General features: G+C 43.1%; 1 protein-coding gene across 1 annotated transcript; it reads left to right on the top strand.

The window, feature by feature from the left end:
• Window positions 1–12,045: 12,045 nt before the first annotated feature.
• On the top strand, window positions 12,046–57,417 carry ELK3 (ETS transcription factor ELK3). The gene is made up of 5 exons (XM_040344237.1): window positions 12,046–12,438; window positions 44,656–44,864; window positions 50,371–51,192; window positions 53,796–53,918; window positions 56,437–57,417. Exons 2-5 carry the CDS (start codon window positions 44,658–44,660, stop codon window positions 56,533–56,535), a joined length of 1,251 nt encoding a protein of 416 aa, XP_040200171.1. The 5' UTR covers window positions 12,046–12,438; window positions 44,656–44,657; the 3' UTR covers window positions 56,536–57,417.
• The last annotated feature ends 14,672 nt before the right edge of the window (window positions 57,418–72,089 follow it).

Here is a 72,089-nt window from a genome sequence, read left to right as displayed (position 1 = left end):
GTGAGTGTCTTAGACACCAGGGCCCCAACTATGGTTGGGCATACAGCAGAACCTACTACTGTGTATAGGTCGCGGGTGATCGCCTCAGCCTTCTTGTCCGCAGGGTCCTTGAAGGCAGGAGCCCCCTCCACCGGTATGGTGGTTAGCTTGTTTAGTCTGGACACAGGAGGGTCCACTATCGGGGGTGAGGTCCATCTTTTCGAGAAACTCTCTTCAAGAGGGTAATGCACTGCCAGATTTTTAGGGACTGAAAAAAACCTTCTGTGGTTTGTCCCACTCCTTGTATAAAAGTTTGTCTAAATAAGACACACAAGGAAACACCTTAGCAGTGCGGGTCGCCTTACGGAACCCAAAAGGGACTGGCGCTACTGTTGTTTCTGTAGACCCCTCTATTTTTAGAGTATCTCGCACTGCAGTGATAAGGTCACTTACCAGAGCCCTATTGCGTGCTGACCTGGATCCAGAGTCATCACACTGTCCGGCCGATCTCGGTCCACATCCTCAGATACCTCAGAGCCAGGGTCATGAGCCGTAGCTGGACCTAGCTCCGCATCCGAGTTGTCCCCAGAAAACGGCAGTGGGCGCTTTCTAGCCCCCGTTTTCCCACACTCTGTTTCCACCTTGGCAACAAAGGCATCTAGGATTGCCCACATAGCGTCCACCGATACATAGGGTGCAGGGGCATCAATTGCAAGCTCAGGTGTTGCAGGGCAAAAAGCGTCTGCTACTGGCGCCATGCTGACCCACACGCCTGACACAAGGACTTCAAGGCAAGGCACAGTAACCCACCCTCCTAGCTGCAGCAGAGACGAGAGGTTCCCACTCAGAGGACTCACCACCCTGGAACAGTATTATGCTGCCGTCCGCCACTTAGTAGAGCTGCTTCCTTGTCAGATATGCAGTCTGACCCTTCAGCAGCGTGTGTCTGTCAGTCTGTGCCGTTTAAGTGCTGTCTGATAGATGGCAAAATGGCCGCCGAGCAGCCACTAGAGGCCAATAACTATCGCGGGCCACAAGAACATGGCCACCGAGCGGCAGCTAGAAGCCCACACAGTGAGGCTACAAAAACATTACCACCGAGCATGAATAGTCAAACACCACCTGGATCACAGAAAAGATGGCCGCCAACAGAAGATAGAGGCCACAAGAACATGGCCGCCAGTGCAGTAGAAAGTAAACACAGCAGGATCACCAAAAACATGGCCGCTAAGCGAAAGATAGAGGCCAAATACAGCGCGGCCACAAGAACATGGCTGCCAGTGCAGACAATCTCTTTAAGCAGCTTATAACAATGCTTTAGCGGATGTATATGCACAGTTCCCCAGGCGAAGCCCTCCCCAGGTGAACCCCCCACCCCAGCAGCTAGCTCAGAGAGCCTAGGGAGGAGGAGAGAGGGGAAGAATAGAGCCCTTTACTCATCTCTCCAGGGATGCCCAGCTGTGTCTTCCTGCCGAAGCAGGGGATTACAACTTACCCTTCCTGAGGATTGTGCTGGAAGCATCCTAGGCAGACCATCTCCCGCATGGTGACGGAGGTGACTGTCGGCCTGGCTGCTGCGACTCGGTCCTATAGACCGGCCATATGCATGCCCTGGAGTGTATAGCTCACTGGCCACCCATAGAGCAACGGGCCTGTCGTGGACGACCCAGTGCGTAGCTTTGGTCGGCACACGCTCGATGGCCCAGACTACAAGGATCTGGGATCCAGCCTGTCGCCTAGTCGGCAGTTGATCGAAGATCACATGAAAAAAAATAATTAAAAAATAAAACCAAAAATCCAAAGTAGATTTCAAATAAAGCCTCCAGGCCTATGGGCCCGAAGGGAGCCATGTCTTCTCCTTAACTAGGCAGAAAAAAACTGAGCTGCTTGGTGCAGGCTGAGAGGATATAGCCAGTAGGGGCTGTTCAGCTTTGAAGTTAGCACTTTCTGCCTAGTCACTCCTAAAGGAAGGCTAATACCCACTTTGTCAAGAATAAGGCTGTGTCCGTCCATGAATGAAAGAGAAAAAGAGACATACAACATCATATACTGAAGAAAACATAATTCAAACTATAAAAATAGTATTTTAGCTATTCCTAAATGTCTACGATGGAGTTCCACTTTAATGATGTGATTTACCACACATGGGGCACAAGAATGAACCAGTATTCTTCTATTTTATCAAGTATACAAGTTTACTTTAAATTGTATTTATAACCAAAACTTGAATAGAGATTTGAAAGAAACCCAATTGAAACGTTACTGCTATCTAGGGTACGTGACTTTCCCTCCTCGTCTGGGCTATAGAAAGAAATGAAGGAACATCTACAACAGGGACACATACAACAATAAAAACCTGAAAAGGGTTTTAGCTTTTACATAATCTATTTCTGTCTGGGTGATTTTTTTCCTCACTCCCTGTCTGCTGAAACCATTGTCACTGGGACAGTCTGAGTAACGGAGATCCTTCAAATGGTACCCCAGAAAGCAAAACCTAACAGAGGTTCCTATTTGTTCCCCACTCTAAAATAAAACAAAAACTTTTGGCAGGATATACACATTAATAACTACAATTTGATAACCAACGGTTGCTATAGTGGTGCTAAGAAGTGGAAGCGACATAAATTAAATGCACAATTTTAATATTTGTGTGTCAGTTAGCCCTCTAGAAAAAATTCAGGTTAGAAAACCCAAAACTTTCATTCACAAAAGCCAATATCCTCCTTGTATCATTGGAAACATTGATTAATTTTTGTTGGTCATAGATAGATAGATATTTAATGCATATAAAGCTGTGTGAAAATAACCAACAGTTACTAAAGTTCTCTATGAAGGTGTTATTTTTCTTGATCTCAACTGTCATCATGCGCAATGAGACCTTAGAGGTCCCAGATTTATTGGTGCAATCTCGAGAGAAGTAGTGAGCAGCTTGGAAAAAAATCACAAAAGGCTTAGCAGGATCAAAACCATGTACTGGGAAGGAAAAATGAAATGGTATAAATTCTATGGACCAAATTGTTTCAGGCTATCCCACTGTAATTTAATACTGCAAGGTGAAAAATATTACTACATTTACAGATTATGAGCCAAAAAGCACAAAGCATGGTTTTGATCTCTATGAACTTTACAGAACTGGTGCTCTGCACTGTCAAAGAAAGGCACCTAGAAGGTTTCCCTGGCCCTACGTTTCAAATTTAAAGGATATCTAAACCCAAGCACAAAAATGTAATATATTGCAGCTCACCAATCCTGTAGCTGCATTCGATTTTCATTTTCCAGGCTAAGAATATCATCAGTAAGTGCAAAAATACACGTTATGTATGTTAAACAGTGGCAAGAAAAAGTATGTGAACCTGCTGAAAGGAACTGGTTTTCTGCAGTAATTTGCCATAAAATGTGATCTGATCCTTATCCTACAAATGGGTCTGAACGGAAGCCGTTTTATAAAGAGGAATGGTCAAAAAATCCTTTTAAATATTGTTTTTCTGATCCAGAGCTGCCAAAAGCACTTGGTTGAAGTCACTGCTGTTAAAGGAGGTTCGACCAATTAGTACTTCCTGGGTTCACTTACCTTTTCTTCCAACACAGTGGATGTTTAATGTGTGTGTTCAATAAAGACACGAGAAATTAGAACTGTTTGCATGCTTTTGTGTTGGTCTATTGTTGTGACTTGAGGATGAGGATCAAATCATATTTTATGGCAAATTACATCAGAAAACCAGTTAATTCCAAGGAGTTCACATACTTTTTCTTGCACTTTGTTTACCATTTTAACAAGGACGGTGTGTGGGTCTTATCACATTTATTTCAAAGTTCACCTATGCGTTAAAGCGGAGGTTCACCCTAAAAACATGTATATACCATTCCATCCAGCATACTGCCGACATGTACAGTATGCTGTACAGTGCTGATTGGCCCTGTGCTGATCACATGCACTCTCCCAAGAAAATAAAACTCTCTAGCAATACACATCAATCTGAGCACGTGCAGCCTGACTCCAGTAGCTCTGTCTTATCCGGACATATTTCGGGGGCAATACAAGAAGGGGGGATCTGTGCATACAGGATCAAACAGCCTTTTTACACAATGCAGAGGATTAACCCCTTAGGTCCCACAGTGATTATAACAAGCATGCTTTACTGCATATACAGACTGATTTTACTGCTATGGGTTTAGTAACACTTTAACTATCTGTCTGTTTTTTCTCTCTTCTTTGCAGGGAGAAGAAACAGCAAGATTGCTGTCCACAATACACAAAGTTCTGTGTTTTTGTAAACACTGGCTGAAATCAGCTGCCAAAAACAGCACGGGTCGGCAGGGGGCGCAAGCAAATGCGTGCCCCAAACCCGAAAAAAAGGTTGCAATGTACCAGTACATTGCCAGGCCTGCAGCTGTCGCCCACGGTACAACGACTGTGGATGGGTGGCAAGTAGTTGAAGCCAATGATCAGCTTTAAAAAATAAATAAAAAATACCCCTCTACTTTAAATAATAATAATAATAAACAGCAATACCGTAACTGGGCTTTTACATTCTATGGGCTTTGTCTCCCATATCAGTGGTGTGGAGAACAGTACTGGCTTTGTAAATGTTGTACTTTCACAGCAGTAGGGTTATAAGGGTTATATATTATTTACAATGGGCCAATATTGGGTAATTGAATATATGTAAAAATATGGTTACTTTGTAAGTGCCCCCGTGGCCACCTAAAAATTTAAAAAAATTACTCTGCAAAAGAAGATTATTAATACTTAACATTCCTGCTGCCCATGCCTCTGATCTTCTCTCACTTGAAGAGCTAAACTAGATAAAGTGCAATTTCCATCTGGCACAATTCCAGGTGTGTCAGATGCCTGGTACCCCCATTGATTCCACCCATTGGTCAATACATCATTATAAGCACATGGGTCAAAGTTTTTTCACCAATGACCTGCACTACTGGGTCAAAGCAGTGTTAAACAAACAAAAAAAACAACTATATAATATAATATATTGTGCCTTTTTTTTTGTTTTTTTTTAGACTTTTTCCCCCTCTGTTTTCACCTGGTCATCTGGCCAGTAACCCGCCAGCTGTATTAGAGTGTCCCCACTCTGGATACATGTGCACAGGGGGCACCTTTGGACAACACTGTCAGTCTGGAGGATAGGGAGTGTTAGATGCACTAGCAGATTTAAATACGCTAAGAACTTGAAGCCAAACATGTTATACTATATGAAGTTTATTTTAATATTTTATATGGAAGGAAAAGATAAATGAAAAACAAATGGTGAAAAACACATTACAGACCTCAGATCAACAGATGATCTGGACCAAGAAGCCAAAGGCTTTTTCTCAATGAAATATAAATAACCACTTGGCCTCCAGAAGATTTACCCCTTCATTACCAGGCCACTTTTTGTGATACAGCACTGTGTTAATTTAAGTCACATTTGCCCAGTAGTACAATGCTGTACCCAAATAAAATTTATGCCCCTTTATTCCCACAAATAAAGCTTTTTTTTGGTGGTATTTGATCACCTCTGCGTTTTTTATTCCTTGTGCTATAAACAAAAAAGACCGTAAATTTTGAAAAAAAAACACATTTTTTTACTTTGCTATAAAACATATCCAATAGAAAAATTGAAAAATATCAAATGTCTGCATCAATTTATGCCAAAATGTATTCTGCTACATATTTTTGCTAAAAAAAACAAAAAAAAAGCGTATATTAATTGGTTTGCACAAAAGTTATAGCGTTTACAAACAATGGGATATTTATTTATTTTACTAGTAATGGCGGCGACTTATAGCCGGACCGCGATATTGCGGCAGACAAATCGGACAATGACACTTTTTGGGGACCAGTGAAACGAATACAGTGATCAGTGCTAAAAAATATGCACTGTCACTGTACTAATGACACTGGCACGGAAGGAGTTAACATCAGGGGCAATCAAAGGGTTAACTGTGTGCTTAGATGTGCTCTCTCACTGTGGGGGAGATGCTTTTACTATGGGAAGGCACTGATCCATATGCCTGCTTTGCAAGAACACAGGATGAATGCCTTCTCTACTGACAGAACAGCAATCTGCCTTGTTTACATAGGTAGACATCAAGTTTGCGGTACTCGCAACTGGGCTCCTGCTGTGTGTGATCACAGCGGGAGTGGGTTTCCGGCGGAGTGCCTGCGTGCACACCTCAGATCTTAAAGTGCATTGGGAGACCTCAGTATATTCTCAGTGCACCTTTGGGGGGGGGAGCGCTTTAGTATTCCCTGTAATCCTTAGCATGTCACCCCTTCAATTGCCTTAATGTTCTTCAGGGCTCTTTTTTTTTGGGGGGGGGGGGCGGCAAACAACACCCCGGCGGCGCGGCACTGAGACAGCACCTCGCCTCTCGCCAGGCGGCGCGGCACTGAGAGCACCCACCCTCCCGTGGGCGGTCCGGCACTCACCCGCTCGTGCGGCCAGGCTGTGGTGTCCTCTCCTGAAGTGTGGACAGCAGCGCGTCCGGTGTCCACTACTCATGCTTCCTCCGCCGTGTGTCTCCTCTTCCGCCAAAGCTCTATGCATCCAATAGGATCGCCTTACGCTTTGGCTAATCGGAAAACAGGTTTCACGACCTACCTCCTGATTGGCAGGCAGGAACTTTAGTGTGAAAATAGTGAAAATGTATTCACTATCATCAGACAACTGGGTGGGCTTGGAGCACAATTCTCTGCACTCTGAGGCCACTCTTTTTTGAAGCCTAATAGAGCCTCTGGCTCTAATCAGGTGCTTATAAAATACACCCACCCCGCATTGGAATCCATGGTCCAGTGCTCTGATACGTAGATCAGGGGGCCAGATGCATGGCTAGGGGAGGCGGCGCCCTAGTGCCCTCTATGGACGGGCCACTACAGTACTAATGTTATTTTGTAAAAAACAAAAACAGAAAAAAAGTTTGTAAATCTTTCATTTTCCATTCTTTGATACAAATTGTAATTTTAAAAGCTGAATTGAATTAAAATATATACATGCTACACATGAAAACCTGTGAAGTGAATCCGCTGGTTAACATTTACAGTACAAGAGGTCTCTGTACGGTATAACTGAAAAGCATAAACAAAAAAGCAATAATATACATGATTTTGAGACAAACTAGAGCTTATGCTGTGGGATGTCTCTGTGAATACACATCTGGCAGTAGTCAATAGACAGCTTTATTGCAGCCAGGATACAGAGGAATACTTTTCTCTGAACTAAATTTCGTTTTGGGACAACTGTACCAAAATACCTAAATAAATGCATACGTTACCTGAAAGCTAAGGTATACTGTGTTGAAAAGCAAATTCTATTGCTGTTGTGACACTAAGAGGCCATTTGCATTGTAATATTGGGCTGCCTTAAATTCTCTAAATTGTACGTATAGCCAAAACAACCGTAAGTGAGAAGTCTCTCCAAAGTGAGGGGAATTCCCTTCTTGGACAGTTGTCAATGAAACAGATGTCCCTATTGGAAAGCTTGCCTCATGTCTTGTTCTGGTGACAACTAAAAACATTTCAGATTTCCCATTACTTTCTGTCTCAGTGACAAAAAAAAAGTTTTCCCTAACTCTCTGTAATGCCGCATACACACGATTGGAAATTCCGACAAGAAAACTGGAATTGTGACTCAAACTTGTGTTGCATACACACGGTCACACCAAATTCCGAACGTCAAGAACGCGGTGATGTAAAACAATATGACGAGCCCAGAAAAATTAAGTTCAATGCTTCCGAGCATGCGCCGACGTGATTCCGAGAATGCGTATGATTTTTCTCCGTCGGAATTGCATACAGACGATCGGAATTTCCGACAAGAACTTTTCCCGTCGGGAAAATTTGAGAACCAACTCTCAAATTTTTCTTGCCGGAAATTCAGACAGAAAAACTCTGTTGGCGCCTACACGCGGTCAGAATTTCCAACCAAAAGCTCACATCGTACTTTTCTTGTCGGAATTTCCGATCGTGTGTACATAGCATAGGGAAACATTTGTTACACACAGACAAGGATTATTGCATAATGCCTCGTGCATATCGGGCGTTCGCCCAGCTCTTTTGAATGAGTTTTCTCCCTGCAGTAGTAAAGCCGCATTAAACACTCCTAAAGCTACATTTTGCAAATGCGTTTAGAAAAGTTGGGTGTTTGGGCATTGATTTATTTCATTTGCTGGAATATTGATTTATTATGGTCATTGAAATGAATGAATGCTCAAGAGCTAAACACACCTAGAGTAGAATAGCAAGCAGTAACTCACTATATGTTATGAAGCTATGTATTGCATCCTAGCTACGTTATTTAGTGTCCAAGTGTTGTCTGTATTTAGATAAGCTTGAGATATGCTTCCAATGGAACCATACCCAAAATACATTTTTCGTTGACACCAGAAGTTTGAAAAAACATAGCCATGCTCTTGAGCGCCTGTGGTGCAAGACCAAGGGCCCTTTTTACATCAGGTCCATCGGTCAGTTTTTCAGGCGGACCTGATCAGACCCTCCAGTCTCCCGCTATGGACAGCGGATGTCAGCGGTGACATCCACGGCTATCCGATCCTGTCTAAAAAATACAGACGAATGGTGGTCCTATTTTGCATTCATCTGGTGGATCCGATTGAATAGGACCAGATGAAAACAGACAGGCGGTCTGTTGACGAATGCGGATGTAAATGGATGATCATCCTTTTACATCCGTTTTTCCAGAGAGATGCATTGATATCAGTTTTTCATCCATCATCGGATGGATGAAAAACAGACAAATGGACTGTATGTGTGAAAGGGGCCTTCAAAGATTTCAACCAATATAAATCTGCCCTCCAAAAATACAATTCCTGCCTCCTCACTGCCAAGCAGACCTATTTTATCACTCTCATTAACAGCCTATCATCCCATCCCTGTCAACTCTTCTCTACCTTCAACTCTTCTTCGTTCTCCACTGCCTCCACCCACCAACTCACTCATTGCCCAGAAGATCCCCAATCACTTCAAACATAAAATTGATACAATTCATGAGGAGATCTCTGCTGTACAGTGATACCTTCTCCACTTAACACTCCATGCCCCACAGGTACAATCATTACATCCCTCATTAAACCCCTACGCTATAGACGAGTTTGCTAAACTTCTCGCTAACGTCCAGCTAACCACCTGTCCCCTTGACCCTGTTCCCTCGCAGATATTACGTTCACACTCTGGCTCTATTCTATACTCTCTAACTCACATCGGGGAACTGGGATTGTTGTGTAAGAGGGGGGAGGCTCTGGTGTTCAGAGACCCCCTATATCAAAGTTGACGTAGCCTCTAGCTCTCAGGTGAAGACTCTAGAAGACAATTTCCACCAAAAAGGAGTCTCTTCATCCTGACGTAGCCTCTAGCTCTCAGGTGAAGACTCTAGAAGACAATTTCCACCAAAAAGGAGTCTCTTAATCCTGACAAAGCCTCTAGCTCTCAGGTGAGACTCTAGACAATTTCCACCAAAAAGGAGACTCTTCATCCTGACGTAGCCTCTAGCTCTCAGGTGAAGACTCTAGAAGACAATTTCCACCAAAAAGGAGTCTCTTAATCCTGACAAAGCCTCTAGCTCTCAGGTGAGACTCTAGACAATTTCCACCAAAAAGGAGACTCTTCATCCTGACGTAGCCTCTAGCTCTCAGGTAAAGACTCTAGATGACAATTTCCACCAAAAAGGAGTCTCTTCATCCTGACGTAGCCTCTAGCTCTCAGGTGAAGACTCTATAAGACAATTTCCACCAAAAAGGAGTCTCTTCATCCTGACAAAGCCTATAGCTCTCTTGTTGGGTGTTTTTCAGGATTTTTTTTGGGCATTTTACGAACTTTTTATGAGCTGAAAATGCTAAGGTGTGAATGCAGCCTAAAGTGGTAGTAAACTTTTTTCTTTTCTTTTCTATATCTCCTAGACTTGCAGTGACTGAGCAGCAGCGGGTGATGTCACTGTGAGCTGTGTGCCACTCCAGAGACTCTTGTGCATGTCATCGTGGCTCATCCAATCAGACGGCTGGAGTCCTCAAACCGGGAAAAAAGACAGAGTGAAGATGGAAGCATCTTCAATGTCTCTCTCTTCTGGCATTCTCCCCAACTCTCAAACATGCACTAGTCATCCTCATACTTAAAAAGCCCTCACTGGACTCCACCAAACTTAACAACCTACGCCCCATCTCTTTGCTCCCCTTTTTATCCAAACTCCTGGTCTGGTCTACAACCGACTGAACGACCACCTCGCCGAGAATAACCTTCTCGATCCCCTTCAGTCTGGATTTTCCCCTAAACACTCAACAGAAACTGCCCTCCTAAAACCCACAATTGATCTACTAATGGCCAAAACCAATAGACACTATTCTGTACTCCTACTCCTTGACCTTTCTGCTGCATTTGATATGGTTGACCACCCCATCCAACTCAAAAAAGCTCCACGCCTTTGGTCTCCGTGACTTTACTCTTAGCTGGTTCTCTTCCTACTTATCCAACCACATCTTTAGGCCTGGTTCACACCTATGCATTTTTTAGTGCATTTCCAGTTTTGCAGAAACACACTACAGTCCATTTAACATGTTTCCTATGTATGTAGTTCACATCTTTGCATTCTATGGAAAGGGCCAGGGACGTTTTTCTGGTTTTTGGTTTAATGGATCAAAAACATGTATTGAAAAATGCCTCTGTAATATGCAAACTGCAACCTGCATAGGTGTGAATCAGGCCTTAGTGTGACTTACAATTCTACTTTCTCCTCTTCCTTTCTCTGTTGGGGCCCCGAAGGTTATTTTCTTGGATCACTCCTATTCTCGATCTACACCTCCTCTCTGGGTCAGCTTCCATAACCATTTCTACACCAATGACATTTAATGACATCTTGTAAACAGTCATTAGCTAGCCATAGCAGCTATACCTAGCTCCTTAGAAACCAACAATAGTAGAAGGCTCCAGCGCACAATTGACTTGTAGTTCCTAAAGTTAATTCTAAGGTCCCAGTATATGGCTGGGCTTCAACCACTGAACGTAATTGCTGTATGTTCCTCCAGCAGCATCTGGACATCGCGGGCACCTTATGCAGAGATGTCAGTCAGCATAACAAGCAGGAGAGTCAATCAGGTTCTATTATGGCGCATTCTTTCAGCACTACTGATGGGCTTATTAGTCTTTGGCGTAAAGTCAGTAGCTTACTCACTTTATTATGATAGGATTTGCTGAAGCGTCCCAACCTGGTAGCTAGTTATTGATCTATTGATCACATGTATGCTGTCATGGAGGCACCAGGAGAACAGAAAATTGTTTCATACTTACCGTAATTTTCTTTTCCTGTTGCCTATCCATGGCAGCATACTGAACCCACCCAGTTCGTTCCTAGCAATGTAAAAGGAAAGGACTGTTGTATGGGTGTTAACTATTTATAGCTATGCACTGGTCCTATGGGTGGAATTAAGAGGGGCTACTATCACATGAATGCTGCCATGGCACCAGGAAAATAAAATTACGGTAAGTATAATACTTTATCCAAAATAAAAAACAGAAAATTGTAAGGGAGAGTTAAAATCCCTGTCAGTTTTTTTTTTTTAGCCATTTCCTATTGTGGATATTTTCCTTCACTTCCTGTCTCAAAGTCACAACAGGAAGTAAGTGGAAATCACTCCAAAGCAAGGGAAATCCCTGGTAGTCACTAGAAATAGTGTCCCATTTGCAAGATTCTATTCCTGTTCTGGAGACCACTCAAAATTCTGTTTTTCTCACTCTCCCTGATAAGAATAAACAGGACTAATAAAGAGGATGAATCTCCCCAACAGGGACACAGACAGCAATAAAAATCGGACGTGTTCTAATCCTTCTGCTCTCTATGCAAAAAAAAGTTTCGCCTTTAAACAAGGGTTTCCTAGCGAAATGTATTAAGTCACTAATGGAACTATAACATGCCCTGACAAACGATTTCTCAGAATTTTTGTACAAACAAAATTCCGCCCGTGTATGACCAGCTCAAGTCCTTTCTGTCCTCATCAGACGCCAGCTAATTATCTCGGGTTCGCTTTGAATGGACTCCACCCCTGTGTTGTGGGGCAGGCAGAGAAGAGCAGACAGATGGAGCACTTTTGTAACTGTTGTGTGTGTGTGCACTTCATGTTGTTACTGTTTTACTATGTGTGTGTCTTATATTACAGCCATGCTGATCATCAGTGGCCAGAGAGAGGAGAGGGAGGAAAAGCCTGTTTACACAGACTGCAAACCGCCTGGGGAATAATGCAGGAAAGGAAGTGAGCCGGCTCTCTGTCTGACTGCTCCAACTTCCTGCTCACACACACACACACACCACTGAAAAAAAAAAGAAAAGAAAGAAAAAAAATCAGGATCTCATTACAACAGAAACGCTCGCAGACGACTGTCAGCATGGAAGACGAAGGGATTTTTACCAATTTCTTCCTAGAAAACTAATAAGTTCCCAGAGTCCAGCAAGAGTTTGGGTATGTGTGTGTCTATCTATGTACATGTCATTTATTGCATGGGGTGTCTGCTTAGCACTTGCATGTGCTGATTTTGAGTCTTGTGGATCAATGGTGGAGGGTTAGAGGAATAAAGGGGGGGGGGGGCGGTTTGGGGTCTGTTTTGGTCAGGTTTAGCATCCTGTGTGACATTTGCATTCTAGTTTACTTGAAGATGTGTTAGGAGCTAGTAAATCTTTGCATCAGTGTACTTCACACAGGAGGTGGGAGCTGAGTGCTGAACAGCCAGTAATTGCAGTAATTAGTGTAATATGGGTGTGATTGTCACTGACATGACACACCAAGCTCACAGAGTTCTGAGTGTCTGCTAGAAGAACAGATATTATCATGACAATATACTTTTAGATGTTTTTCTTTTTTTTAAATTAAGGCAAGAAGTAGAGAGGCGACTTTTGATCACACGACTTATCTATTTTTATCTTAACGTCTTTATTTTCGATTTATTTTCCTGTCTGCCTGCTTTTATTTTGGCACATCAATACAAAAGATTTTTCTGTACTTAAATTTCATCTCCGAGAAAAGTACAAATCCCCCTTGCAGCGGGAGTCTGTCCTTGTTTAGGTCTAGAGCAGCCTTTCCTAAACTTTTTACCCCAGGGGAAGCCTTAAAATCATTTTCAGGTCTCAAGGAACCCCTGCTAAAACAAATTTATCGGCGGTCAATGGAAAGAATGCCCCTCCTGTACAGCGAAGGTCAGGATGCCACCTTTACAGACAGTGAAAAAGATCATTAGTGTCCTGCCGCTGGCTCTGCCAAGCAGTGGTGTCATTAGGGTTGGGGTCATCTAGTGCGGTTAAAACATGATGCCCTCCCCATCAGGCTCTCGCTGTCTAGTTAGTTTTGGGCTGGCAGCACACAGTCACAAACCGACCCCTTTAAATGCTACAGTTGGTTGATGGTGTTACCCCTCTGGCGGCCACTGCTGCCAAGTGGTGCAGGACATGAAACTATGTAGGTACCATCAGATAGGAAGTCATTAAGCCACAGCTCAAGGAACCCCTAGGCAGCCTCTAAAGCAGGGGTCTCAAACTGGCGGCCCTACAGCTGTTGCATGATGGGACTTGTAGTTTCGCAACAACTAAAGGGCCACCAGTTTGAGACCCCTGACTTAAAGCAACCCCCGGGTTGAGAATGGTTGGTTCTCTGCTCCTTTGGCAGCTAGTGCACCCCTCTCCTCCCCTATGCATCAGCATCCTCATGTGAAACAAATGCAACTGTTATAAGCCCTGCATTGTGCTTGATGATGTCAGAGGACCTGCGACCTAGGGGAAACGTGGTTGTGGGTTCCAGCCTAGCAGTGTGGAGCCTGCTGGAGCAGGGGATCGTGGACATTTTTTTTCTCGTCCCCTACACATAAATGGGCATTTAACCCTTGCAGAGCCCCACTACAGGGGAGGATTTTTACTTTCTCCAGAGTTCAGTTTTATTATGTTTTAGGCTGTCAGATGGCCGACTCTGTCGCCAGTGATTTGTCAAAAGGTTTGCTAAGAGACTGCCTGTTTGTCCCTATAGAATCACTCCCTGTGTAGCTGAGACAGCAAACTGTTGCTCCCATCGCTGGTGGTCAGGTCAACATTCAGCAACATCTCACTGCATCTGGCTATAGAAGGAGCGATTCCATAGGGGCACACAGACAGCCTTTTCTTTAGCAATCCTGCTGCTGCTGCTGATTTGTCTCTAGTGGCAGAATTGCCTGTTTGACATCAGGCTATGATTGCACGCGGAAGCAACTATATGCAATTAATTGCTTGAACAATACTCATTCGGAGCAACATCACTATGATCAGACACCTTAAAATTGCCCATAAAGTTCTTTATTTTCCTAGCAGAAGAGCAGTACTTAGTGTGATGATCTCTCCCGTCTCCAGCTATGCCTATATTAGCACCCTGCCTAGCAGAGTGTGACTAGAACACACTGATAAGTCAGGCCAGTGTATTCGCACAGAAAGAAAGTTGTATGAGTCTGGCTTGTCTGGAAACAGCAAGACTAATTGCCATGCGCTTCCGGTTTGAAACTGGCAGCAGACAACATCTTGAAAATGACTCATTGGAGCACACAAAGAGACTCTGTGGTTTCTTTCTCCTCAGGTTCATGCATTGCGCTCTGCAGCTTCCTTTGTAGTCTTCAGAGGGATGGGTTTTTTTCAGCTCTAGCCTTTTAATAAAGCCCCTCAGCCAGAAAGGTAGAGAGCTGGAGTGTTGTTTTTGGATGAGAGTTTTTTTTTTTTTTATAAGGTTAGGGGACCTGATGCTGCTGGGGAAAAAGTTCCCTTGAATTTTCCACTGGCTGCAGGAAGAGAGCACATTTAGTCATGGCTAAGTAATGTCTGCGTACACCGACTAATCTCATTAGGAGTTTCCGGTCCCCAAACACAGGAGGGTTTTGTGTGGTAACAGAGAGGAGCCCTGCCACCAACATGCACAAGCCAGGACCATTAGATTATTTACACATAAACAGTCCTGCATGCTGCCATCCCATAATACTTTATTTAGTATCATCCATTACTATGTTGTCATTTATATACTGTGTGCATATATCTCTCTCTCTTCATATATATATATATATATATATATTTATATATATATTATTATACACACACACACTATCTCTCTCTCTCTCTCTATATATATATATATAATGTATTTATACACACACGCAAATATATTATATATATATATATTATATATATATATATATATATATATATATATATATATATATATACTGTATATATATATATATATATATATATATATATATACTGTATATATATATATATATATATATATATATATATATATATATATATATATACACACACACACTGTATATATATATATGTAGCACTAGTTTGAACTTTTGTTTTTAATTGTAAAAATGGAACATCCTCTCCTGGCAACATAGTGACATATCCCTCTAATGAAGAATTGCTACTTTTTAAATTGTAATTTTCAGTTATGGAAAATCTGAAGGTAACATGCCAGTGACTCCCATGCAAGACCACCCAAAAATATTTGATATTGAGATATTCTTGGCTGCAATAAATATTTTGAAGCTGTGATTTTTTTTTTAAAGGGTTTTACAAAGCAATATTTTTTTTTTTTTTTATTATTTCAGTGTGTTAAAAACATAGAATGGCAATTGTGCACCAGCATATGCAATAATATGCCATGTCACTTTAAAGTATGCTCATTGGTAAATGTGGTTCGTAAGGGGGGCACGGTGAACTGGTGGTACTGCAAAAATTCTTGAGACAGGGACACCTGGCAACAGTCCAAGCAGGTTTGTCCTTCAAGTGTTTATTACCCCAACACGTTATATTACTGATGTGTTCCTGCTTTACCATGTACTCTTTGTATTGCTTCCTGTATGTGACTCCCCTGATGTTCCTGCTATTCCCTCTGCTTTCCTATTAAAGCTGACCACACTAAGCAGGAGAACACATCATGATCAGTTCTCTAGCTATGCTGGGAACTCAATATGCTCTTCTCCAATGATCAGACTTGTCCCGACTCGCCCCTGCTGCACAGCTATTCACTGGGAAGCTCAGTGTGCTGCCGATTCTCCTCCTCCTCCCCCAGCTCTCATGCAGATAAGAACAGAGGGAGCAGAGCATTTATAAAAAAGGGAAAAACATTTTTATAATTTTTTTTAATGTTTTGCATTTAATCTCTATTTTAAACTGAAACATCCCTTGTAATAGAAAACAAACATGACAAGACCTCTTGAATTGGGAGATCTGGGGTCATAAACACCTCAGATCTCACATTTATTACACTTAAAGCGGGAGTTCACCCAAAAATCAACTTTCTGCAGTTAGATCCAGCATACTGCTGACATCTGTAGTATGCTGGTCTTTTTTTTTTTTATTTTGGTACTTATCGTTTTAGCAGTAATACTTCTATGGCTCCGAGCGGGGAATCATTCGGGGAATGGGCGTTCCCGAAGGCAAGCAAGTTAATTGACGGCTTTTGATAGCGCGTCACGGCTTCCGAAAACAGCCGAGGTGACACTTGGCTGTTTACGGCGCCTGCCGTGTAGAGCTGACTGCGCAAGCGCCGTAAATTGCAGAGCGTCACTCGTGTATTTTCGGAAGCCGTGACGCGCTATCGAAGGCTGTCAATCAACTTGCTTGTCTTGAAGGGAACGCCTATACCAGGAAGTAATCCCCGCTGGAGCCATAGAAGTGAAAAAAAAAAAAAAAAGACCAGCATATTGCAGATGTCAGCAGTATGCTGGATCTAACTGCAGAAAGTTGATTTTTGGGTGAACTCCCACTTTAAAAGCAATAAAAAAAAATATTAAATAAATAGTATTTTTTTCAATAAAAAAAAATTGTCCCTTTAAGGCCGATGGGCAGAAGTGACGTTTGACGTTGCTTCCATCATCCAATAGTATGGAGGGAAAGAGAGGGATAGCCGCTCCAGGCAGGAACGATCTTGATATGGATCCACTTCACAGAAACTCCAGGTGCAGGCAATGCATATAACAAGGCAGAAAAAAAATCATTTTCTGGACAGCCGCACTCCAAAAAATTTTTTTTTTCGTAAAATAAAATAAAACAGCACTACAAGCCACAGCAAACTGGATAGCCGACGCATTTCACACTATTCCTAGTGTTTAATCATAGTGATTAAACACTAGGAATAGTGTGAAACGCGTCAGCTGTCCAGTTTGCTGTGGCTTGTAGTGTTGTTTTATTTTATTTTACGAATAAAGGCAACATTTGTTTGGAGCGCGGCTGTCCAGAAAGATATTTATTTTTCATCCAATAGTATGGAGTCGAGTGGGGGCCATCATAAAATGTACCCATCAGAGTGGCCCTTAAAGAGGAAGTAAAACCACTTGTAAAAAAACAAAACGCCACCTACAAGACAAAGGCATAATGAGCTAGTATGCATAGCATACTAGCTCATTATATAACACTCACCTCAGATCGAAGCCCCCGCAGCCGTCCTCATTCACCGCTCGGGCGGCCGACATCTTTCCCGGGTGTTACTTCCGGGTATCGCAGCTACGGCGCTGTGATTGGCCGGAGCAGCAATGATGTCACTCCCACCAGTCATGGCACGGTGTCCTTTAGGAACGGCACGATCGCCGTTGTTAAAGTGCGCATGCGCTGTAGAGATCAGCGCCCGTGATTTTTGTAAATATCTCCCAAACCGTGGAGGTTTAGGAGATATTTCAAGCACCTACAGGTAAACCTTAATCTAGGCTTACCTGTAGGTTAAAGTGGTTGCCCATATGCCCATCAGCATGCCCCTTATTTTATGTTAAGGGGCACGCTGATGGGCACATTTTATGTTTAGGGGCACGCTGATGGGCACAACAAAATGTGCCCATCAGAGTGCCCTTTAACATAAAATGTACTCATCAGAGTGCCCCTTAACAAAAAATAAGGGGCATGCTGATGAGCATACTTTAGGTCATGCTGATGGGCACATATGTTAAGGGGGCACTCTGATGGGGACACCTGATGTCAGTCGGCTATCGGCTCTTTAGTAAGGATGGGCTGCACCTTAATGGGGATGGTACAACCCTATTGGGAAGAAAGATGGCCACAAAATTGGAGGGGCTTTTAAACTGGGTACCGTTGGGGGCAGAGGAAGCAATAGCCGGTAGTGAGCAAAGGACTGGGGGTAAAAGTGGAGTTAGCAGGGATAATACAGCTGTAACTTCTAATCCTGGGGTAAATGCAAGGGCAATTTGAAAACAAAGCCCGAGGAAAACTAAGGGGAAGTTAACCACTTAAGGACCGAGCCTATTTTTCTGACTCAGCATTTACAAGTTAAAATTATTTTTGTTTGCTAGAAAATTACTTAGAACCCCCAAACATTATGGGCCGGATTCAGATACATTGGCGTATCTGTCCGGCCCGCGTAACGTATCTCCGATTCAGTGACAACACTGAAGAAATTACACATACAATGTAAAGTAGCAAGTGTTCAGCTTGCCTCTTTCACACATACATGTGAGTTTTGTTGGCCTCCGCTTGCTCAGTAGGGATCGCTTCGTTGATCCCCACTGAGCTGGCTCACTGTGCAGGGACGGACCTGCCAGAGCCTCTATGAGGGATCGGATGAAAATGGACCGGAATAGGGTTTCCATCCGTCTGCATTTAGCGGACTGCATCGGATGTCAGCGGACATGTCACCGCTGACATCTGTCCCTTCATATAGGTGCATGGAGCGTCTGGTCAGGTCTGCCTGAAAAAAATGGACCTGAGCTGTCCACATGTGTGAAAGAGCCCTAACAGTGTACATGTTCTGCCCCCTCAAAATAACTCAACATAGCCATTAATGTCTAAACCGCTGGCAACAAAAGTGAGTACACCCCTAAGTAAAAATGTCCAAATTGGGCCCAAAGTGTCAATATTTTGTGTGGCCGCCATTATTTTGCAACACTGCCTTAACCCTCTTGGCCATGGAGTTTACCAGAGCTTCACAGGCGTTGGCACTGGTTGTCCTCTTCCACTCCTCCATGATGACATCACAGAGCTGGTGGATGTTAGAGACCTTGCGCTCCTCCATCTTCCGTTTGAGAATGCCCCACAGATGCTCAATAGGGTTTAGATCTGGAGACATGCTTGGCCAGTCCATCACCTTTACCCTCAGCTTCTTTAGAAAGGCAGTGGTCATCTTGGAGGTGAGTTTGGAGTTTTTATGTTGGAATACTGCCCTGCGGCCTAGTTTTTGAAGGGGGGGGGATCATGCTCTGTCAGTATGTCACAGTACATGTTGGCATTCATGGTTCCCTCAATGAACTGTAGCTCCCCAGTGCCGGCAGCACTCAGACCTTTTAACACTAACGAGTCACATGACACTGGGGAGGGAAAATGGCTAAATGGGCCTGATTTGGAAATGTTCTTTTAGGGGTGTACTTAGTTTTGTTTCCAGCAGTTTAGACATCAATGGCTGTGTGTTGAGGTATTTTGAGCGGACAGCAAATTTACGCTGTTATACAAGCTTTACACTCACTACTTTACATTGTAATAAAGTGTAATTTCTTCAGTGTTGTCACATGTAAATATATAATAAAATATTTACAAAAATGTGAGGGGTGTACTCACTTTTGTGAGATACTGTATATACCGCTTTCTAGTGAGTGCATTACCTTTGGATTAAATCTTGTTTTATACATTGCTACACTCAGATTGGCGCTGCTTTTTGTCCCATACCCCAGAGTCACTTCTGCTCTTCAGCATGCTGCCTCTCCAGTGTAAGCCTTTAGATCCTCATTAATATTCTGAGGTTACTACCCAGGATACATGGGCTTTGTTTGGACTCATTTTAATTATTATATCCTACAACAAGTTTTATAATAATTTTATCTTAAATTTTAATCCACTTTGAATCCATTCCCTGCTCCCCCATCTGATATCTGGAATATTGGTCCTTATTGTTTATCACTGACTCACCTTGCCTAATACCTCGAATATTTTCACTATTGTGTATGGCAATATATGCCGCCTTCTCAATAGTGGTGTCCCCGCTTATGCTTTGGGGTACCTAGCACAATGATAATTGTTGTTCTAACCTTAAACTTCGATCAGGGTTTTTCACTGTTAGAGCAATAAGGATGCGGAACTCTCTTCCACAATTAGGGGTAACTGCGGGGAGTATTACTCGTTTTAGGAAACTTTTAGATGTGCATCTTAAAGGGGTTGTAAAGGTAAACATTTTTTCCCCTAAATAGCTTCCTTTACCTTAATGAAGTCCTCCTTCACTTACCTCATTCTTCCATTTTGCTTTTAAATGTCCTTATTTCTAAATTAGAAATCCGCACTTCCTATTCTTCTGTCTGTAACTCCACACAGTAATGCGAGGCTTTCTCCCTGGTGTGGAGAAAGCCTCTTGAGGGGGGAGGGGGCGAGCAGGCAAGTCAGGACACTCTCTACTTTGCAGATAGAGAAAGAAGCTGTGTGTTAGTAGGCGTCCTGATCCTCCTTCTCGCCCCCTCAAGAGGCTTTCTCCACACCAGGGAGAAAGCCTTGCATTACGGTGGTGAGTTACAGACAGAAGAACAGGAAGTGAGGATTTCTCAGAAGAAATAAGGACATTTAAAAGCAAAGTCAAAGGATGAGGTAAGTGAAGGAGGACTGCACTAAGGTAAAGGAAGTTATTTAGGGAGAAACATTTTTACTCTTACAACCCCTTTAAGAAGCACAACATACAGGGATATGGGAAATAATTAAAGACACTGACACCTACACAGGATGAACTAGATGGACTATTGTCTTTATTCGACCTTACCTACTATGATTAGGTGGCACTGTAATGGACACACCTGATGTGATGGGGACACCTGATGTAAAGGGGCACTCTGATGGAGACTAATGATGTAAGGCCCCTTTCACACGGGGCAGATCAGTAATGATCCGCCTCCGTATGCTCCGCTTGCTCAGAGGGAATCGCTTCGTTGATCCCTGCTGAGCCGGCAGATGACAGGGCGGTCCCCGCACACTGTGCAGGGACCACCCTGTCTTTTCTCCGCTCTCCCCTATGGGAGGATCGGATGAACACGGACCATATGTCCGTGTTCATCCGATCTGCTCTGCAGACGGAATAAAAAAAATAGGGTTTTCTTCCGTCTGCAAAATCGGATCTTTGCGAAGGCGGACGATTACGGGTGTCAGCGGATGTTCATCCGCTGACACCCGCAATCTCATTGGGATCAATGTATGTCCCTTATTCATCCGCAAACAGATGGATGAAAAAGCAAACATACGGTCCGCATGTGTGAAAGGGGCCTAAGGGGACACATGGATGAGAGACACCAGATGTAAGTCGATTGATAGATTGACTTCAGTACAACCAGCCTACCCATAGTTGGATTGAACTTCAGCCGGTCTCTGCTGAAACGGTTAAGATTCGATCCATCTATAGGTGGGTTTAGTGGTGTCAAATTGACGTACTTTTTTGTGAAAATAAGAAGAATCAAGATGTAAAAAAAATCTTGGGAAAACAAAATCGGACATATTGTAATGAAACCTGTTTAACACGTCTGGGATTCTAATCAAATAGCAGTTCTGGAAAAAATATTCAAATAAAGTTTGGCCATTAAATGGTAATGATACCATTGCTTACGTCTCTGAACTAGACTATCTCACGAATGCTATAGGGAATGTTTTGTATGGCTAAATGTCAGCTTTAAGTTCACTCGATGGCAAGAAAGCATCAGGCAGTTTGGGATTCGGGGCGGCCGATATATAATGCTGATTTTTTAGGCCAATTTCTTTTTCTTTTTTACCTTCATCTCAAACTCACCCACTCCACTCCCCCCTGCTTGCTTCTGTCACTCTACCACACACTTGATGTCCTCAGTACAGTACACTGATTGGAAGCACTACCACTGATTGACACTGGTAGGTGGCAAGGATTAGAAACATCAATTGGCACTGATAGGTGGCATTGGCTGGCACCGATATTAGGCGGCACTGATTGGAATCACCGATTGGCACTGATTGGAAACACTGATTAGCACTGGCTGGCACTGATTGGCACTGGCAGGTGGCACTGATTGGAAGCACTGGTTGGCACTGACAGGCATCACTGATTGGCACTGACTGATGGCTCTGGTTGGCACTGACAGGTTTCACACTGAGCTCATATAGTATAACTGTTTGTGAAACTGGCATATGTAACTGAATGCAGAGAGAGACCAGCTGTCAAAATTCAGCGGTGGTGTTGGGGGTGGGCTGGACGCATCAACTATCAAACACCTGCCAATGACTGGGCTGCTTAAAGGGGCGGGGCCACATACACGTATGGCCCTGCCCAGATCCCATTGGCTGGTGATTGATAGCTGCTGGGTTCCGCCCACCCCCCAACGCTCAATTTTGGCAGCTGGTCTCTCTCTGCATTCAGTTACATATGTCAGTTTCACACACTCAGCGGCTCTGGCAAGTGTCGCGCTGCTCTGCCATTGGAGTGTGGGGAAAGGAGGAGGAAGGAACAGGCACAGTGCGGTCAGTGTCAATCGGCCTAATTTACATAATAATCGACTGATGCCGATTTCTTAAAAAAGGCCAAATATCACCCAATATATCGGTCGACCTCTAAAACTGATACAAATATAAGTAGCTATTTCACTGGTGCACTTTGTGCTCCAGGGTTCCTACTAGGGTTGTCCCGATACTGATACTAGTATCGGTATCGGGACCGATTCCGAGTATTTGCGGGAGTACTCGTACTCCCGCAAATACCCCCGATACCAAAATAGAATACTTCCCCCCGCCGCCGCCGCATCCCCGCTGCCGCCGCCACTTGGTTAATACGGGCAGGGAACATTACAGCATTCATTTGAATAGCTGTAGTCTTTCCCGCCGCGTATAGACACTCCCCCTTGCTCGGGTGAACTGTCCAATCCCGAGCAAGGGGGAGTGTCTATACGCAGCGCGGCACGAATCATTACAGCTATTCAAATGAAAGCTGTGATGTTCCCCGCGCGTATTAACCAGTCGGCGGCAGCGGGGATGCGGCGGGATGCAGGTAAGGGGGACATGGCTGCATATGGGGGACATGGCTGGATATGGGGGAGACATGGCTGGATATGGGGGGAGACATGGCTGGATATGGGGGGAGACATGGCTGGATATGGGGGGACATGGCTGCATATGGGGGGACATGGCTAGATATGGGGGGAGACACGGCTGGATATGGGGGGAGACACGGCTGGATATGGGGGGAGACACGGCTGGATATGGGGGGAGACATGGCTGGATATGGGGGGAGACATGGCTGGATATGGGGGGAGACATGGCTGCATATGGGGGGCCATGGCTGGATATGGGGGGGGGACATGGCTGCATATGGGGGGACATGGCTGGATATGGGGGGGGCATGGCTGGATATGGGGGGGCATGGCTGGATATGGGGGGGACATGGCTGGATATGGGGGGGGGACATGGCTGGATATGGGGGGGACATGGCTGCATATATGGGGGGGACATGGCTGCATTTGTGGGGGGACATGGCTGCATTTGGGGACACATTTAAAAAAAAGTATCGGTATTCGGTATCGGCGAGTACTTGAAAAAAAGTATCGGTACTCGTACTCGGTCCTAAAAAAATGGTATCGGGACAACCCTAGTTCCTACATATGTCTAAACTGCCTCTTCTCCTGTTGAGTACAAGTCCCTCAATGGTAATATATCAAAGACTGAGTGTTTCTTTGGCAGAATTCCTTTGTTTCTGGCTAAATTAGCAGTACAATAAAATGGCCATTGACTTCACCTATCACTGGCCTTGGCAGCAAGGAGCAAATGGAAAGGCAACGCATGCAAAACAAAACCAGGGGAATTCCCAGCTCAATTTACCAACCAGCCTGCAAATAACCAAACAGGGGTTTAGTCTGCACACATTTGCAAATACATGCGTAAGTTACACAGCCCCGGCAAGGCACCCTGGTATTTTCTGTAGTCCTAATTCTAAATTGGCTGTGCCATATCTGCGTGTCTGTGTAAGAGAAATTAGACTGTAGGCTTCTTTGGAAGAAGGAACACACACAAATATACATTCTGTAACTGTAAAAGTTAAACCATGATAGCCTTCTCCTGTTGGTTAACTTTTGCCTTATCCCAGATATAAGCTTCTGCATAGTCTGAAATCGATGACTTTTCCCAGTTCTTTGTCTGTTCCTACATTTTCCTGTGCAGCAGATTTCACAGGGTTATGCAGAGGGCAGGTCTGTCCAACATTAGCAGTAGCCAGGCTGTGTCATAGATGGGAGGGGAAGGAAGTACACTCAGTACATTACTGGAAATATCCAACCCCAAATCCTCAAACTATATGACTGTACTGCCCATTATTACACAGCTTCATCGGTATGGGTTTGGGTATATAGCTGCTTACTATTCATTATAAAAAGGATAAGTATGCTAAATGTTATTGATACATAAACCAGGAAGATGATATAAACTCAAAATAGTTTCATTGAAAAGAAAGGAAAAAATTCAAAAACTTTTCTGTGAAAAATGGGGTTCGTGTTGTTCAAATGGCATGTAGAAAAATACAAAACAAATGGATTTTTTTCCAGCAAACTTGGCTCAAACTTGTGTTGCAAGGTCACACCAAATTCTGACCGTCGAGAACGCAGTGACATACAACACTACGACGAGCCGAGAAAATGCGTCGACTTGATTCCGAGCATGCAAAGGATTTTTCTCTGTCGGAATTGCATACAGACGAACGGAATTTCCGACAAGAACTTTTCCCGTTGGAAAATTTGAGAACTAGCTCTCAAATTTTTCTTGGCGGACATTCCGACAGAAAAATACCGTTGGAGCCTACACACGGTCGGAATTTCCAACCAAAAGCTCACATCGGACTTTTCTTGTCGGAAATTTCCGATCGTGTGTACGCGGCATTAGAAGCTGGCTTTTTAACCCTTTCTCTTCAGTATGTCACAGTGGGCACAGTATTAAAGTACCATCAACCAATCGGTTTAAAGGCAGGGTTGGCAAGAGACATCAAATCATTTTGGGTTATTTTGCTTATTAGCAACTAACAGGAACAACATAGGTTATATTTATAGAGCTAAACATCACTGTTATTAGTAATAGTAACTCCAGGCAGGTAGTGGCTTGGTTGGGATTTGAACCAACAATCCTAGTGAGCCCCACAATCAGTGAAATGGGATCCATGATGGTATTATGGACACCTAATGGAGAACCAGAGAGCTGAGGTCATTTTGTAGGCATTTTGTAGGCATGTGCAGTCTATCTTTCTCTATTGTAGGTGACACTTGCCCACAGTGGTATTACAGTTGGAGAGGAAGTCAAGAGGAATGTGGTTCCTCTATGGTTTCCTGGATCACTGGGGAAGCTATCCAATTGGATGCTGTCACCCCATGTGACTGTAGCAGCCATCTTTTGTCAGGCAGAGTCCCCAGGGTTTGTGCACATTTTGCAAGTAGGAAGTGTAGGGACAGGTTCCTTGTCTGATAAGGACAGTACTAGTGGCAGGGAAAGGTTCCTGACGAGGAGGGAAAGCATAGGCCATATGTCTCTGGACATATTACCGCTTCATCACACTTGGACTGTGTGTGTGGTATTGCCTCTGCACCCCACCTAAAAATTAGCAGTGAAACCAGAAAACTCTCCTTCTGAAAATGTTAGTTGTACGATTCTGCTGTCGGTACTAATCTGCACACTTTGTCTAAATTTCAAGCCATGTATGGTACCTTGGTACCTATTAAACTGTATAGTCATATGGTGACAAACAGCAAAACCACTGTAAACAAAATGTAATTGTAAAGGCTCATTTAAAAAAAAACAAAAAAACATGGTATACTTACCTCCTCTGTACAGTTGGTTTTGCACAGAGCAGCCCGGATCCTCCTCTACTCGGGTCCCTCTTTGCTGCTCCTGGCCCCCCCTTCTTTGAGTGCCCCTCAGCCAGCAGCTTGCTACAGGGGGCACCCAAGCCGAGTCAGAGCTCAGTGTATCCATTCAGACACGGAGCCCCGCCCCCTCCCGATTGGCTGACTGACTTTGATTGACAGCTGTGTGAGCCAATGGCAAAGCTGCTCTGTCTCAGCCAATCAGGAGGAGTGCCCTGGATGGCTGAGGGGATCAAGGACATCGCTGGAGAGAGAAGGGGCTCAGTTAGGCAATTAGGGGGGTGCTGCTACACACAGAAGTTTTTTTTACCTTAATGCATTAGAATAAAAAACCTTCTGCCTTTACAACTCCTTTAAGGTAAGGTTAATAATACAATGTCTATCTAACATATCTATACTGTGACTTTGACCGGGTTTTAAAGAAGTCTCATTACTAAAATGTCAACCTTATTTAGCCCCTACGGATCCAGGTGCATATAGCACTTGGTCCTATTCAAATCTGTGCTTCAGTTGCTAAGCAGCATTGTTTTCCCCCGCTATCTGACCAGACTGCTATAAGGGAGACAGATTTGTGATTGAAAGCACTGGTTTCTGGCTTTTGGGGCCACTCTAGAGACCAGCACTGCCATTTGCCAATGGATCGCACAGTGCTATTGGCTCCCGCTGCTCAAATCCAGTGACACGTGAGCCAGAGGGCAGGGTCAAGCCCTGATATCTGTATCAATGGATGCAGAAGCAGGACTCAGGAGCGTGCCCCCATGGAAAGCGGCTCTCTGTGGGGGCACTCGAGAAGAGGAGGAGCCAGGGGCACCACAGAAGAGTTGGATCAGGGGCACTCTGTGCAAAACCCTTGCACAGAGGAGGCAAGTATTACATATTTGTTATTTAGAAAAAAAAATCAGGTGCTACCACTAGGCAAACTAGACAGCCACCTAGGGCACACTTCTGCCTAGGGCACCCATGCCGCTGGTGTTTCTACTCTCCTCTTTCTGCAGCAAGCAACTAAGTCTCAGCATCAGCAGGCACCCGCAGCTCCATTCGCACATAGTGACAGAGGTACAGCGGTGGCGGAGGACTGTGTCCCGACTCCCGAATTAATGGAAGCAAACATCCCCTGCTGCGCCCCTTTGATTAGTCATCAGTGAACTGTGATCGGCGGGGCTCCAGGCTAGGTGACAGGTGGAACCTGTCTGCCCGGAGGAGGCACTAAGGCAAGCAGAGTTTAAAATTATTCCTCGCTCACGCTTGGCTGGGTCACGTCATCGTATGGATGCAGAGCAGTCTGTAGAGCCTCAGACCTGGTGAGTGAAATACTGTCACTGTCCGAGATTGCATTATCGCAGATTTGCATGTAAACTTATTTGGTGTATAAAGACTGATCTGTCCATGTACCGAGGGGTCGTGCCCCCTCCTCCCTCCTTGGTAGGCTGCATTGATGGGCGCTGATGAGGCTGCATTGATGGGTGCTGCTAGGCTGTATTTGATGGTCGCTGGTGAGGCTGCATTTGATAGGCGCTGGTGAGGCTGTATTTGATGGATGCTGGTGAGGCTGCATTAATGGGTGCTGGTCAGGCTGCATTAATGAGTTGCTGGTGAGGCTGCATTGATGGGTTGCTGGTGAGGCTGCATTTGATGGGTTGCTGGTGAGGCTGCATTTGATGGTCGCTTCATTAAAAAGGCGAGGTATACAGGGGCAGGGCAAAGAGGGTGGAGTCAGAGGATGAGCCAAGGGGTCGGCAAAATGAGGTTTTGCCTAGCGTGTCAAAAATCCTTGCACCAACCTTGCTCCACTTATACCAATCCTACTGTGAGCAACAATGGGAATCTGAGACTATGAGCTTTAAAGTAAAACACATGTTGATGCCAACTGCAACCCTGTACACATACAGCATACACCGAACAACCATAACGTTTTTATGATTAGCTAATATGGAGTTCCCCTATTGCTGCCAAAACAGCCCTGACCCATTGTGGCATTGATGCCACTATACCTCTGAAGGTATGCTGTGGCATGAGGTACGTGCTTTGCGATCTACAGAATTTGGATGCCGATCTTGAACCATTTTTGCAGTGTGGCAGGGCGCATTATCTTGCTGATAAAGGCCGCTGCCATCAGGGAACACTGTTTCCATGAAAGGGTATACTTGGTCAGCAACAACGTTTAGGTAGGTGGTACATGTCAAAGTAACATCCACATGGCAGGACCAGGGTATCCCAGCAGAACATTGCCTAAAGCATCACATTGCCTCTGCCAGCTTGCCTTGCCTATTTTGCATCCTACTGCCATCTCTTCTCCAGGTAAGGGGTGCACACACAACCTGACCATCCACATGATGTATAAGAAAATGTGATTCATTAGACCAGGAAACTTTCTTCCAGTGATCCGTGGTACAGTTCTGATGCACACGTGCTCATTGTAGGTGGAAATGGGTCAGCTTGGGCGCTCTGACCAGTCTGAGGCTTCACAGTCATATAAACAAACTGCAATGCCTTTTTTTTCTGCTTTCAACACATTAACTTCATGGACAGCATGTTTACTTGCTGCCTAATATATCCAATTGACTTTCACATGCCATATTGAGATAATCAATGCTATTCACTTAACCTGTCAGTGATCCTAATGTTATGACTGATCAGTGTACATATCCACTCTGCCCCCACTGCTGCCTATGCTGGGTTGCTCTTGAGAACTCTTCAATGAGGTAACAGGCTACTAATGATAGAGTAGTAAAGCTGTGGTTGTAGACCTGGGGCCAGTGCCTGTAATTTATATCATCCCTGGATAAGAGCCTAGTCCAGTCTAACCTAAAGCCTAACTCCGGGAATACAAAGCCCTTTCGTGTAGTGGGGCTGCACCTGAAATGCAAGGGTTAACTGGTCTTTTATGTCTAGGGGACTGGGTACAGTTTTATTTGCCTGATCCTCTGGTCCTGCAAGCTCCCCTGTGCTGCTGGACCAGTTCCCTATAGCCTCATCTTCCCTGGGCTTTGGTGGTCTAAGATCTTCTGACATCATCAAGACCCATGTAGGACAGGGGGATGTCAGGGGACATTCCACTGCTGGAGTGTAGAGGGATGCCATCTGCCAGGGAGCAGGATCAGGTAAGTAAAAGTTATTTTCCAGTCCCCTTGACAGAAACTAGCAATTAACCCTTGCAGTGCAGGCACAACACCACTGTACGTGAGGACTTCTAGTTTTCCCCAGAGTTGGGCTCCCAATTTCTCCCAATGACCCCAACGATGGGGCACATTTTCTCCCAATGACACCAACGATGGGACAAAATTCCTCTCAATGACATCAATGATGGTACACAATTCCTCCCAATGACATCAATGATGGTACACAATTACTCCCAATGACATCAATGATGGTACACAATTCCTCCCAATGACATCAATGATGGTACACAATTACTCCCAATGACATCAATGATGGTACACAATTCCTCCCAATGACATCAATGATGGGACACAATTCCTCCCAATGACATCAATGATGGTACACAATTCCTCCCAATGACATCAATGATGGGACACAATTCCTCCCAATGACATCAATGATGGTACACAATTCCTCCCAATGACATCAATGATGGTACACAATTCCTCCCAATGACATCAATGATGGTACACAATTCCTCCCAATGACATCAATGATGGGACACAATTCCCCTCAATAACATCAATGATGGTACACAATTCCTCCCAATGACATCAATGATGGGACACAATTCCTCCCAATGACATCAATGATGGGACACAATTCCTCCCAATGACATCAATGATGGGACACAATTCCTCCCAATGACATCAGTGATGGGACACAATTCCTCCCAATGACATCAGTGATGGGACACAATTCCTCCCAATGACATCAGTGATGGGGCACAATTCCTCCCAATGACACCATTTTTTTTACATCCTTTCTTTCTCACCATTTTCTTACATTTCACAGTTTTGGCCAGTGGAGAGTTGATAGGATGGAGCTTAATAAATCTCATGGATTTTAATGGGCTTTACAACAGCATATTTAAAGTGGGTATGAAGGTAGATAATTTAGAAAAGTTGATTTTAATCCACCTTAAAACAAATTCGCTATTGAAGTATGTCTGTCTCTTAAAAAAAAAAAAAAAATTGATAGCAAATATGTAGCCTCACTAGAAGGTATACATATATTCCCAATGGTCCATGCTGCACACCAGATGCTTTCTATAAATTGCACTTCATATTATTTGGCTTTTTTTCTATCTTAAGAAAGGTATCCACACATCTACACTGTGTATTTCTGAAATCCACTTAATCCAGCACTCTATAAAACCTGATGAAGTTGTTTTTCCAAAATACTGAGGTCACTACTTTGCAGGTGTAAGAATTTGTTTCCATTTAGAATTTTCTACCTCAACATCTAAATTAACACGCAATAAAATAAAGTAAGATTTTTTATTAGAAACATATTAATGATTCATAATCAGTTTCAGCCTGACCAAAGCAAATTTTGATGTGTTTGAATTTCAGTTTACATGTTAATTCATGGACAGATTTTTGCACAGACCAGAAAGACCATGGGTTGGTATGGCAGGCTTCCAAACTGCCTACCAATGACACCCAACTGGGCCTATGTTGTGGCAAGTCTAGGTATTTTCTTTGGTAGAATAGTGCACCAGGTATTTACAGTTCAACCACTCTGAGCCTATTTACCTAGAACTAACTGCCAGCAGAGATGTGTGCCTAACTCTTCTAGTCATGGGTTCTAGGTGAACGGACATAAAGTGGGCAAATTATCTCATTCATTCCAACCCCAATCCTGGCATGTCTGATCTATATATAGGATACTAAGGCTCAATTCACACCTAGCGTACTGCAAACGTTCTTTTTTACTTGACACAAATAGTTACACGAATAGTTATGATTTAACTTGACAGATAGTAACCCACGTTTAAAATGTCAGTTTTGCCGCGTTCTGCCACGTTTGCGTTTAGAAGCGTTTAAAATATTATATATATATATATATATATATATATATATATATATATATATATATATATATATATATATATATTTTTTTTTTTTAAATGGTCAAAAACGAAAAAAGTCTATAAAACAGAACACTGCTTACCTTGTTTAGCTGCGTTTGGCGTCTGAAACATGGAAGTCTTTTGCGTCTGAACCCTTTTTTTGCCTTTAAAGAAATGCTGTTAAACGCAACTGCCTAAAAACAGCAATAAACCAGACTGTGTACATGGTCACATAGGATAACATTGAATGAGTTTAGGGGAATTTGAAAAAAGCACCCAACTGCCTCTGAATGTACGTTTAGCAGCGTCCTGTGTACATGGGGCGTTAGTCTGGAAGTATTACCACTGTAACCTTACAACTAAGCCAGTTTTTTCTCAAACTTTTTTCAGTCAACTGTTTAAAATTCTATACAATCTCTAGGCGCTCCCTTCTAAAAAGTAAAAAAAAAAATAACAAATAGTTTTACAGATTGTAGCATCTTTCACACCCATAAGACACATAGAATTAGAGGCGATTTATTCTTTCGAAGCAAATGTCCTTTTGCACACTGGTACTGACTAGTATTCCATCACAGAATATTCCTGCTGTACAGGGAGTGCAAAAGGACTAATTTGCACTTATGCTTACAATTAAAATAATACGCGCTTCCCTAACCGCCCATTGTCAAATGACATCCGCAGGAGGGATCTCCCATCCTGGGCGGGCGTCATTTGACATCCTAGGCTTCCCGGCAGCCTATGGGGCGCGCACGCACCACGTGCTGCGATGGCCGCCGGGCACCCGCAATTACCCAGTAACAGAGCAGGACCGTGGATCTGTGTGTATAAACACACAGATCCACATTCTGTCAGGTGAGAGGGGACCGATGGTGTGTTCCCAGTACAGAGGAACACTGATCGGTCTCCTCCCCTTGTGAGTCCCCACCCACTACAGTTAGAATCACTCCCTAGGTAACACATTTAACCCCTTGATTGCCCCCTAGTGTTAACCCCTTTCCTGCCAGTGACATTTATACAGTAACCAGTGCATTTTTATAGCATTGATCGCTGTTTAAATGTGAATGGTCCCAAAATAGTGTCAAAGGTGTCCAATATGTCCGCCGCAATGTCACAGTCACAATAAAAATCACAGATCGCTGGCATTACTAGTAAAGAAAAAAAAAATGCCATAAATCTATTCCCTATTTTGTAGACGCTATAACTTTTGTGCAAACCAATCACTATAGGCTTATTGCGATTTTTTTTTTACCAAAAATAGGTAGAAGAATACATATCGGCCTAAACTCAGGAATATTTTTAATTTTTTAAAAAATTGGGATATTTATTACAGCAAAAAGTATTGTGTTATTTTCAAACTTGTCGCTCTTCTTTTGTTTATAGCGCAAAAAATAAAAACTGCAATGGGAACAGAACATTGGCCTGGGCAGGAAGGGGGTGAAAATGCCCTGTATTGAAGTGGTTAGTGATGTTTTGATGAATACAGAGCTGCATTAATGTGTACATGGCTTTTTTTCTCAGAGAATAGGTGCCGGGGCTCTCCGCTTCACCCTTGTCTCCATCCCTGCATGGTCCTCTGCAGCAACAATAGATCCCCCAAGCAACAATAGATCCACTCAAACAACAGATCCAGCAAGAATAGATTCTCCCCAGCAATAGATCCCTCTAGCCACAACAGATCTCCCAGCAACAGTAAACCCCCCTCTAGTAACAGATCCCCTCCAGCAACAATATACCCCCAGCAAAATAGAATACCCACAGCAATAAAATATACCAACAACAATATATTCCCCCAACCCCAGCAACAATAGACCTTCAGCAACAAAATACCACCCCATAAGGGTATTCTAAACTACACCACATTTTAACAGGGACAAAGACTGTCATGGGACTCCTGGGAGATTTAACAAGCCCTTTTAACTTCTTTGTGTTTTCATTAACTGCATGAAAGTAGTTGCAACTTCCTTATTTCTGCCCTCTCAAGTCCTTTTTAAATTAAACTGAGCCCTACATGCTGAAGATACAAATAAGTATCAGACACTTTATAGCAGGGATCCTCAAACTACGGCCCTCCAGCTGTTGCGGAACTACACATCACATGAGGCATTGTAAAACTTTGACATTCACAGACATGACTAGGCATGATGGGAATTGTAGTTCCTGAACAACTGGAGGGCCGTAGTTTGAAGACCCATGCTCTATAGTATAACTAAATCTTAATCTCTTCCCTAGGTTTACTATTTAAATAGCAATTTTTTAATATTTTCTTTGAAATGTTTTCTTGTTCTTTGATGTCAACATGTTTCTCCTGGTGGCTTCCTGTTCATTCACCCCTATGATGATGTGGGTTCTTAGTCTGTGTTCACAGGTTGATCATGCAGACGTCGCCATGTTAGCCTGAAGTACAAATCATAGGTGTAGTGTGAGTAATCATTGATCCCTTAAGGCTGGGTTCACACCATTGTAAATTGGATGTGGGATCCCCGCATCCAATTCGTAATAGCAGGAGATATTGACCGGCTCTCTATGGAGCCGGTTCACATAGCTTCGCAGCAGGTCCGGTGCGTTTTGCCGAAAAACGCTGTGCGTCTTTTGGTCCGTTTTAGTTCAAAATTCGGGCTGAAATTGGACCTGAAATGGTGAGTCAGCACGCATCGGACCCCTGTTGTGAGCCACATGCAGCTCATATGTGAACTGAGCCTGAGACAACATATGTTACTAAAGGATCACCAGATGACAATTGGAGGGAAAAAAACCCTGATTAAAGAAAACAAATTGACTGCATCTATGAACTATTAGCTGTAATGTATTACACTTTTGTTTTTGGATTTAGAATATAAACAGGATTGGACTACTTGTGTGGCAAAGCAGACTCCGAACACTTTCTAGACCTGATAGATAAAAAGTACATTCTTTGTTAAACAAGGTAACAAATAGGATGTTCATAGGATGTACAGTACGCTGTAGCATAGTAAAGGGCTGTTGTGTCCCTTTCAATATTGTCTCCCTAACCTAGGAATGTCTGCAAGCTCTGCTGTGTTTTTCATATTTTCTGTTCCCATTGTCGGTATCCCCTCATTTCCTGCTCAGCTGATTGGAGCCACCTAGAACAGGAAATGAGGGGAAGGCCCCCAACAGGAACAGACAGCATGCACACCTTTTTAGAATAGAGATTATACTTCGCTTCCTGTGTCAGTGACTGGTGCCACCTGGCAGTGAGGAGAAATCACCCCAATGCAGACACAGACAGCAAAAAAAGAACCTAAAGCAAGGTTCTGTCATTTTGCTATTCTGTTTGAAATGTAAAAAAAAAGTTTTGGCGTGATTTTTGCTTTAATGAGCACCAGCTGTCTATGAAAGTCTGTGAACACATCTTACCTTGATCAGTACATAAGGAGGCTTTCTATGCACATTCCTTGCAGATTTGTTTCTACTAGTACAAACCATGGAGACCTCATCCTTGTCTATCTTCCTAGTGGGTTATTAACCTGTAACAAATATTCCATAAGTCAAGTGGACTCCCTTGTTTGAGGTCAGTTAGTAAAGAAAAGTTAAAGGGGTTGTAAAGGAAAACATTTTTTCTCATAATAAGCATCCTTTACCTGCAGACATTCCTCTTTTCACTTCTTCATTGTTCGTTTTTGCTCAGAAGTTGCTCTATTTCTTCTCTGTTCACTTCCTGCTTGTCTGATTTTACTGACCACAGTGACGGGAGGCTTTACTGCGGTGGTCAGTAACGTGCTCACCCCCTTCTGGGAACTACATCTGTGCGGCAGGACGCTCTCCACGTGTTAGAGACTTCAAGGAAGTGTGAATTACTGGGCGTGCCGCAATTCATACTGGGAAATGTAGTTCTTACATGAACGAACGATGCAAACCAGGAAGTGAATGAGAGAACAGAAACTAGAATTTTCTTAGTTGTTATCTTGAACTACAGAACAATTCGTCCTTTTGCTTTGGAGATGAGAAGCATGGGGGATTCACTAGTTTGACAACTGGGCAGGGCTGACACCAGTTCTTGCAATTTCAGTCCACAAAAAACAAAACATGAGAAATATACATGTATTTTAAGTGTATCGCTTACGGGTTTGTTTGTTTTTTTGAGGACGGCTGCAATAGTCGAAACATGTCAGTATCCTATACACTGTGTTTACGTTATTTAGCCAATGAAGAGTGACAAGGGAGTTCACAGAGTGTCCGACTTTTTTCTGTTGTGTTTTTTTTTTTTTACCTGACATACTTACTAAAGCCAGGTACACACCATTTTTTTTTTTTTGTTCAACCCCGAGGGTTAAAACGAAAAAATACTGTCAGCTCCGGTTGGAGTCGCTGTACTAACCATGCAAAGTTAGTACAGCGATCACCTCCCCTGAGCTGTTGTGTTCTGACAGGGGGACAGCCCCCCCCTCACCAGAACACTCTGATCAGCGCTCTCTTTAGCAATACACACCAAACTGAGCATGTGCATTTTGTCCCCTAGCCTTCTGTTCTATCAGAAGGTGGTTTGGGAACTGTGGAACTGAGCATGTGCAGCCTGACTCCAGTAACTCTGTCTTATCTGGACAAGTTTTGAAGCCAGTGGAAGATATGTGCATGCAAGATCGAACAGCCTTTTTACACAATGCGGAAGAGTAACCCCTTAGGTTCCACAGTGAGTATAATAAGCATGCTTTATTGCATATACAGACTGATTTTACTGTTGTGGGTTTAGTAACACTTTAAATATTTACACACTGGGCTTCTCCATTGGGTGTTAAGAGGAAGCTCTCCCTGTCTTTTGGGATAGATTTGGATTTTTCTTGAGAAATGCTTTCAGTCAGCCATGACGCCTTCTCCTAAGAAACATCTGAGGCCTCGTACACACGACAGAGTTTCTCGGCAGAATTCGGCGAGAAACTCGGTCAGAGCCTGATTCTGCCGAGAAACTCTGTCGTCTGTACACTTTTGGCCTGATGGAGCCGCCGAGGAACTCGTCGAGAAAATAGAGAACATGTTCTCTATTTTCTCGTTGTTCTATGGGAGAAGGCGGCCCGCCGAGCTCCTCGGCGGCTTCATCCCTGAACTCGCCGAGGAACTCGATGTGTTTGGCACGTCGAGTTCCTCGGCCAAACACGGTACTGGCCAAACACGGTACTGCACACCGCAGAGGCTTGAATCCTGCTTGTTTTGTGAGACAACACTCACAAACTGAGTCAGGATTTTTTTAAATGATAGCTTGTTTAGTGAAATGCTCGTTAACCGCATCACTCGCAATCCGAGGTATTACTGTAATGGGTTTACTCAAATTTAACCGCAAATGTGGAAATAATTTTTTTGGGCTTGGTCTTCAAACCTGCACTGGAAACAGGATGAGAATGAAAGTTTGAATTTGATAGTTGGTAGCGTAATGCTGCATACTGTCCCTTCTGACACTTTGATAGATGAAGCCTATTTTTATTTGCATCCAGTATTGTGTGTCTCAAAATTCGATCATCCTTCTTATTGGTTCATATTAGAATACCTATTCTGCAGTATTAGATGTCAGTGTTTGGCCGTACATTGGGCCTTCCTTATATTTTCCACTGGGTGGTGCTGCAGGAATTCCTACCTTGTTTTGCTTTCCCAGCAAGACGCCTCAGAAACATAATAGGAGGAAGTCCGGATTTAGAACATTTTTACAGCTCGCGTACAATAGCAGCTCGGAGGATGCTCTGGGCGGAAACATTAAAATGCCTGGATATGGAAAGATCAGCGTCATTATGTTGTTATTGTGTATTCCCCAAGTTCTTTAGACACATAATTACTGCTGAAACGCAAAGTCATCAGGAGTAATCAGGATTTTTTTTTTATTATAATAAATAATGTTGATAATATATTTTACTCTACAGAGAAAACTATAGACAGCATTTCTAAACATTTAAATACAGTAGACACTGTTACAGAAAAATAAATAGCATAAACAGAAGCTTGACATCTAAAACCTTTCATTCAATAACCATGACACCCCAGATTTGGTCTGCATAGCAAACTATGGGCATATTTGGTAATGAATAAACTGCGGTTTTAATAAATTGCCACAAAAAGAGATTTAAACTTTGTATACAATGAGGGAAATTTACTAAAACTGGAGAAGACAGACTCTGGAATAGCCGAGTATAGTAACCAATCAGCTTCTAGCTTAGCTTTAAAAAATAATAGTAAAAGGTGCTCCAGACTCTGCTTCACTGTCAGTTAATTTCCCCTAATGTACAGTATATGATTAAACAATGGGTTTCTCCCTCTCATTTCATTTAGATTTTTACAATCCCTCACCATTTTGTAAACCAACTTATTAAAGACAACTGCATTGCCTGGGACAGAAGGAAGTGCAGAGTTGTGATTCCAGACTGTATAGATTTCCTGTGGTCTGTTTTCCGGTTTCCTGCCTGCAATGTACAGAAATACAGGAACTAAACCTAAACCGGTAATGACACAGTCAGTTCACATCTAACAGGCAACCACAGATAACTAAAGGTTAATAGTACATTGTAGGCTAATGTGGCGGTTACTCAAATTCAGTAAAGGAGAAGATCACCTTTACTATTTTGCAGGTTTTTTGTTAGGAGCCTGTAAAGTATTGCACCCACGGTCAGCAGATCGAAGGTGTAATGCCACGGTCCTGTGGACTGTCTGCTTGTACTTCTGATACAGGGTTGCAGTTCCACTCTGACGGGAAGCTCAATGAACTACCTAGGAATGCTCATCAACGCCCTGGTAGTTCATAGGGAACTGCAAGCCGGCAGCTGCAAAGGCTGTCGGTACTTGTAGTTTTCACATTCACAAAACACTGTTAATGAATGATGCGGGCAGAGACATTTTATTTAGATTGTGAAAGCAGGCGGGAGAGAAGATCTCACTGTCAAAATGAGGGAACGGGGGGCAGGGGCCACTGCATCTGTAACATGTTACACTCTGAATATGTGTGTAACATGTTACAAAAGGTGAACTTACCCAAGTCTGCAGTTGTAGCCAATTTGATTTTACTACAATTTTAAATACATGGTCAAAATCTTATCTTAAAGTGGAGGTTCACCCTAAAAACGATTTTTTAACACTAGAGGCAGCATAGTAAGGGCATATACTTTTGGCAAGTTTTTTTTTTTTCTCCGTACTTACCTTTATATTCTGATTTGGTCCAGGGCTTCCGGGTTCCGATGACTGTGGCACTGGGCGTTCCTATCCCTGCCTCAGGCTTCCGATGCTTGCGGGACTGGGCGTTCCTATCCTTTCGTTGGATGATTGACGGCTTGTGAAACAGGTGACCTGTCGCACAACGCGCGTCACCAGATTTCCGGAAATTCCCGAGCTAAGAGTCGGCACTATACGGCGCCTGCGCCCGCCGTGTAGAGCTGACTGCGCAGGCGCCGTATAGTCCCGACTTGCAGCTCGGCTATTTCCTGACATCTGGTGACGCACGTTGTGCGACAGGTCACCTGTTTCACAAGCCGTCAATCATCCAATGAAAGGATAGGAACGCCCAGTCCTGCAGTCATCGGAACCCGGAAGCCCTGGAGAAAAACAGATTATAAAGGTATGTACAGAGCAAAAAAAAATAAAAATACGCCAAATGTAAATGCCCTTACTATGCTGGATCGAATGTGTGTAAATTTTTTTTTTTTTTTTTAGTGAACCCCTGCTTTAAACTGTAATATACAAACCACTTTGTTTTCACAATTTGAGTTAGGATTGGAAAATAAAATAGTTTTCTCTCTGGTCCATTGAGGGACACAGAAAGTCCTTTATCTTCAGTTATATTCCCATCTACATGAGGACTGGACATGGCAAATAACAAATTGTGGGCCAGCCTTCAGTTTCCACCAAGGATCTGGCTATAGTACGAACCATGCTCTTATGGCACCCCAATTGTGGAATACTTAAACAACCTTCTGTTGAGGGAATTGTTGATGCAGGCTCTGTCAGATAACATGTCTCCAACTATCTAAACCTTACAGTGGTTCAAATGCATTCTAAACCTTCAGAAATCAGCCCTGGAACCAACTATTGTTTGGAGTATCTGGGTCTAGTCCTGGACACAGCTAATGCCAGGGTCTCTCCTATCTCAGATTCAAGCTCTCCAGTCAGGAGTCATCCAGCTTTGCACTTTAGCATGAGCATTTTGGGCCTGATGGTGGCCTCTTTCTAGTCAGTCCCCTTTGGCCAGTTTCATTTCAGAAACCGACAATTCAGCATCCTGGCATGGGACAAGCCATGACCCTGTAAACACCAATTAATTTGGCAGAAAAGTCCATGTTGGCCCTAGATTGATGGTTCTGGAATCAGGTGAAGTTCTTCCTTTCAGTCTTTTCAAAGATTCTCACAGTAGATGCTAGTCTGTCAGGTTGGGTAGGAGTCATCGGCACCTTGTCAGAGGAGTCTTATCGTCTAATCGACATCCTGGAGCATTAACCGTTTTGGCCGTCTTTGCAGTGTTAGAGGATCTTCCGTTCCATATTCAGTTAAACAAGTTCTGCCATGGCAAAACAGGTGGATCACATATGTACTTCCCTGGGCAGAACTTAAAGTGGTTGTAAAACCTCAGTCTTGGAATATGAGCAAAGCACATATATCTGTATTGTTTACTTATCTCTCGCCAAAGCTCTACGTGTGGTTTCTGGTGATTCGTTCCTCTTATTAGCATGAGTCACTTCTGAGAAGTTTTTCTGACAGGAGGGAGCTCAGAATGGAGCTGGTCTATTTAGATCACAGTTCTTTTGCTGTGTGAAGGGGATGTGTTCCTTTCTCACACACTAACTGCAGCCTCTCCACTCCCTCCTCTGTGTTCCTGACAGATGAAGACTTTTTTTTTTTTTTCACATTCTGCATTTTTGAAGGGGTGTAGGGAAGAGAAGACTGCAAGCAAGTGAAGCATGTAGGAGGATTTGTTTCATCTCGGTGTATTATCTGAGGCTGTTCACTTCACTGGGTATATGTAAGGGTTTACATCCACTTTGATTTCCAACCTTGTCCGTCATGTACATCCCAGGCATAAACATTTGGCTGGCAGACTATCTCAGTCAGCAATGTCTGAGAATGTGACATTGATTCCCACAATTGAAAGTGTTTCAGGACCTGTATCGCAGTTGGGGGACACTGGATGTAGACCTCTTGTCTTACACATTTAACAAAAAATTCGACACGTTTGTCTCCAGGCAAAGAAATTCTCTAGCGAAAGCATCTCCCTTGAAATTTCGCGCGTGTGTATTTTGAGTAAGGGGATGGGGGGGAAATTCCAGGTAATCTTGCTTCCAATTTATTAATTGCTGCATAAAATGTAATTTGGTAGCTTCCACATATAAGCACTTGCTGTTAACTATAAACAGATTTATTAAATCTGCTTTTCTAGCTACCAAGGCTGAGTACTAGGTATGTTTACATTTCAAAACCTTGGGGTTGGCATCACTCGGTGCAGAACAAAATTTGTTTTACCCCCCCTCCATTAACTATAGTCCCCCTTCAGTACAGACCCCCCCTCACTCAGTACAACCCCCCATTAAGTACAGACCCCCCCTTCCGTAGTATAGACCCCTCTCCCTCAGTACAGACCCCCCTTAGTACAGACCCCCTTTTCCTCAGTATAGAACCCCCTCCATCAGCATGGACCCTCCTCCTCAGACCCCCTCCATCAGCATAGACCCTCCCTCAGTGCAGACCCCCTCCATCAGCATAGACCCCACTCTCCACTTGTGCTAGTAGTCCCCCCCCTCTCCCCTCCCATAGTGCCCCCAGTACATGTCCATCTACAAATACAATACACTGGTTAGACCTCAAAACAGTGGTGTGTCCCTCCTGTGCAAACAGAGAGGAGGCGGCTTCGGTCGGCTCCGCTGAGGGACACAGCCAGAGAGACACAGATCACAGTGTAGGGGTGTGTGCAGACCGTGTAATGCTACTGCCCACAGGTGTCACCCCTATGGTGGGTGTCACCCCGGTGCGTCCTGCACCCCCACCCCCCCCAGCGACGCCACTGCATCCTGTTGAATCTCAATCAAGCCTCTGCAATGTTTACTTGAGCTAATTTGTCCATTCCTCCACTGTGTGTGCCAAACCAGGACCAGCTGTCAACTTCATGACTGAAGTTCACTGGCAAATAGTAACCAATCAAAGCAGATTCTGTGTCTCTCTCCCTCTACTCCTCTGCTCACCTTTCCGTCTTCCCCTGCATTCATTCTGCTCACCCTTCTGTCTCCCCCTGCATCACTAATTTAATAACTGACCTGACTGTGTGGATGTCACATCAAATCTGAGATCATTATTATACAGGATTCATATAGCGTGAACAGTTTGCGTAGCACTTTACAATGTAGGGAGACACTAAACCAACAGTACAATTCAAAACAAGAGGGTTAACAGGGTCCTGATCCTGCTTACAATCTAAGAGAGAGGGGCTGGTAAAACAAAAGGTAGGGACTGTGAGGAATGAACTCATGAGGGGAGTAGAAGATTTGGTTGTTAGTTGGAGGCATGACAGGCCTCCCTGAAGAGATGCGTTTTCAGGGATCGCCTAAAAGTGGATAGAGTAGGAGGCAACTGGACAGATTGAGGTAGTGCGTTCCAGAGGATTGGAGAGGCTCTGGAGAAGAGCATGGGAGGAGGAGACTAGGGAGATAGAGAGCAGAAGGTCTTGGGAGAAGTGGAAAAACATATCCACCTTACCAACCAACCACTTAGTATCCACCACCATTCTCTGCTAATCCTTTTACTGGCTTCTGCTTGCAAACAACTGCATTTTCAAATACCAATGTACAATGCCACAACTCTACCCCGAGCTACATTACCAATCTTCTTCTCACTCAAGACCTTCTCCCATGTTCACCATCAGGATTTTCTCAGAGCCTCTCACATCCTCTGCAATTTCCTACTCAAATCTCTGACCATCTCCTATTCTATGTGCCTTTAGGCGATCCTTGACAATTCAATTCTTCAGGGAAGCCTATCCTGCCTCTGCCTAAAAACTGACCTATTACTTTAACTCATCCACTACAGTGAATACACCTTTTGTATCACTTGCACCTCCTTTTTAGACAGTTAGCCCCCCCCCCCCCCCCAAAACTTTGTCCTAAATTTTATTGTAACTGTGCTGTCTCCTTATATTTATAAAGCAGGCATCACTAAATGGCAGACAGTGGTCCGCATCCAGACCAAGAAACACTGTTGCATCCAGACCTGCGCCCACGCCATCACACCATTTATGCGCCGCTTCTTTCCCACAGCCTCCAACGCTGTTATTATAAGCAGTGTTGTGGGGTGTGTGTTTGATGTGAAGGGGGCAGAGCACACTACTGTGGGGGAATTTTTGATGTGAGGGGGGGGCAGTGCTGTGGGGGGGGGGGGGGGAGATGTAATGGGGGGGGGGTTAAAGTTCTGCTGGGGGGTGATGTGAAGTCAGCAGACTGTGGGGGTGGAATGTGAAGGGGGCAGAGGAGAGTACTGTGGGGGAGAAATGAGAAGGGGCAGAGGACAGTACTGTGGGGGATGGATGAGAAGGTGCAGAGGACAGTACTGTGAGGTGTGTGGGGTGATGTGCAGTGGGCCTGAGAACACTACTGTGAAGGGGAAACTGATGTGAAGTGGGGGACTGTGATGTGTGGTGGGAACTGGGGACACTGGCTAATGCCCTTTACCTCGGACTCCCAAAGTACCAAATTGCTTGTCTGCAAGTCGTACAAAATACGGCCGCCAGACTGGTGACCGGGAAAAAACCCTGGGAATCAATCTCAGCTTCGTTAAGAACCCTCCATTGGTTGCCAGTGAAAGACAGAATTGATTTTAAAGCACTCTGTCTGACACATAAGTGCATCCATGGGAAGGCCCCCCAATACCTATGCGAAAAAATAAAAACTTACAATCGCATTCTGCGATCCACCGACCAAAATCTGCTCCAGATGCCCAAAGCCAGATACAAATCCAAAGGGGAAAGAAGATTTGCGTTCCAAGGCCCTAGGCTATGGAACGCTGTACCAACCAGCATTCGGTTGGAGGAGAACCACTTGGCCTTCAGAAGAAAGATCAAAACTCATCTCTTTTGATCTCAAAAGAGAAAGGAACAACGAGCGCCCAGAGGCGATTTAGTTTGCATGTGCTGCGCTATATAAGTTTCTCACTCACTCACTGATGTAAGGGATTGTGATATAGGAGGAGAGGACTGAACAAAAAACTATTTTGTTTTAATGGTCAGACCGCTGTGGATTTTAATTCAATACACCGGTTTTAAAGGATCGCGTAAATGGTTGGTGCTATATAAATCATATATTATAAAAACAATAATTATAATAATAATTACCTACAGCAAGTTGTAGCCACTATTAAGTGTGATTTTTTTAGAACTGTTACAGGTTTTCTGTGATGCGATACCAACTATAGCTGCAGCAAACTGCTTAAAGTAAAAAAAAAAAAAAGTAGATCCTATTTAAACACTATTTAGGCCCTAGATACTCCCCCCCCCCCCCCCCAATCATAGTCATTGTTATAGTACTCTTACACTTAATTTAATTTACATTATATTATTCTTGGACCAAACTTTCATAACATAAAAATTGTTTGTAAATGTGTTTAATGTGTGACAGCAGCATATTTGTGGCATCAGAACATGCAACACATAGCAGAAAAATATTTGTAACCCTTGCCTTGTTGTATTTTTAATTACCGGTACGTGGCATATCTGGGTAAAGTACATTTTAAAGTGCTTTCTTTATTTGTGCCTTAAAAAAAAAAAAAATTAAAAACAAATAAAAAAGGCGTAAGACAGAAATTTGTTTAACCCTTAAAAATACTTTTATCAATTCTAGGGTTATTGAGAAAAAATAGGTATATAGTAGAAACTAGTCTAGCTTTTAAATAGGAAACAGTTGCTATTCCTGATGTAGTTAAAAGCACATATCCCTCACTGCGTTTTTTTATTTTTTTATCAAGACATAGTTATAAAACATCTAATTTCTGGGTGAAAATTTGACATTTGAAGCCTGCTGACAGCAATACAAATGGATCCTGGGTATATAACTCCTTACATCTTCAAATAATCAGTACATAGATGACAACAAGGGCATTCTGGTACGTCTTTGTAAACATCATGGTATGAGCTGGAATTTCCCTTTAAAACGGAAGAGAAACTTCAAGAAGAGTTAGTCTGTTAGCATCCTTAACAATCTTCCAGTAGATTTTATATTTTCACATAGTTATAATCTTTTTGCATGTTTCTATATTTTCACATAATATTCCGACGTCTCCAAGTCAGTTCTACAACGGTATAATGAGAACTTGGGAGGATAATAGGCTGTGGCTGGATGTTTCTGCCACCTTGTGGCATTTAATAAAAAGGCTTTGTACTCATCTGTAGTCTCAGTGAAGGGGTCCCTCATTATTTCATATGGAATGGTTGTCTGTCCTCTCTGATCAGTGCTTGTGTGATGTAAGGGTTGTACCTTTCCACCGGAAAATGATGCCACTTTTACACACCACATTTATACTAAGCTAAGCTTAAAACCAGCTTATATTTTTAAAACCCCAAACCATGGCTAAAATTAAGTACATGAACATTCTTGATTATACATGCTAAAAAAAAAAACTGTATTGGGACAGGATTGTCGTACCTATCAGATATGGGTTGTAAAGTAAACCTATGTTGGCTATAGGCATTTTGATTATTTTTTTTATATATATATTTATGATTGGATGGTCACATTTTAGATCGGGGTATAGCGATAAATATTTGTGTAGTGTCTTTGCAAAAAAAATACATTAAAAATAAAGTGCCCCACAGTGACAATATGACGTAGTCTTTGTATGTAATAGTTCCATTTCGGTTTTATAGGTATGGAGAGTGCAATTACTCTGTGGCAGTTTCTGTTGCAATTGCTTCTCGATCAGAAACATGAGCATCTCATCTGCTGGACATCTAACGATGGAGAATTCAAGCTGCTCAAAGCAGAGGAAGTGGCCAAGCTATGGGGACTGCGGAAGAATAAAACTAATATGAACTATGACAAGCTGAGTCGAGCCCTTCGATATTACTATGATAAGGTAAGCATTTGATCTGTCTGCTTCATATCAACTTAATACTCAAAATTTTTACTACATAAAATAAGTAAAATACTCTATAGATACAAGCGTGTTAATTTTCTACATTGAAGGAAACTGGATTTGGGTCAAATGGAGTCTACCTTAATGCACACAACTAACTCAAGGGTGGTTAAGACACCAAAACTGATATATGTGCCTTTTTGTAGTTCAGCTTGTGAATGAATGAATGAATGAATGACTTGTATAGCGCTACTCATGCGAACTGAATCGCCTCTGGGCGCTTTTTCCAGCCAGTGTCTGCTTGGCTGGTGCGGTCATTTTACCCCATAGGATCGTGACACGCTTGGGACACACAGTCATACACACAGATATACATATATATACTGGGCCAATTTGGACAAGATCCAATTTACCTACCAGCATGTCTTTGGAGTGTGGGAGGAAACCGGAGTACCCGGAGGAAACCCACGCAGGCACAGGGAGAACATGCAAACTCCAGGCAGATGGTGTCGTGGTCAGGATTCGAACCAGCGACCCTTTTGCTGCAAGGCGAAAGTGCTTCTCACTACACCACTGTGCTGCCCACAGCTTGTGCCAGTGAAGTTGTCCTTTTCTAGAAAACCACTGCAGTGACTGTTGGGTCAGACCAGAAAAAAGAGCACTGACGGAAATAGCCTTAGAACATCTGTCTAACACATGGTTTCCATATACGAGCCAAAGCACTGGGGACAAAGCATGGCAATAAATGGATTAGGCTGTGCAATCAAATGTCAGCTGCAGCCAGGTCTAGGCATACACAGCGAGAAAGGAAAATACTAGTAATAAAAGCACCCTTATTTCTTAGTTAAGTATGGGAAATTAGAAACAAACACATCATAATAGTAGTAAAAACTACAGAACCTCAAAAATAGATTAACAAAATGTTAATGTACAGCTGATCAGTTTGGCTTCTCGATCCTCCATGAGATTTTTTTCACACTAAAGTCTAGTACACACTAATGCCCTGTACACACGATCGGTTCATCCGATGAAAACGGTCTGATGGATTTTTTCATCAGATATCCGATGAAGCTGACTTTCATCAGTCTTGCCTACACACCATCAGTTAAAAAAAACGATCGTGTCAGAACGCAGTGACGTAAAACACGACGACGTGCTGAGAAAAATGAAGTTCAATGCTTCCGAGCATGCATCGACTTGATTCTGAGCATGTGTTGATTTTTAACCAATGGATTTCCCCACAGACGATCGTTTTTTTCTATTGGTTTATTAACCATCAGATAATTTTAAAACAGGTTCTAAGTTTTTTCACCGATGGGAAAAAAACTGATGGGGCCCACACACGATCGGTTCGTCTGGTGAAAACGGTCCATCAGACCGTTTATCAGACGAACCAATCGTGTGTACGCGGCCTAATAGTTTCCAGTTGAAGCCACTGTACTAACGTCGGATCTCCGCCGCTGAGCTGTTGTGTTCTGACAGGGGGGGGAGGCCACATTGCCAGAACACTCCGGTCAGCTGCTGGTCTTCCAGCATGCTCGGCCAGCTTCTGTTGGGTTGGCTGACATACACACGAGCAGAATGTTGGCTTTTTGTCTCCCAACATTCGGCCCCTGTGTACTAGGCATAAGGCTGTAGAACTTGATATCCACATTTTGATTGCTTTGGTAATATCAAATAAAATACTCAAAACCTACACAAAATACAACTAATGCCACGTACACACGATCGGAAATTCCGACAAGAAAACCATGGATTTCTTTCCGACGGAATGTTGGCTCAAACTTGTGTTGCATACACACAGTCACACAATTCCAACCGTCGAGAACGCGGTGACGTACAACACTACAATGAGCCTAGAAAAATGAAGTTCAATGATTCCTGATTCCGAGCATGCGTGTTTTTTTTTGCGCATCTGAATTGCATACAGACGATCGGATTTTCCAACAAGAACTTGAGAACCAGCTCTCAATTTTTTGCTGTCGGAATTTCCGACAGAAAAAGTCTGCTCACATCGAACTTTTCTTGTCGGAAATTCCGACAAATTCCAACATTGGGCAGAGACAGAGCACAGCAAAAGATGTTCCACTTTCTCCATCAACCTCATTGCAATAAGGTACAGCAGTCTGCTCCTTTATAGGGGTCAGTAATCTATTTACAGTTTGAACTGAAAACATGTAACCGACAACCTATAAAAAAATAGGAGATACTTTATGTTAAAATATTATTTTCGACTGATTGAAATTATCATAAAAATCATGTACACATTTATTCACCTTTAAACATAGCTAGCTATACGCAAGTATTTTACTGATCATTACGCAGGAACTTTTCTCCTGGAAAACGTGTAATAGCATCAGAAACGTTTTTTACGGCTGTGTGAATGAGGCCTTTTTGAGTAAAATACTTCAAAAACAATTGTGACGTGTGGACTTCAGTAGTAGCCATATTTTGTTCTTGGCTGTCATGAAATCAAAACAACGAAAGAAAATTTCCTTGCTCACTGCTGTAAGTAAAAAAATATATATTTGTGCAGTAGTGATGCTTACCAGATGTTTTCATGTGCCAACGTATTGGCCATCATGTGTGACAAATAGCCAAAATGATAAACACTATAAAAAGAACAAAAAACTTCTAGTAACCACCTAATCAAAAAACAAAAATACTAGTAACCACCTTAAATGTGCCTTGGGTATAACAAAAATGATAAACACTATAAAAGAATTTTTTTTTTTAATAACCACCTTAGAAAAAACAAAAATACCAGTAACCACCTTAACCACTTAAGGACCGCCTCCTGCACATATACGTCGGCAGAATGGCACAGCTGGGCACATCAACGTATATGTACGTTGATCTTTAAGCCCAGCCGTGGGGCGCGCTCCCGCGACCTGGTCCGAAGCTCTGGGACCAGCGGACCCGATCGCCGCGGGAGTCCTGCGATCGGTCCCCGGAGCTGAAGAACAGGGCGAGCCGTGTGTAAACACGGCTTCCCCCGTTCTTCACTGTGGCGGTGTCATCGATCGTGTGATCTCTTTTATAGGGATCCACAATCGATGACGTCACACCTACAGCCACACCCCCCTACAGTTGTAAACACACATTAGGTGACACATAACCCCTTCAGCGCCCCCTGTGGTTAACTCCCAAACTGCAACTGTCATTTCCACAGTAAACAATGCATTTTAACCACTTCCCGACGGCCGTACGACTATATACGGCCGCAGGGTGGCTCTACTTCTCTGGGACGCCGTCTTTTACGGCCGCCCCTTTCCTCGCTCCCGAGAGCGCAGCGGGGAACTTCTGTATTGGCCGTGTCCCTTGGACACAGCCAATCACAGATCGCCATGAACGGCCAATCGGAGTGGCCGTTTGGTAGGCGATCTGTGCGGCCAGTGAGAGATGATCTCATATGTAAACATATGAGATCATTTCTCATTGCCGGCTCTCACAGAGACAGCGTCCTGTCAGGGAGAGAAGAGACCGATCTGTGTCTCTTGTACATAGGGACACAGATCGGTCACCTCCCCAGTCACCCCCCCTTCCCCCACAGTTAGAACACTATATAGGGAATACATTTAACCCCTTCCTCACCCCCTAGTGTTAACCCCTTCAATGCCAGTCACATTTATACAGTAATTAGTGCATATTTATAGCACCGATTGCAGTATAAATGTGAATGGTGCAAAAATGTGTCAAAAGTGTCCAATGTGTCCGCCATAATGTCGCAATCCCAATAAAAATCGCAGCTCGCCGCCATTACTAGTAAAAAAAATTATAAAAAATAATAATTCTGTCCCCTATTTTTCAGGCGCTATAACATTTGCACAAACCAGTCGCTTATTGCATTTTTTTTTTTTGACCAAAAAAATGTAGAAGAATACGTATCGGCCTAAACTGAGAAAAAAAATGTTTTTTTAAAAAAATTGGGCTATTTATTATAGCAACAAGTAAAAAATATTGTATTTTTTTTTCAAAATTGTCGTTCTTTTTTGTTTATAGCGCAAAAAATAAAAACCGCAGAGGTGATCAAATACCACCAAAAGAAAGCTCTACTTGTGGGGAAAAAAGGACGTCAATTTTGTTTGGGAACCACGTCGCACAACCGCGCAATTGTCAGTTAAAGCGACGCAGTGCCGGAAGCTGAAATTTCACCTGGGCAGGAGGGGGGTATATGTGCCCAGTAAGCAAGTGGTTAAATGCATTTTTTGCTGTGAAAATGACAATGATCTCAAAAAAGTGTCAAAATTGTCCGAAGTGTCCTCCATAATGTCGCAGTCACGAAAAAAAAAAAATCGCTGATCGCCACCATTAGTAGTAAAAAAAAAAAATTAATAAAAATGCAATAAAAAACTATCCCCTATTTTGTAAACGCTATAAATTTTGCGCAAACCAACCGATAAACGCTTATTGCAATTTTTTTTACCAAAAATAGGTAGAAGAATACGTATCGGCCTAAACTGAGGAAAAAAAATATATTTTTTAATATATTTTTGGGGGATATTTATTATAGCAAAAATTAAAAAATATAGATTTTTTTTTCAAAATTGTCGCTCTATTTTTGTTTATAGTGCAAAAAATAAAACCCGCAGAGGTGATCAAATACCACCAAAAGAAATCTCTATTTGTGGGAAAAAAAGGACGTAAATTTTGTTTGGGAGCCACGTCACACGACCGCGCAATTGTCTGTTAAAGCGACGCAGTGCCGAATCGCAAAACCTGGCCTGGTCCTTTAGCTGCATTTTGGTCCGGGTCTTAAGTGGTTAAATGTGCCTTGGGTTATGTGCACAACCATGCCCAAGCCACTGGATATCCTAATGTTATGGCACTTGCAGCCAATATAAATGGGCCATAAATGTGTAAATATGTAAAAGACTTTCATAGAAACATACAATGCAGAATTTTAAATACGGTTTGCTTTCGATGATAATCTTGAGAGGATAAAAGCAAGGATTTCTTCTGTAAATTCAGTCTTCCGGAGTGTGCAAAATCTGGTGTAGCTCTGCATAGAAACCAATCAGCTTCCAGTTTTTATTGTCAAAGCTTAAAGGGGTTGTAAAGGTTCATCTTTTATTTTCTAACTTGGTTCCTTTAAGCTAGTACATTGTTGGTTCACTTATCTTTTCCTTCCATTTCCCTTCTAAATGTTTTTTTTTCTTTGTTTGAATTTCTCACTTCCTGTTTCTCCTCGTAAGCTTTCCACCATCATCCGAGCAGTGGAAAGTCATTTAGAACAGCTTACTGAAGAGGAACAGGAAGTGAGAAATTCAGACAAAGAAAACAAAGAAAAAAACAATGCACTAGCTTAAAGGAACAGATTTAGAAAATAAAAAACAAACCTTTACAACCCCTTTAATTGAACAAGCTGAAGTCAGAAGCCGATTGGATACCATGCATAACTGCACCAGATTCTGAGTGCACCAGTTTTAGTAAATCTATCCCATTGCCTTATACATTATCCTGAAAACTCCACAACCTATTTAATCATTTGTATTATTTTTTTCAGAACATTATTAAAAAGGTCATTGGACAGAAGTTTGTCTACAAGTTTGTGTCCTTTCCAGAAATCCTAAAAATGGAGACTCATGCTGTGGAGATGAGCCGGGACAGTCTATTGCTGCAGGACAGCGATTGCAACATCCCGAATGAACTCCATGAGAGACACAAGCAAACCTTGTCTGCATTAAAAAGTGCTAGTCGCAACGAGTACATCCACTCAGGCCTGTATTCCTCCTTCACTATAAACTCACTGCAACATCAGGGAGAGTACAAAGTTATCAAAACCGAAAGCATGCAAGATGAGGATGAGCCACAAGACGATGGAGAAGATGAAGAGGAGGAGGAAAAGGCTGAAGTCAAGAGTCCAGTAGAGGAAGTCAGGACTGTTATAAGATTTGTTACTAACAAAACGGACAAAGAAATCATTCGACCTGTCATTTCTTTGCCCTCTACATCAGAATCGGCAGCTGCCTCTGCTTACTTAGCATCATCTTTGTCTGCTAAAGGAACTTCCTATATATCATCCAATACAACTAGTGTTTCCTCTTCTCCACGCTCCTCACGATCCCCATCCTTGTCCCCCAATAGATCCTTCTCTAATGAGCAAAGGAGTGTATTTTTAGATTATCCTGACACCAACGAACCATTAAATCTCTCAGCAGGATCCAAAACAAAGCTGTCCTATCATCCCCCCAAAGCAAAGAAACCTAAAGGATTAGAAATCTGCTCTCCACCTCTTCTGCTCTCCAGTAGTGATATAGGCTCAATTGCTCTGAACAGCCCAGCACTTCCCTCAGGATCTCTGACACCAGCTTTCTTTACTGCTCAGGTAAAAACGTGGGTTAGTCAGTATAAAAAAAATGAGAAAATACCTTGAAATGAACTAGTGTTCTCAACAACGTCAACTCTTCTGGGAAGGCCGTCCACAAGGTTTAGGAGTGTATCTCTGGGAATGTTTAACCATTCTTCCAGAAGTGCGTTTGTGAGGTCTGGCACTGATGTTGGATGAAAAAAGGCCTGGCTCACAGTTTCAGCTCCAATTCATCCCAAAGGTGCTCTAGTTTAGGTTTAGGACTCTGCACAGACCAGTCAAGTTCCTCCACCCCAAACTCGCTCATCCGTGTCTTTATGGACCTTGCTTTGTGCACTGGTGCGCAGTCATCCTAGAACAGGAAGGGGCCGTCCCCAAACTGTTCCCTCAAAGTTGGGAGCATGAAATTGTCCAAAATGTCTTGGTATGCTGGCGCCTTAAAAGTTCCCTTCACTGGAACTAAGGGGCCAAAGCCCAACCCCTGAAAAACAACCCCACACCATAATCCCCACCCCCCTCTACCAAACTATTTGGACCAGTGCACGAAGGTCCATAAAGACATGGATGATCGAGTTTGAGTCCTGACCTCAACCCGATAGAACACCTTTGCAATGAATTACAGCAGAGACTGCGAGCCAGGCCTTCTCGTTCACATCCAGCGGCGTTGCTATGGGGGTGCGGACCGCACCGGGTGACACCCGCCAGAGGGGTGACACCAGGGTCCTGGGCTGCAGGGGCAAGAGCGGGGCTTCAGTCTCGGCTGTGATAGCGAGTGGGCTACAACAGGGTGTGTCGGCATTTGCCGACATCTCCTGCGGGGTGTCCCCGGGTCCCCAGCGCAGCGATCGCGACGGCCGACACTTAAGCAGCTCCCATCTGTCCCAGCCGGCTGCCTGCATGTTAGCAGTGTCAGAGCGCCGGGAGATCTCCTTTGAGTGTGTGTCTGCATTTGCCGACATCTCCTGCGGGGTGTCCCCGGGTCTCCAGTGCAGTGATGGCTGACACTTTAGCAGCTCCTATCTGTCCCAGCCAGCCGCATGTCAGCCGTGTCAGGGCGCCAGGAGATCTCCTTCCCAGGTTCCTCCTCTGCTTTGGCGTGTCTTCTGATGGGACGGGAGGAGGAACCTTGGAAGGAGATCTCCTGGCGCCCTGACACGGCTGACATGCGGCTGGCTGGGACAGATAGGAGCTGCTAAAGTATCAGGCTCAGCCATCACTGCGCTGGAGACCTGGGGACACCTTGCAGGAGATATCGGTAAAATGCCGACACACACTCAAAGGAGATCTCCTGGCGCTCTGACACTAACATGCAGGCAGCCGGCTGGGACAGATGGGAGCTGCTAAAGTGTCAGCCATCAATCACTGAGAACCCGGTAACTGATAACCGGTAAGTCTTCTGCTGAGGGTGGCTTGGTTGGGGGAATAAGAGAATTTGGGCAAGAAGAGGGGTTTAATACTGAAAGAGGGGGAGATGTGGGGATTATTTGTGCTGAGAGGGGGGGTCTGTGCAGGAAGGGGGAGATGGGGGATGATTTACACTGAGGGGGTGATTTGTGCTGAGAGGGGGGATTTGGGGGGGTAAAATAATTTGTACAAGGAGGGGTTTGGGGGGGGATTTATACTGGGACGAGGGACATGGGGGGCATTTTGTACTGAGAAGGGGGATTTGTGCTGAAAGGGGGTATATGAGGGTGATGACTTGTGCTGGTAGGGGGAAATGGAGGGGAAGTAATGTGCCGAGAGGGGGTATTTGTACTGGAAGGTGGCATATGGGGCTGAAGATTTTTAAGAGGGGGAATATTGGGGGGGGGGATTTGTGCTGAGAGGGGGGGGGGGTGAGGGAAGGAGAAAGAGGAATTGTGCTAGGAGGGGGTATATGGGGGTGAGGGGCACTCTGCACATAGTTCTTTAGACGATGGGAGGAGGGGGGGGTGACACCATGTTTTACCGCACCAGGTGACACCAACCCTAGTGACGCCACTGTTCACATCAGTGCCTGACCTCACAAATGTTCTTCTGGAAGAATGGTCAAACATTCCCACAGACTCTCAGACAAACCTTGTGGACAGCCTTCCCAGAAAAGTTAAAGCTGTTATAGCTACAAAGGGTGGGCCAACTGAATATTGAACCCCATGGTCCAAGACTGGGATGCCATTAAAGTTTGTGTGCATGTAAAGACAGACGTCCCAATACTTTTGGTAATATAGTGTACATGGGCCCCCAAAAACACACATTAAGGGATTTAATACTGGGTCACTTCAGTTTGTAGAATTCAAACTGTTCTGAAGCTGATATATAATTGTCTGCATAGTAAAGTACTAGAAAGAACACAAAGGGCCCGACCTCTGCAGCATATTTATCATACAGAGAATGGTAGGAGTGTTGTGGTCATTTAGTATTTAGTATTTATAGACTGAAAATATTTACGGATAAGGGAAATTACCTTCAATTACTTTTGGGGTGGCTGCAGCCACAATAAACTGTCATACACCTAGCCAAAAAAAAGTGTTTTTTTGTGTCTTATTTTAAATTTTGCCTTTTATTGGTCAAGTTTGTTGTAGCAAGTAAAAATCTTATTTGTATATCTTCTTTAAACTTTTTTTTTTATTATTTATTTGCAGACACCCAATGGATTACTGTTGACCCCAAGTCCTCTTCTATCAAGCATCCACTTCTGGAGCAGTCTTAGTCCTGTAGCTCCATTAAGTCCTGCCAGGCTGCAAGGACCCAACACATTGTTCCAGGTGAATAGATGAAAAATGTAGAACCTAGTCCTAGTTACAACCACAATATCATTTTTTTTTTTTTTTAATCTTTTTGAAGTACTTTTATAATGCTAAAAAGTTGTGTAGCGCTATATATTCGATATCCCCTGTCTTCCCATTCCTCCCCGCACTATTAGGTAGATTCACAAAGAGTTAGGCCGGCTTATCTACAGATAAGCCGGCCTAACTCTGAATCTAAGCCGGCCTATGTTTAAGTGTATTCTCAAACAGATACACTTAAACATACCTAAGATAGGCTGGCTTGTGCCATTCTATCTTAGGCTGCAATGTTTCTTTTGCCCGCTAGATGGCGCTGCCATTGCGGCCGGCCTAGATTATGTAAATGAGGGGATACGCCGATTCCCGACGATTTACGAGCGTACGCCGGGCCTACACCGTCGAGTTACGTCATTTTGGTAAGGGATAGGCCGCCTAAATTTAGAGCTATGCTCTAGTGGACTAACTATTGTTAAGTATGGCCGCCGTTCCCGCCGCGAGGTTCGAATTTTTAGCGAACTTAGCCGCAATGCGCCCTGGGAAATGTAGTCGCCCGGCACATGCGCAGTACGCAAAAACGTCAAAAAACGTGAGGTCAAGCCTCATTTCAATAATACACGCCCCCCTCCCAGTCATTTGAATTAGGCGCGCTTACGCCCGCTCGTTTTAGGCTACGCCGCCTTAAATTTGAAGGTAAGTGGTTTGAGAATCACTTTTAACCTAAATAATTTAAGGCGGTGTAGCCTAAAAAGACTAGGCTAGGCCGTCCTAATAATAGGCCATTCTATGTGAATCTACCTATATGAGAAAATCTAATATTTTTTCTGAGTTTCTGATAATAACAGCCGTGGGGGTTGGAGACAAAGACACGGAGCTGACAGGCAGGGAGGAGGAGAGAAGAGAGCTGCGGATGACAGAGGAACTTACGCTGACCACGGTGGTCAGGGCTCAGCAGCCCTGGTTATCTTGGTCAGCACAGAGAGGGGGACACAAGAAGTGGCAGGATCAGCCAGGTTTCCTACAGTTTAGAGAGGGGCAGATTAGGCCTCGTATACACGATAGGTTAAACAGAGGACAACGGTCTGATGGACCGTTTTCATCGGTCAAAACCGATTGTGTGTGGGCCCTATAGGTTATTTAACCATTGGTTAAAAAAAAGCCAACTTGCTTTAAATTTAACCGATGGATTCCTAACCGATATGTCAAAAACGATCGTTAGTAGGCACGACCATCGGTTAAAAATCCATGCATGCTCAGAATCAAGTTGACGCATGCTTGGAAGCATTGAACTTAATTTTTTTCAGCTCGTCGTTGGGTTTTACGTCATCGCGTTCTGACACGATCGGTTATTTAACCTATGGTGTGTACGCGTGACGGACCATCAGTCAGCTTCATCGGTTAACTGATGACAACGGTCCTTCAGACCGTTCTCATCGGATGGACTGATCGTGTGTACGAGGCTTTAGACAGCACAAGCACTGTGCTGTTTAGCCACTTGCCGACCAGCCGCTGTCATTATACTGCGGCAGGTTGGCACGCTGCTTAAGAGCTATAGGGGGCACGCATCCGCGGCGGCGATGCGCATGGCCGTCAGCCGCGATGTCCTCCTGCGACCTGTGATCTTTCCTCAGAAAGACAGAATGGGGATCTGTCAATGTAAACAGACAAATCCCCATTCTGTCAGGGAAGTAGAGAAAGATCTGCTGTTCCTAGTGATCAGGAACAGCGATCTCTCTCTATTCCCAGTCAGTACACCCCCCCCCAGTTAGAAACACCTTCCTAGGGAACACTTATCCCCTTGATCGCCCCCTAGTGTTAACCACTTTTCTGCCAGTGACATTTATACAGTAATCAGTTGCTATTTTTTTAACTCTGATCGCAGTACATCAATGGTCCCAAAAAAGTGTCAAATCGTCCGATCTGTCCGCCAAACGTAGCAGTCCCACTAAAAATCATTGATCACCACCATTACTAGTAAAAAAATATATCCCCTATTTTGCAGACGCTATAACTTTTGCGCAAACCAATCAATATACGCTTATTGCGATTTTTTTTGCCAAAAATATGTAGAAGAATACATATTGGCCTAAACTGATGAAGACATTAGTTACTTTTTTTTAGGATATTTATTATAGCAAAAAGTAAAAAATAGTTTTCTTCAAAATTGTCACTTTTTTGTTTATAGTCCAAAATTTTTTTAAAACGGAGGTGATCAAATACCAATAGAAATCTCTATTTATGGAGGGAAAAAAGACATCAATTTTGTTTGGGCATGTCGCATGACCGCGCAATTGTCAGTTAAATCGGCGCAGTGCCATATCGCAAAAAATGACATGGTCAGAAAGTGGGTAAATCCTTCCGGGGCTGAAGTGGTTAATCTGCTTTAAGGGAACAGGAGCTTTATTTTTTAGATTAACAAACACTTTAGGCACTAAATATTAAACCTGTAACAAGACCATTGGCACTTTCCAAATAATGACAACTTTTTTTTTCTTTCAAGTTTCCAAACCTGCTGAACAGTCACCTGCCAATGCAGCTACCAGGGTTGGACAGAGCATCATCTCCAGTGCTGCTATCATCTAACTCACAAAGATCCTGATGAAGTTTGAGTGCCCTATGGACTGACTGGTTAATTCATTTAGTGATGAAACATGTTTTTTTACACGTGGACTGGCCTGGAGTTACCAAGACACTGATCACAACACAAACCGCTCCAAACTGAAGCACTGGCAGACACCATTGTCTTTTTCCCCCCTGGATTCTTTCTCCAAGGGATATTTGTATGACTATGTGTAGTTGGGGAAAAGGTGTGCTTGTGATATGTTTAATGAAGGAAAACATACCTCATAAGGTAGGGCTAAGGGGGAAAAATTTGATCAAATACGGACTGTTAAAAGAAAAGTATTTGAGGCCGAAGAATGTTCTGGATGTGGTGTACTAGTCATTGCTTAATTATTCATAGACACTACTGATGATTGGATGGTCAAAACCAGAGGCTTTTTCATTAGGTTTACCTAAGGTAGGTATATGTACATTGTGAGATATACAATGTATGCCAATGTACAAGTGTTACACATACTTTGGCCCTGTGTAGGCCTAATACAGACGGACTGCTTGCTACACTGCTGCCCAAACTCAGATTTACTGTTCAATCTTGGATGTTGAAATATAAATCATAATCGCTGATCTACAAAAGTCCTTTAAAAAGATCTGTTGGCTCTTACCTCCAGCTTCCCAGGAGAAAGATCAATCTGTAAGAATGCTCTACATTCCTCCTTCTACCACCATTAAAGCTGTGGTCTAGGTCAGGTAGAACACTGTAATAATGCTGTTTGACATCAATTCCTGTGCAACACAAAATGTATTTAGAAGATGGACAGGGGAGCAATGCATCTAATCTGAAGGTGTCCAAAGCACTACGTTTAAAAAAAGTTAAAGTTAAACTGTTAACATTAGTGTTAAATTGTGTGGGTTTAAAAAATAAAATAAGCAGTTTGTAACGGCACCCCAACATATGGGTCGTGTTCGCCAGCTTTAACCCCTGTCCCATTTGGGGTGCCGTTACACAGTTTATCATTTTGTGCACACATACGAAAATGCCCCAAAACATAGTTTCTGAAAGCAGGAACCCTATAGAATAAAGAGATTATGGTTGCAATTTTTATATCATACGATCTTTATCAAATCTATATCTTCAGTAAAAATACACCAAAATTAATTCTAGTGCACAATTTTTGGGTAAAATATACAGAATGAGGTTGAAATTTTTTGGCGACAGGCAGACCTGCTGCAGCTGTAGGAAAGACTGGCATCATATGAGCGGCTGCTGCTGCTGGAAGAGACAGGCTCAGGTCGATCAAGAGGTGCCTTAAGCCCACAAAGAGAGTCAGAGGGGTGGATTCCAAAGGAGAGAAGAAAGTTAATAGGGAACCAGGGAAGCTGGCAGAGCATGTACAATGAGAGTGGCAATATAGCAGCCAGAATTTCAACTGCTATATTGTTGCCACTGACAGAAGGAAAGGCAGGATCAACCAGGTATTTATCAATACAGAAAAACTTTATGCCGGTAAACTTCTGCTCACAGGTTTAGTAAATACTTTAAAAAAGGCAGAAAGAGAGAAAGACAGACAAATACAATTATTGTTTTTTATTGACACTTTAATAATAAATATTTCATCCCTGCAGACCCCAAGACTTAAGATTTTCGAGCATCCATCAATTGTTTTGGATGGAATGACCATTACATTTATGCTACCCCAAAGAAGCTAAAGTACTCTGATGTAGTATAAAACATTTTGAGGTTTCCAGGATTTATACAGTATTTCCAAAGTGTTACGAATTGTCCAGTCATCTTTCCCAACTCAGTCTATCCATTGTATAAATGAAGGATGTAAGGCTCAGCTCCTTCCCACAAATCTATGTTATGCACTTGAGCTTTTGTAAAGTATAACCGGCTGTGCCTTTTTTTTTTCTTTGCATAATGTTTTGTAAATGTTTTATATATTTTTGCATTATAGGGAACCATTAGAAAGAGATACCTCTGTTAGAAATTTGATGCCTATTTCCTAATACAGTATGTACTCTAGCCTTGTTTATATTTAGTGCTTCTAAAGTGTATTTGAAATTGTCTTATACATGGTTTTCCTTTTGTAGGAAATAAATACATGTTTCAAAAAGGTGTCATTTTAGTTATATACAGTGTGTGTGTGTGTGTGTGTGTGTGTGTGTGTGTGTGTGTGTGTGTGTGTGTGTGTGTATATATATATATATATATATATATATATATATATATACACACACACACACACACACACACACATATATACACACACACACACACACACATATATATACACATTATATAATTATACACACACACACACACACGCATATATAAATCACACACAGTGAGCGAAAAGGGCATTTGATCCGCTGCTAATTTTGTACCTTTGCCCACTGACAAAGAAATGATCAGTCTATGATTTTAATGGTAGGTTTATTTTAACAGTGAGAGACAGAAAAACAAAAAAAATATCCAAAAAAACGCATTTAGATAAAATAATAAATTGATTTGCATTTTAATGAGTAAAATAAGTATTTGATTCCTTTCAATCAGGAAGATTTGACTCCCAGGTGTCTTCTATACAGGTAACAAGCTGAGATTAGGAGCACTATCTTAAAGGGAGTGCTCCTAATCTCAGCTTGTTACCTGTATACAAGACATATGTCCACAGAAGCAATCAGATTCCAGGCTCTTTACCATGGCCAAGGCCAAATAGATGTCCAAGGATGTCGAGGACAAGTTTGTAGACCTTACACAAGGCTGAAATGGGCTACAGGACCAAAGCCAAGCAGCTTGGTGAGAAGGTGACAACAGTTGGTGCGATTATTCGCAAATGGAAGAAACTCAAAAAAACTGTCAACCTCCCTCGATCTGGGGCTCCATGCAAGATCTCACCTCATGGAGTTTCAATGAACTACACAGAAGAATCTTGTCAATGATCTCAAGACAGCTGGGGCCATAGTCACCAAGAAAACAATTGATAGACTACGATGTGAAGGACTAAAATCCTGCAGCGCCCGCAAGATCCCCCTGCCCTTGAGCACATGTACAGGCCTGTCTGGAGTTTGCTAATGAACATCTGAGTGATTCAGAGGAGAACTGGGTGAAAGTGTTGTGGTTAGAGGAGATCAAAATCGAGCGCTTTGTCACCAACTCAACTCGTCATGTTTGGAGGAGGAATAGTGCATATGACCCCAAGAACACCATAGCCACTGTCAAACATGGAGGTGGAAACATTATGCTTTGGAAGTGTTTTTCTGCTAGGGAGACAGGACAACTTCACAGCATTAAAAAGGGAAGATGTACCATCAAATCTTGGGTAAGAACCTACTTCCCTCAGCAAGGGCATTGAAAATGGATAGTGGATGGGTATTCCAGCATGACAATGACCCAAAATGCACAGCCAAGGAAACAAAGTGATGTCCTGGAGTGGCCTAGCCAGTCTCCAGACCTTAATCCCATAGAAAATATGTGGATGGAACTGAAGGTTTGAGTTACCAAACCTCAGCCTCAAAACTTTGAAAATCTGCAAAGAGTGGGACAAAATCTCTCCTGAGATATGTGCAAACCTGGTTGCCAACTACAAGAAATGTCTGACCTCTGTGATTGCCAACAAGTGTTTTGCCACCAAGTACCAAGTCATGTTTTGGGAAGGGGGCAAATACTAATTTCACTCATTAAAATGCAAATCTATATTTTTTTTGTTGGTGTCCTGTCTCTCACTGTTAAAATAAACCTACCATTAAAATTATAGACTGATCATTTCTTTGCCAGTGGGCAAACGTACAAAATCAGCAGGGGATCAAATACTTTTCCCCTCACTGTATGCGCGCACACACACACATACATAGTGTGTGTGTCATATATATATATATATATATATATATATATATATATATATATATATATATATATATATATATATATATGACACACAAATATATACACAAGCTCCGCACTAAATTTGGGTATCTGGGACAGTAAAAAATTGCAGGCATTCATACATTAAAACATGTCAGGATAGAAACATGGAAACTGGTTTTGCCAACTTGTTTTGTAAGGTCCAAATTTTGAAACTGGTATGGTGATCCTGCCAGGCTGCTATGGTGAGTTAGTTTCATTACCAAGTAACTAGTGATGGTAGATTGTGATGCCAAGAGGGATGATATCACACAAAAGATCCCTTAAAGGGGTTGTAAAGGTAAAAAAAAATTTCCCTAAATATCATCCTTTACCTTAGTGCAGTCCTCCTTCACTTACCTCATCCTTTGAATTTGCTTTTAAATGTCCTCATTTCTTCTGAGAAATCCTCACTTCCTGTTCTTCTGTCTAACTTCACACAGTAATACATGGCTTTCTCTGTGGTGTGGAGAAAGCTTCTTGAGGGGGCAAGCAGGAGAGTCAGGACGCCCACTAACACACAGCTCCTTTCTCTATCTGCAACGTAAAGAGTGTCCTGACTCTCCTGCTCCCCGCTCAAGGGAGGGGGCGAGCACGACACTCCACACCAAGGAGAAAGCCTTGCATTACTGTGTGTAGTTACAGAGAGAAGAACAGGAAGTGAGGATTTCTCAGAAGAAATAAGGACATTTAAAAGCAAAATGGAAGGATGAGGTAAGTGAAGGAGGACTGAACTAAGGTAAAAGGAAGCTATTTAGGGAAAAAAGTTTCTACTTTACAACTCCTTTAACCCGTCCTCCTGCCTTAACAATACAATATTACCAATTATAATGACAATATATTTATTTTGTTGGAAAACATGCCCCAATGTATGTATTACTAAAACATCAAACAACAGAATTATGCACACATGCAGCTATGGTCCCCTATACAGCATAACTTGTACACTGGTCACTTTCTCCTCAAGCCAATTTCACAAGCCGTATGTCAAAAAACACATACACTTACCTCAACCCCTTCCATAGGGTAACAGTCTCCTCTGGTAAACCAGCATGAGCTGAAGTCAGTGCTGCTTCTTTTGCAGACTTCTGTGGGAAAAGAAAGTCAGGCGATGGGCCATATTTGCACCTTTAGATTACCCAGATAGCCCCTAACATCCCCATCCAGGGTGCATTTCAAGGGATGCATGTATAATGTACAGTAACCATAGTAACCAATCAGATCAATTCTGTACTAGAGTGACTCAAGTAGAGTAAATTTTGGTTGATAACTGAACTTTGCACCTCACATTGTTAATCGAATAAGTGTTTTTATCACCCAAGATTCATTATCATTTACTGACAATCTGTCAGAGCATTTCTGTAATGATCAGGTCTGGGATCGGTTATCCAACACACCTGAGTGTTTAGGCTTTCCTAGCGAACTATAAGGCCAGATCCAACAGTAATGCAAATACAGTGCATTGGAAAGTATTCACAGCACTTCACTTTTTCGACATGTTATGTTACAGCCTTAATCCAAAATAGATTAAATGCATTATTTTCCTCAAAATTCTACAAACAATACCCCATAATGACAATGTAAAAATAGGATTTTTATAACAGCTTACCTGTAAAATCCTTTTCTTGGAGTACATCACGGGACACAGAGTCTAGCAATTACTAAGTGGGTTATATTCCACCTTCAGGTGCTGGACATTGGTGTAAATCAATTAAGACAGGAAGTTTCCTCCCTATATAACCCCTCCCATACTGGGAGCACCTCAGTTTTTGTAGCAAAGCAATAAGTGTCCCAATATTCCCAAACAAGTGGGCGGGAGCTCTGTGTCCCGTGATGTACTCCAAGAAAAGGATTTTACAGGTAAGCTGTTAAAAAAGAACTATTTTCTTTATCGTACATCACGGGACACAGAGCATAGTAATTACTAAGTGGGACGTCCCAAAGCAATGCCTACTGAGGGGAGGGAGACACAAATAACGCAGACCGCCATCAGACGTGAGGACCTATACTGCTGCCTGCAGCATACTGCGCCAAAAAGCGGCATCCTCTTGCCGTCTTACATTCACCTGATAGAAATTAGTGAACGCAAGCACCGACGACCAAGTTGCGGCCTTGCAAATCCGAGTCATAAAGGCTTAGTAATGCACCACGCATGAAGCGCTTACTATCCTGGTAGGGTGCACTCCAAAAGAAACAGGGGGAAACCCTCTCTTTAAACCACAAGCCTGAATAATAACCTGATGAATCAACATTGAAAACAGTTGATTTAAACGCTGCCTGCCCTTTCCTGGGGCCTCCTGGTAGCGCAACATCAGTTTTCCATATCCAGTCGCTTCATAAAGGCCTTGACTTTTCTTACTCTAACGAGAAAGAGTGTAACCATTTTAATAGCTGATCATATCTAGGGTCTTCTGGCAGAACAACAAAAAGTCAGTTTCCTATATCTGAAACCTTCAGATAGATTTTTAACTGCTCTTATCTATATTGAGAGAAAAGCAATAACGTTTCCTTCCGCAGAACAAGGTTCTAGAAAAAAGAAAGGCAAGAATATCTTGATTCAAATGAAAACTAGATCCTTCTAGGAAATAAGGCTGGGGTGAGGATTTAACATCACCCTATCCTTCCTTAAGAATAATTAAGTATGGCTCTATACAAAGAAAGTTGCCAACACTGAAACGCTCTTACGGAGGCTACCACAACCAAGACACCAATTCCCTTGTTAGAAGGATAAAGGGAAATAGTGCATCGGCCCAAGGTGCTGACCTTGTAAGCCGACAAAACTAGACTCAATCTCCCCGAGCACAAGGGCGACCTAACTGGCGGACTTATACGCGTTACCCCTTGTATAAAGGCCCGGATCAAAGAGTGCGAAGCAAGCGACATTTGAAAATACTGACAAGGCTGAGATAGGATCCTTGATGGAACATAAGGCTAGCTCCATCGCCTCTCCTAATGTAGGAAAGCAAGATTTTTACCTATGACATAATTCCAAGGATGCCACTCCATAGGGCCTTCCAGATCCATAGGATCTGGAAGGCCCATTCCAAGGATGGTCCTTCCAGATCCTATGATACCTGGTCCTGAAAGCCAGCTTTCCTGTATGAATCAAGGTAATTTGCCTCTGATTCTGAAAGCCCTGATCCTCAAGAATGCAGGCTATAACAGCCAGACCATTAATTCCCATGTTTGCAAGACGGGATGGAATACCGCCATGCGAAGTAGGCCTGGACAAGATGTAAGGGACCCTGGGACCTCTACTACCACCCTTACTATTCCAGTAAGGTAGTCTGGGTTATGCTGGAGCAATTAGGCCAGCTTCCGTTTCCCTCTGATGTTGCATAGAAGCCACAAAAGTCGCGGCACTGGGGGGAGAGAACGCATAAACCAGTGACAACTGGTCCCACAGGGACTAACCCATCTGTCCCGCATGCGAGTGGGTCGTTTGTCCTTGACACAAAGCTGTTCAACTTATCAACTTATTGTTGAACCTGGATGCCAATACATTTTATGTACAGGGTATCCTTTCACTGGCATTTGGTCAGAAAAAAGTCGGGGTGTAGAGGTCATTCTCCCGGGAACAACTGTTGACGGCTCCAGAGAATCGCCTGCCAATTCTGCATTCCATGAAATGACGATTGTCAATAGGCAATGCACAAGCTCCTCTGCCCAAGCCAGAACATGGCTTACTTCCCTCTGGCTGCGTGACTTCTAGTGCCTCCTTGGTAAACAAAGTAAATCACTAGTGTGGCATTGTCGGATTGTACTCTGACAGAACAATCCTGCAACCTAAACGTCCAGGCCCTTAAGCCAGATGCTCCATCCGTAGCTCTAGAATGCTGACAGATAAGGTTCACTTGGAGCCTGACCACCTCCCCTGGGCAGTGGTCTCTTCTAGGCCTGGCCTCCACCCCTAGAGGCCAGCCTTCGAAGCCGCCACCTCCCAGGTAACGGGCATGAAGGATCTTCCTTTCTGCCAATCTTTTGGTTAAGAACCACCAACTGAAACTCCAGCATATCCCTGGGACCAGACTCTTTGGATAATGCTAGGTTAGGATCCACTCGTTCCAGGCAGACAGAATAATGTTTATATCAGCCTTGAATGAAACTTAGCATAGGGAACGGCTTTGAGTGAAGCCACCATCATCCCTAACAACTTAAGCAAAAGGCAAAACGTAAGAAACTGTTCCTTGCCTTGACCACATAGACCAGCTTTCTCATAGCGTTGATCTTGTCTGTGGCCAAAAAAACTCTCCTTTTTGGGCTCTGTCCTAAACATTCCAAGCTTCTTTCCAAACAAAAGAATGTACCTTTAGACTGGGATCCAAACCCAGGAGTTCCAGATACTTGACCATGCTACTGACTGATCTATCAGCAGGAGTTTGCCTCGGTATGCCATTACTGCTATACCCTGGGCCTTTAGACCTGCTAGAGGTGGGCCCTAGCACCCTGTAAATCCGGGCACGGTGGCTAACCCAAGGGGCAAGACCACCAACTGGAGAAGGTGCTCTTCCCATGTGAAACGCAGACAACCTCTGCAGTCCCATGTAAACACATATGCAAATTGCTCCCCATATGTGTATGTGGCAAGCGAAAGCCATATGCCTCTATGGAAGCGTGTGTTCATGGAAGCATGAATTCATATAAAATTTTTTTAGGCAAAACATAAAAAAGGGGCGCACTGTATACATGCATACATATAGCATGTGTGCTATGGAAGGAGCATCTTGCAAGCAAGCGTTATGAATGTGTTATGCAACATTGCGCAACATGTACCCATACAGACACGTATTCCTATATAAACACAAGGAATCCTGTATAATTAAGAAAACTTAAATTATCATGGCTCATTCAACCATGCAAAATCTAGGCAAATATGCAACTTTAAGCAATCATGCATCCTTATGCGATTCAGCATTTTGCATGCGATCAAACATCTTATGCATTTTAAGCACTACTGTGCGGACAAGTACCCTTGTGTGACCAAGAACTCTTGTGTCATCAAGCACCCCTGTGCGATCCAGCATCTATATGCAATTAAGCATTTTAATCCGATTTTAGGCATTTCTGTGAAAACAAGCCTCTCTGTGTGACCAAGTATCCTTGGGTAATCAAGGACTTGTGTGATCCGGCAACCTTGTGTGATCCAGGATCTTTATGCAATCAAGCATTTTTATGCGATTTTAGGCATTTCTGTGCAAATAAACCTCTCCGTGCGACTTAAGCACTTTAATGTGACCAAGCATCCTCATGCAATTATGTAAAAAACATGTAAACCCAAACAGACAGAAACATGTACCGTATTTGCCGGTGTATAAGGCGACCGGGCGTATAAGACGACCCCCTAATTTGAAATTTTTAAATTTAAATTTTTTTGCCTGTACTCACCGTATAAGACGGCCCCCTTCCGAGGCTTCTGACGCTTCATATTTTTTCCTTCTGGAGCCATATTCTTCTTCCTTCTTGCTGGAGCCAATCACAGTGAGCGATGTATTCCATTAAAGAATACAAAGCCTGCTTGGATTGGCAGAGGCTGTAACATCATCAGCCCACGCCTCTTTGACTCTCAAAGCCAATCCGAGCAGGCTTCTGTATGTAGCCTGCTCAGATTGGCAGAGGTTGTTTCTCCAAGGCTCTGTATTCATTTGAATACAACGTTCACCGGGATTGGCTAAGCTACATACAGTATTACTGCACATCCAGCAGGCATCCGACCAGCTGACCCGGCGTATAAGACGACCCCTGATTTTTGGCCAGTTTTTTTGAGTGTAAAAGGTAGTCTTATACGCCAGCAAATACAGTATCTTTATGTGATCAACAATAAACATGTTCTGTTACTTGTTTTTACCCCACATGCATTTTGAACATTCCAAACTCATGTATTTTATGCACACATGTGGAGTTAAAGAGGAAGTTATCCTCTGCAGACATGCGTTTCCGTAATCATGCGATATAGCTGTTGTGCGTTAGCAATGTGCACCAGCAACTGTACATCCCATAGTTGTGACAGAGGCTTTGGCCGTCTAGGTAAAGGGTAAGTTATATGCAGTATGAATCTCTGAAAAAGACTGCAGCTGCAACTCCAGAACTTGTGAGGCTTCTGATCCCTCTGCCTCGTTAGACTGCACCCGTTCCCTGTCCTCTGACAGTGAACTTTTATCCTCAGGTCTTTTAATCCTTTTGTTTGAGGATTTAGAGCAGGGAAAGGGGCACACCCCGGTTTCTGCTTCTTGTGAGGATGCTGCGAATATAGCAGTTAACCTCTTACAGACCAACAAATGCAATGCAAAATACATCCAAACAGACATATGCAGAGTGGCTGCAATGTTGGGGGAGGCTGTAATGCCTGACAGGGTCGATGGCTCAACCTGTGGGCTGCCTCAAGTCTCTACAGGGGAGGATGGTTACCATGCAAGCATGATAAGGGCCACCAGATTCAGGTGGCGATACCCTGGTGCACTTTTATATTCCTGCCCCTGATTCTTTTCTACAGGGAGACAAAAGTCCTAAGCTGTACTGCACCCTGCCAGAAAACTTTTGCTATTGGGTCTGACAAAAGCACTGGAACCCAGGACCCAGCCCTCCAAAGAGAGGCATTACAGGCAAAAACCTTGTGCTTCGGATACGAGGCCCCAGGTACCGTCCACTTTGGCCCAAGGCACTTTGGATGGATCTGGTTTTTATGGAGGCTATTTAAATCCAGCATGGATCCCTTCAATGGAGCTCCTCAGAGCACATCTTCACTCATGACCAACACCTTAGACACTGGCGAAAAAACTGAGGTGCTCCCAGTATGGGAGGGGTTATATAGGGAGGAAACTTCCTGTCTAATTTATTACACCAGTGTCCAGCACCTGAAGGTGGAATATAACCCACTTAGTAATTACTAGGCTCTGTGTCCCGTGATGTACGATAAAGAAAGAAGTTTGTTTGAAATCTTGCAAATTTATAAAAAGTACAAATATCACATGTCTTGGCTCAAAACTTTGCCGAAGCACCTTTGGCACCAATTACAGCCTCATGCCTTTTTGCGTATGATGCTACAAGCTTGGTACACCTATTTTTTGCCCGGTTTCTCCCATTCTTCTTTGCAGGACCTCTCAAGCTCCATCAGGTTGGGGAGCGTCAGTGCACAGCCATTTTCAAATCTCTTCAGAGATATTCAATCGGGTTCAAGTCTGGGCTACTCAAGGACATTTACAGAGTTGTCCCCTAGCTACGTCTTTGTTATTTTGGCTGTGTGCTTAGGGTCATCGTCCTGTTGGAAGATGAACCTTTGCCCCCAGTCTGAAGTCCAGAGCACTCTGGAGCAAGTTTTCATCAAAGATGTCTCTATACACTGCTGCATTCATCTTTGCCTTGATCTTGACTAGTCTCTCAGTTCCTCCTGCTGAAAAACATCCCCACAGCATGATTCTGCCACCACCATGCTTCACTGTAGGGATGGTATTGGCCAGGTGATGAGCGGTGCCTGGTTTCCTCCAGACATGACGCTTGCCATTCAGGCCAAAGAGTTCAATCTGTTTCATCAGACCAGAGAATTTTGTTTCTCATGGCTTGTGAGGCCTTTAGGTGCCTTCTGGCAAACACCAGTCAGGCTGTCAAGTTCCTTTTACTGAAGAGTGGCTTCTGTCTGGCCCCTGTACCATACAGGCCCGATTGGTGGAGTGCTGCAGAGATTGTTGTTCTTCTGGAATGTTCTCCTCTCTCCACAGAGAAATTCTGAATCTTGGGTTCTTGGTCACCTCCCTGAGTAAGGCCCTTCTCCCCCAATCGCTGAGTTTGGGCAGGCAGACACTGCTCTAGGTGTTTTCCTGGTGGTTACAAACTTCTTCCATTTACAGATGATGAAGGCCACCGTGCTCATTGGGACCTTCAATGCTGCAAATGTTTTTCTGTACCCTTCCCCAGATCTCTGTCTCAATACAATCCTGTCTCAGAGGTCTATAGACAATTCCTTGGACTTCGTGGCTTGGTTTTGCCAAGACATGCACTGTTAACCGTGGGACCTTATATAGACAGTATAGTATAGTGTGAACCCAGCTTCAGGTTGGGTTCACACTATACTACACGACAGTAGTACGACTTTCATCCTACTTTGCTCTGCGACATTGGTCCTACATCCATCCGACTTTCATGAACAAGATACTACTTTGCTCCTACTTTGTGATAGTCTGACTTGTTCTTTGACCAATCAAAACAATCCCAGTGTGAGAAATTCTTTTTACTGCAGCTGTAATCCCAATGTCGGATGTCAAAAGTCGGATGGTAAGGACAAGGCTCCTACTTTGATCCGACTTCAATGATATTCAATGGGCTGAAGTAGGATCAATGTCGGACCAAAGTAGTACAGGGAGCATTTTCAAAGTCGGACCGACTTGAGTCAGACCAGTTAAGACGGCTCTCATAGGGAAACATTGATTTTCACACGTCATGCTACATGAGCTCCCAATGTCGGAGCATTTGTTGGACAAGTGTGAACCCAGCCTAAAGGATGATCAGTGGAAACAGGACACACCTGAGCTCAATTGTGAGTGTCATGGTAAAGGTTGTAAAAACTTATGTACATGTGATTTTTAAATTTTTAATGCATTCAAAAAGACTTCAAACATACTAGTAGAATTTTTAGGAAAATAATGAATTTAATCAATTTTGGAAAAAGGCTGCAACATAAAACGTGGAAAAATTGAAGCACTGTGGATACTTTCTGGATGGATGCTGGGGGATTACCATACTTTGCACATTGGTCTTTGCTTTATAAAATAAGGCCGTCTATCTAGAATTTGTATGTAAAATGGAACATTGTTGTGTGTACAGTGGGTATAGAAAAGAATCGACCTCCTTAAAAAAAAAAAAAAAAAATGCAGCCTGAAATGAAGACAGACACAGTTTATGTCTGGTGTTATATTCACTTGAATGTTATACGTTTCACTGAGTAAATACAGTTGCATAAAACAAAAACCATGTCTGTCTTCATTTCAGGGTGCAAAGCAACAAAATGGTTTTGAAGGGGGGCGATTCTTTTCTATACCCACCGTATCACAGAATTGCAGTAAGAATCGTTGTGTAAAAGTTGTCAGGAAATTGTATTTTGATAATGGATGAAGTCTACATTTTCAAAGAATTTATATTAGTCATGGAAAATATAATATACAGTAAAACCTTGGATTGCGAGCATAATTCGTTCTAGAAACATGCTTGTAATCCAAAGCACTCTTATAATCAAAGGAAATTTTCCCATTGTAAATAATGGAAACTCAGAATATTTGTTCCACAACCATTTATTTATAAGCCCTTTAGTTTATAGCCCATATAAAAATATTATAGCATGTGATAGGTTATGTAACCATAAAATGTCCATCCACAAAATGGAAGCCTCCACAAGAGGATTAGAAGCAAAATCCAGAAGGAGCTACAGAGTATAAAAGAGAAGAGAGGTGCCTCTAAGTGTAGCAATATGGTTACATTTAATGAAGGTACAACATTTAGCAACTCAAATGGATGATGAATAAAAGAGGCACATTCAAGTATGCAGGCATCCGGGGGAAAGCTGTCCACATAGACCGTCTTCCTCACCGCCGGCTCTCACCGCTGTCGGTCTGCAATCGTGACCGGGAAGACTACCCTGCAGTAGAGCGATCTAAAAGCGAGGCTTGAAAAGCTTGTGGAGCGCAGTGTGGAAGGGAAGACGTCGATTGCAGTGAGGATTGCAGTCTGTCTATGTGGACAGCTTAACCCCGGATGCCTGCATACTTACAGTGCCTTGCAAAAGTATTCGGCCCCCTTGAACTTTGCTACCTTTTGCCACATTTCAGGCTTCAAACATAAAGATATAAAACTGTAATTTTTTTTGAAGAATCAACAATAAGTGGGACACAATCATGAAATAGAACAAAATTTATTGGATATTTCAAACTTTAACAAATAAAAAACTGAAAAATTGGGTGTGCAAAATTATTCAGCCCCCTTAAGTTAATACTTTGTAGCGCCACCTTTTGCTGCGATTACAGCTGTAAGTCGCTTGGGGTATGTCTCTATCAGTTTTGCACATCAAGAGACTGAAATTTTTGCCCATTCCTTCTTGCAAAACAGCTCGAGCTCAGTGAGGTTGGATGGAGAGCGTTTGTGAACAGCAGTTTTCAGTTCTTTCCACAGATTCTCGATTGGATTCAGGTCTGGACTTTGACTTGGCCATTCTAACACCTGGATATGTTTATTTGTGAACCATTCCATTGTAGATTTTGCTTTATGTTTTGGATCATTGTCTTGTTGGAAGACAAATCTCCGTCCCAGTCTCAGGTCTTTTGCAGACTCCATCAGGTTTTCTTCCAGAATGGTCCTGTATTTGGCTCCATCCATCTTCCCATCAATTTTAACCATCTTCCCTGTCCCTGCTGAAGAAAAGCAGGCCCAAACCATCATGCCCTAACCACCATGTTTGACAGTGTGGGATGGTGTGTTCAGGGTGATGAGCTGTGTTGCTTTTACGCCAAAACAAAGTTTTGCATTGTTGCCAAAAAGTTTGATTTTGGTTTCATCTGACCAGAGCACCTTCTTCCACATGTTTGGTGTGTCTCCCAGGTGGCTTGTGGCAAACTTTAGACGACACTTTTTATGGATATCTTTAAGAAATGGCTTTCTTCTTACCACTCTTGCATAAAGGCCAGATTTGTGCAATATACGACTGATTGTTGTCCTATGGACAGAGTCTCCCACCTCAGCTGTAGATCTCTGCAGTTCATCCAGAGTGATCATGGGCCTCTTGGCTGCATCTCTGATCAGTCTTCTCCTTGTATGAGCTGAAAGTTTAGAGGGACGGCCAGGTCTTCGTAGATTTGCAGTGGTCTGATACTCCTTCCATTTCAATATTATCGCTTGCACAGTGCTCCTTGGGATGTTTAAAGCTTGGGAAATATTTTTGTATCCAAATCTGGCTTTTAACTTCTCCACAACAGTATCTCGGACCTGCCTGGTGTGTTCATTGTTCTTCATGATGCTCTATGCGCTTTAAACTGACCTCTGAGACTATCACAGTGCAGGTGCATTTATACGGAGACTTGATTACACACAGGTGGATTCTATTTATCATCATTAGTCATTCAGGTCAACATTGGATCATTCAGAGATCCTCACTGAACTTCTGGAGAGAGTTTGCTGCATTGAAAGTAAAGGGGCTGAATAATTTTGCACGCCCAATTTTTCAGTTTTTTATTTGTTAAAAAAAGTTTGAAATATCCAATAAATTTCGTTCCACTTCATGGATTGTGTCCCACTTGTTGTTGATTCTTCCAAAAAAATTACAGTTTTATATCTTTATGTTTGAAGCCTGAAATGTGGCAAAAGGTCGCAAAGTTCAAGGGGGCTGAATACTTTCGCAAGGCACTGTAGATGTGCCTGTTTTAATAATCAACCATGTGAGTGGCTAAATGTTGTACCTTCATTAAATGTAACCATATTGCTACACTCAGAGGCTCCTCTCTTCTCTTTTAGACTCAGTTGTGACATGACGTTACTCTTATATCAAGACATCGCTTGTATATCAAGTCAAAATGTATTAAAAAATGTTGCTCGTCTTGCAAAATGCTCTCAAACCAAGGTTTTACTGTATCACCCTTTTTACAGATTTTCCACATTGCCATGTTCTTTGTTTTATAGCAAAAGCACATAGAGTCATTTACGTGTGTGTGCGTGCA

The sequence above is a fragment of the Rana temporaria genome, chromosome 3 (assembly GCF_905171775.1).
Source record: "Rana temporaria chromosome 3, aRanTem1.1, whole genome shotgun sequence".
Lineage (NCBI taxonomy): Eukaryota > Metazoa > Chordata > Amphibia > Anura > Ranidae > Rana > Rana temporaria.
This window is presented reverse-complemented; position numbering and strand designations above follow the sequence as displayed.

Coding starts and splice junctions, on each gene's coding strand:
- ELK3 (XM_040344237.1), top strand. CDS start 44,658: ATGGAGAGTGCAATTACTCTGTGGCAGTTTCTGTTGCAATTGCTTCTC. Junction 44,865..50,370: donor TTCGATATTACTATGATAAG/GTAAGCATTTGA, acceptor TATTTTTTTCAG/AACATTATTAAAAAGGTCAT. Junction 53,919..56,436: donor GACCCAACACATTGTTCCAG/GTGAATAGATGA, acceptor TTTTCTTTCAAG/TTTCCAAACCTGCTGAACAG.